General features: G+C 47.1%; 2 protein-coding genes across 5 annotated transcripts; both read right to left on the reverse strand.

Annotated features, from left to right (window-relative positions):
• Positions 1-9,201: 9,201 nt before the first annotated feature.
• FNDC10 (fibronectin type III domain containing 10) lies at positions 9,202-9,891 on the reverse strand. The gene has a single exon (XM_059829865.1). It carries the CDS (start codon positions 9,889-9,891, stop codon positions 9,202-9,204), a length of 690 nt encoding a protein of 229 aa, XP_059685848.1.
• A 5,456-nt stretch (positions 9,892-15,347) lies between these two features.
• On the reverse strand, positions 15,348-53,192 carry LOC104252908 (Golgi integral membrane protein 4). Of its 4 annotated transcripts, none has more exons than XM_059829915.1 (14): positions 52,889-53,192; positions 44,776-44,850; positions 43,455-43,504; positions 41,742-41,795; positions 37,483-37,633; positions 33,396-33,478; positions 29,482-29,637; positions 29,073-29,351; positions 28,330-28,487; positions 24,185-24,393; positions 21,470-21,537; positions 20,524-20,688; positions 19,326-19,397; positions 15,348-17,888 (listed from the first exon to the last, which is right to left on the reverse strand). In XM_059829915.1, the coding sequence occupies exons 1-14, from the start codon at positions 53,073-53,075 to the stop codon at positions 17,778-17,780; spliced, it is 1,818 nt and encodes a 605-aa protein (XP_059685898.1). In that variant the 5' UTR covers positions 53,076-53,192; the 3' UTR covers positions 15,348-17,777. The 4 variants fall into 4 exon arrangements, with proteins under 4 accessions (XP_059685898.1, XP_059685901.1, XP_059685900.1 ...); XM_059829918.1 differs by having other exon boundaries at positions 17,834-17,888; positions 19,313-19,397; XM_059829917.1 differs by having other exon boundaries at positions 17,834-17,888; positions 19,274-19,397.
• Between the last annotated feature and the right edge of the window lie 9,302 nt (positions 53,193-62,494).

Raw genomic sequence — 62,494 nt, forward strand, 5'->3', positions numbered from 1 at the left:
TCTCTGCCGCTTCGCGGGGCCCACGGGCGGCGTGCGCCGCCGAGTCCCTGACCGCCCCTCTGTGTATCGGGCCTCTGGTCCGCAACCCAGCAGCGACGGACAGGCCCCGGGTTGTTCTCAATGAACACCGCTTCCTCCGGAGCCCGGGGCTTCCCGGGCAACACCGGCGAACCGGCGGGCGCAACCCGCAAGGGCTCAAGTGTTTACAAAAGAAAATAGGTGGCTTAGCATGAATTGGTGAAATCTTGCTGATTGCTTGGGCTGTTCACCGAAAAATACCACCTAACTTGTCAGCCGCTTCTTGAGAGAGAAGAGCCACCAGAGGAGTCAGGGTGTTCCCCAGCTGACTGGGCGCCAAGCACGGCACCATTTATCTCTTCCCATCCAACTGCGTTTCCCATTTCTCTAAGCGGAGCAAGTGGTTGGAAACAGCGCTGCACAAACGGTTTGTTTCTGACCCAACTTCTGATTTCCCACAGGATAGCCCGCTATTAGCACACTGCCTCTTATTCCTCAACGATAAAACTTTGTCCTGAGGGACTATTCAGCTACCAGATGTTTTCCACCAGCACAGCTCCAACGTCAGGGGCAACTGTGAGGCAGAGACAGGCACCTGAACAAAACTACCTGAGGGCTACTGCAAAACAGGGAGTAGCTGTGAGAAAAGGTCCAGCTTCGCTATTAATCACCATTAAATGCTGTGGATTTGTACTACTCTCCTTTACTGTAAACAAGGACATGTATACAATATTTTACTGGATAAGCATTCACACCCTTCATGTAAATTAAACACAGGGACGTAGAAAATGTCCGATGACATACCTGTCTGAGTTAGCGCTCTCACAACTAACCATGGCTTTGTTCTGTTGCTGTATGAGCAAGCGGCTCTTTCAGAGTCGAATACAACAGCTAAAAGATTCCAGCAGAGACAACAGCAGTGTCTCTGTTTAGTACTTCTGTAGTTCTGAAGGGTCTCAGGCACACAGGACGCATGTGCTATTAGGTTTCATTGATTCGTGCCAAACAGAGACAGAAATGTTATAATTTGCTGTGACCACAACAGCTGATACATTCTAATCACCCCCAGCTCCAAGTCCCCTAACTTAGCTTAGACAATCCTGTCTCATTTAATGCACAGGCGATTTTCCAACATCCAGAAAGAAATTACTCCAAATTTACAATGTAAGGGCTTGGGTTTTCCCATCTTCTTCCCAAATATGCCCTATTTCCATACTTCACACGCATATAATTCCCATTTGCCTGGCAATGTAAGCCACATGCTCCATTAGTTTGTTTTCAGAAGAAAGTGATTCAAGCAATCGCTTTTTTCCTGAAAAGCCGAGTCTTCTGGCTGGTTTTCTTTCTCAGCACTAGGTGGCAGACAAATGCCGCAGCGGGTCCACTGAGCTGGGCCAAGGACGGGGGATCGGAGGAGCAGTGTTTGATGGGGAGCGGAACCACCCCTAAGGAAAAGGCAACTGGGTCTGACACCCTGGATCAATCCCATCTCCACGTCCGCGCCCAGAACTCTCGGTGCTGAGGGCTCTGTAGCGAAGATGAGGGAGACGTATGCTTTCTGTTAGTCACGGAATTCTGCATTTTAGGAGTAAACTCTCATGCTTTCACTGAAAACTGTTAAAATAAGAATGGCCAAAACTAGGAGTTATTTATGTACCGCCTGACTGGTAAAATGCACTGATTTCAGCATTGTTTTGCTTGCATACACGTCAAAACGATCATGGCACTCCTTGCTGAACCCAGACAAATTTCGTTTTTCTCTGAGGCTTTCGTCATCTTTTCTCCTTTCCGTACCACTGTGCTTTTCCACCTCGGTTTACTTGCACTATTTCAGCTGACTCCATTATTCTTCAGTGCTTGAAGAATGGGCCTCTAAAGAGAAAGACAATAAAGAGTTTGTATGAGATGGAGAGGATCATAGAGATTAATACTGCCTGCAAATAAACACCAAATTCCTAAACAATACTATCCAAATGACTAAGATTAAAGAGCAAAAATTAAATTGGAAAAATCCCTGCTTTTTCTAAAAAAAAATGAAAAATCTTTATCAGAAAAGACTATTTGATAGGACATTTAGCAATGAGCTTTTCCTTAAGATGCCCACAATTATTTTATAAAAACATTTCCAGGAACCTTGCTCCAAAGACGAAAGCTCCAGATATACCTCTACTATTATTGTATGCTGAAATTATCTCAAAACACAAAGCTTGCAAATGTGAGACTACCAAGGGCAGAATAATTTAGGACATATGTATTCCAAATGTAAGAACCAAAGTAACCATCTCCTGCTGCATTTATCCCAGGAAAATTTTTATTGCAATAGAGCAGAAATCTGGAACACAAAGACCCAAGATAATTACACATTTGTCCTAGTACTCACATAACTTTGCTTGCTCTTAAAAAGTACCCCTGCATAAACAAGGTCCAACAAAGGATATGTGAGCAAAGTACCTCCGCACTTATGTGGGGAAATGAAAAAATGACAAAAATCAGAACCTGAAAATTCAGAGACAGCAGGAATACAGTGATTAAAGGAAGTGGAAGATAACAGGCCATGAGACAAAATAACCAGCTGAATATATCTCAGGTATTTTTCTTATACAGAACTAGAGCTGCAAAAGATAGGCCATCTACAGGCATGTTTTCACACAGATCTTGCAGCTACATTATAGAATAAAAGGAAATATGGAAAATAAGACAAAGGCTAATGACAGATAAAATCACATGAAAAATGGAACATGAAGGAGACAAAAAGGAGAAAAATACCTTAAAAAAAAACTGGTGCAGAGACCAGGAAACAAATTCTATTATTGGTGAAAAAGTATTCTATCATTTTTGATGTCTGAAAAGCATAAATAAAAACTATAGAAGGAGTTAGGAAATAAATATAGAAAAAGAGACATCAAGCACAAGAACAAAAGCCCAATTGTCTACCCAGAAGAGAAAAAAGACTTCACTGCACCACCAGCTCCAGAGAATATCAAACAATAACGCCTCCCGTTCTCCCAAAGGGAGAAAGGTACAAAACTATATCCAGCCTAACACCTCGCTGCTCCGGACAACAAAAGGGCTCTGGAGCACCAGGGAATGCGGATCTGCATCCCAGGCCCTACCTTCAGAGAAGTGCCACTGTCCGGGGTCCTTCTCCTCCATCTCCTGAGACTTGCATCATTGGCCTCGTAACCAGCCTGCAGATTCTTGCTCGTTGCTTGCAGTTTCTCCAGAGCCTTCCTCGTCTTGCTCACTTCTGCAAGGCAGGAGCGGGGAACCGGGAGCAAGAGAAATACAGGAGACAAGATCAGTACATCGAAGAAACAACTCTCTTCCCCAGCTCAGCTGAACTTCACCTAGCGAGGCAGGACTCTCCCTGCCCAGGAAGGGGTGCTTTCTCTCTCCTCAGTGCTTCCTATGAATATTTTCTGCCCTCCCATTAACACTTTTTTCCCTCTGTGCTTTCTGAGAAATTCTTTCCCCACTATCACCTCAGAACTTCCTGAGAAATGCTTTTCCTTTCTCTCCCCTGAGCACTTCCCACAAGCGTCTTTCACCTCTTTCCCTTCAGTGCTTCCCAGCTAATTCTTTCCTCCCTCCCCTTGTGCTTTGCACAAAAGCCTTTTCCCTCCAGGGCTTTCCGCCTTTTCCCACTACCCCCTTGACATTTCCCTACAAAACGTCTCCTCTCTCATACATCCAGCGCTTCCTGACAAATCGCTTCTCTCTCCCTCCTCTCAGCGCTTCCAGCGGAGACTTTTCCCGTCTTTCAGCACCTTCAGCCCCTGCTCACACAACCCGTCGCTCTCCTCTCAGCACCTTGCACGAAAAGTCTCGCCCTCTCCCAGCGCGTCCTGGTAAAACCTCTCCCCCTCTTCTCTTGCGTTTCCCATAAAAAAACCCCAAACCCTTCCCTCACTATTCCCTCGACTTTCCAGACGAAATCTTTCCCTCTCCCTCTCCTCAGCCGTTACGGCACACCGCTCCTCTCTCCTCAGATCTTCCCGCCTCACGTCTCGCCTGGCGCGCGCGGCTGAAGGCCTTCTGCCACCCAGCGTTTCCCGCCTAAAGGCGTCCCCTCTCTCCTCAGCGCTTCCAGAGAAAAGCCTTTCCCCCTTCCCTTCCTGAGCGCCTGCCTCCCTCCCGGCAAAACGGTTTTTTCCTTCTTTTTCTTCGCTGCTCTTCAGCACAGCCTGCCCACCTTTCTCCTCTCTGCACCCCCCACTGAAACCTACCTTTCTGCTCGGCCCTTTCTGCTCAAACCTCTCGCCCCAGGTCTCCTCGCAGCCATTCTTGCTAAACTTGCCCCGCTGCCTGCAACGCCCGCTCTTCGGTTACCTCTTGTTCTGCGAAGGCACCCTGCAAATCATCTGGTAATTCTGGGATATCTGGCTAGTGAAGGAATTATCTGACTGTTTATGTCTACTTTTACAAAGGGTCTATGGGTCAACGCCCAGAGATCTCCTCTGGAAAAGTCTTCCACCAAAATCCCTTTTGGAGGGGTTTTCTTGGCACATTGTATAAATACTGTAGCGCACTGCGCCATCATTTACATCTCGGCAAAGCAGGCCAAAAATACTGCCAGTGAATTTTGAACGACAAGCCAAACATTGAGACATGAAAATTTCTGCATCAAAAAAACATTCTTTCAGGTGAAACCAGAACAGGTTTGGGCAATTTTTTCCCAGATGAGCTCAGACAATGTGTAAAGACAGGAGGTGCAGTGACCGGATCTGTGATGAAGCAAAACCAGTCAGGGTATTTTTGCTCAGGCTAACACTGCAAAAGACCCCGTCCAAGCGTCACTGCTATGATTACGAAGCCTTTAACAGGAATGTGACACAGTTAACTGTTATCTGCCACTTTTTCTCCTGTCAGCCCATTCTTCCCAGCCTTTCTTTCGGAACATACTGGTGAAATAGAGCCGCAGTTTATAGTCTTGTAAGACTACAACTCCAGGTCTCCATGGAAGCAAAATACCAGCTTTCACTTGCACCTCCAAATAAAGCCAAGCAGCCTTTCCTTTTATGTACCACAAAAAATATCATAATGGAATTAAGAGACATTCTTTGCCTGAGGCACAGACTGTTTTCTCCAGAAGATTGAAAGTTGGGGTCAGGTTGGGCTTGAGCTGCTTACATACAAGCAGTTTTTCTCCTCACGTTTGGAACAGGGCAAGGGGAAAAAAAAAGCTTGTGAACAAGCATATCACTCTCCATTTTAACTCTTGTAGAAATGGATACGGCTTGATATTTGTACTGGAAATTACCAGATAAACACAGGACCATATACCACCTAAGGGTGTACCATATGGATTTTTAATACCCAGGGACTTGTATAGTAATAGGGAGAATGTGTAGTTGCCTTAGAAGCTATTTCCACTTCTTCTCAAGGCATTAGGTACGTAACAGCCAGCTTCTTGGCAGTTACAAATCAGCATACTGCCACTTCTTTATTCTGCCTGGACAGGCCAGGATTGATTATAACTCTACAAGGTACTCTGCATGTTTTAGAAATTGCTGCGAATACTGGATAAAGCTTTCTCTAACTGTGCAGTCTCACAAAGGCTTGTGGGACTCAAATTAATATCAAGTCTATGTATATGTAATTTTCCCCATTACTGCCAAAAAGAAATGTCCGTACTCACGATAGAGGAAATTTCTATACTCACGATGGAGGAAAACACCCCACAGTTATCAATGGGTCGGCAGATGTTCTGTTTAACATCACATAAAATGAAATAGGGAATACTCTGATTTTCTTTTCCAGGCACCAAGATGTGTCCAATTAAAACTTAATCCACTGAAAATGAATGAGAAACTATGAGATATTGTTTCCCACATCCCATTTATAATGCATGAAAAGGAAAAAACTGATAAAAATAATTCTTTAGAGAATTACAGAATTTCCTCCATCAGGATTTACATTCTTGTTCGACATATTTTGCTCTTGTTTGTCTATCCTCTGCCCAGCATGCTGTTGCAATGCAATCCACAGAGACAGATGCATGAAGATGTGAGATGACTACAAATCACAGCTCTATAGTATCTACTAGGTGCTGTTTTAGCAGGTAACTGTATGCTATCAATACCTGCAGAGGTGCCTTATTGAAGATAGTCACATACAAAACTGTAAATTAAATTTGGTCCTCAGTTTCCTCAGACTTACGTCAGTGTTATCGCAATGAACAGTGCTGACTGCACACAAAATGAAGTAGCTTGAAGGAGCTAAGGGCAGCTCATTCAAAGTTCAAATAGGGATCATTTATATTCAGAACCAAAGACACCTGGCTACCATAATTAATGGCTTTGGCTCAGTGAGGTTTCATACAAAATTTCACATCTGGCTTCCTGTATCTGAAAGACTGAAGTGATTGTCTTGAGTATCGCACCTCTTTTCCCCCTTCTGTTGGACATGTAGATCATAAGCTCCTCGCACTAGGTGCTGTGACCTCCTGCTTGGTAAGAATATTTTAGGCTGGACCAGATGATCTGTCTGGCCCAAGCCTTTTTTTACAATTATGCACAGTACCATGATCAAGTTCAGGCAGCAGAACGGCTTGCCCAGAGAGGTTGTGCAGTCTGTGTCGCTGGAGGTTTTCAAGGCAACACTGGGTACAGCCCTGAGTAACCCAGCGTGATCTCACAGCTGACCCTGCTTTGAACAAGAGGCTGAACTCGATGGCCTCCAGAGGATCCTTCCAACCTGAATTACCCTGTGATCCTATAGTCTAAACTCTAGCAAACAAAACCCAAGTATTCAGAGAATAAATCTCTTTTCATTTTCCCATTAATGTTGTCATGATTTTACAGCAGGCAATGGAATATCATTATGACCAGTCTTTGGGCAGATTTGCTCACTTTGAGTCAAACAAGATCTTGATTTGTGATGTTTTCATTTCTTTTCATTATTCTTCTAATTTATTAAGGTCAATACCAAGGTGGTACAAGGCTCATTATTTACACATTTAATCTTCACATCTGGCAATTCACAACAAGATGAAGAACAAAACAGTAACACTGGTTGACAGAAGTTGACAGAGATACACAAATTCAGTGCCACTCTAATAGCCCAGTGCAGAACTGGCTACAGAAAAGACCAACTTGAACCCTTTAAAAGACCTGTGACCCAAATCTACTCTGTGTTTAAATTCACTGACCTAAACCACTAGATACAATTTGTCTTAATGTTCTTAAAAACCGATTGCCTTTTCTTCGAGCAGTCAATCTCCTTAGGGATAAAAAAAGAAAAATCATGACATCGTCCTTCAGTATCAATGAATGACACCATCTTTCTATTACTGCGATGCTAGATATTGTCAGGCTGCTTAAATCAAGTACATAGGCAAGTTAATAAAAAGAGAACACTAAATTTAGAGTCAGCTGCAGGTGAAAAAGAAAAGAAAGCAAGAATAACAAAGAAATAAAAGGTATTTCTGCCTGATGAAATACAGATCTTCAGTTTCTCAGCCACTCTCAAATTATTGAAGGGATTATGATTAGTACAAATACTGCAGTTTATTAAGGATTCCATATACTTTCTATATTTACCCTCTACTAGCAAGCTTATACTTCACAAACTACTTTCACAAAGAAAAGCATAGGGGTCACTCCCCAGTGATAAACATTTACACAAACAGATCACACATGAAACGGAAGTGTTTTAATAGCAATACCCCTTTACAGAAGAGCTGCTCCTCTGCTTTTGCTTCAGGTGCTCAGTTTAAGTGATATAAAGTCATTTTCTGTTACAGCAGTCAACTACATACAAACAACACTAAATAAAAACTAGCTCACTAAATAAACACCTCTCAGATGGTAACTGACTCTATTTTGTGTATATATTAAAGTTCAAGTAATGATCAGCCTAAATTTGTTTTTTTAAAAAAAACAAACAACCGAACAAACAAACCAACAGCCACTGGTTTCAGAGACAAAAACACTAGGGGAAATACAGTTGTCTATGAAGACTACAAGAACAGATATACCAATATAAATGGGACAAATTCTCAGCACTAAGGCACAATAGAATTAATACTAGAATATGGCTAAAACCTTACTTACTACAGCATTGAGTGAGCAGTTAACAAGGAGTGTTCCTATGCTCAAAACACTCAGCTACAACATTAGTGAGTTCTGTGTTTAAGACGCTTTTACCTTAGAGTAGCTGCACACAGCATTCCTAAAAGATGGGATTTCAGAGGGCAGTGACGGTGCTCATTTACATTGTACTTATTTTTATCATTAAGGATCGGTTCATACCTGCACAACAAAATGGAACTTTCCTACTAGATTTGTCCCTTTAGCACTGCCCTTTGTGGAAACTACTGATATGACAGTTCTAAAGGGAAAAAAGCAGGTCTGGTCTGCGTAGGATGTTGACGGTCACTCCAGCTGACCAGAAAACCCCTGTTGTTTTGGGCAGTGGCCAGTCTAGGTCCCAGAATTTGTGAACTGCGTAAGGCACGATACAAAACCCACTTAAGTCACGAGATTTAGGTGGGCTTTGGATCAAAGACACACTCAGCTATGGGTTTTGTGGTTCCACCGGTCTGTTCTCCCACAGACTTTAAACAACATTCCCCCTCAGGAAAAAACCCAAGCACATGTCTAGAGCGAGGGGATTTAGGCATAGGCTTAAAACAAGGGTGTTCTGGAGAGTCTCCTCGAACAGGCCCTCTGTGAGATCTGTCGCTCGCTTTCAAAACAGACATTTTTCTGGCACTTGTGGACCTTTGCCATTATTTACTTTTAATCCGCTGAGATCCCATGAGTTCAGTAACCACATATGGCTCAGGCTGAAAAGCCGCCCTAGGAGGAAGAAGCGCTCCAAACACTGAGGAAAAACCCAAATCCTGGAAGTTTGGGGAAGGCAAACCCGAGACACCCAACGCTTCGACCGAGGCCCTGGGCAAAACCGCTGCGAGAACAGTTTGGCAAACCCCTCCTCCTCCTCCCCTGAAAGAGATAAAGACGGCGCCGGGCGCGCTGCAAGAGGCGGCGCGGCAAGGGAACCGGGAAGGCCGCCGCGCCCCGCGGCCGCCGTGCCCGGGACGGGCCCCGGAGCGCCCTCCCCGCCCGGGGCGGGGCCCCGCGCAGCCCAGCCCAGCGCCGGCCAAGCTGAAGGCGCGGCCCGGCCCGACCCCGCTCCGCTCCCGCGGCGCCGCCGGGCCCCGGCGGGCAGCGCTCCAGGCTAGGCGCGGCGCGGGCCGGCGGCGCCTGCGGCCCCGGCGAGGGTCGGGCTCATGAGGTTCTCGGTGATGTAGGCCACCAGCAGGCAGATGAAGACGAGCATGACGCAGATGGAGCCCCCCACGGCCGTCATGGCGACGACGATGTCCCGCATGGCGGCCGGCTCCACGCGGAACTCCACGCACTGGGCGGGCGGCGCGGGGCGCGGCGGCGCGTAGCGCGGCTGCAGGCAGAGGCGGTAGCGCACGCTGCCGTGCGCCTCGGGCAGCAGGTAGTCGCGGCAGGCGGCGCCCAGCTCCACGCTGTCGCAGGGGAAGCGCGTGTAGGTGCCGTCCCAGGAGCAGTTGAGCGCGAAGCCGCGGAGGCCGGCGGCGGGGCGCGGCGGCCCCCACTGCAGCAGCACGCTGCCGTTGCGCAGCACGTTGGCCACCAGGGCGCCGCCCGGCGAGCGGTGGGCGCGGCAGGCCCGCGCCGCGCACTGGAAGCCGCGGGCCGGCGTGCGGAAGCAGAGCCGCCCGCCCGCCGCGCCCTCGGCCCCCACCTTGTAGGGGCACCACGGCTGCTCCTCCGCCGCCGCCTCGGCCTCGGCCCCGGCCTCGGCTCGCCGCGGCGAGGCGGGCGGCGCCCTCAGGGCGGGCGCTGGCGCCCCGAAGCAGAGCAGGGCGAGGAAGGGCGGCAGCAGGCTGGGCATGCCGGCCGCCGCGGCATGGAGCCGAGCCGCGGTGCCGGCGGAGGGCTGCGGCGCCTCGTGCGCCGGTTATAAACGCGGGCCCCGCAGCCGCTCCGCCGGCCGCCAATGGAGAGGCGGCTCCGCCGTTAACTCTCGCTGGGCTGCGGAGCACCCGCCGCGCCGGGCAGCGCCCGCAGGATGCGCGCCCGCTCCGCGCCAGCGGCGGGCGGCCCCGACCCCACCGGGCCTGGCCTGCGGGGGGGCCCGCAGCGCCCGGCGGACGGTTCTCGGGTGTCCGGAGCGCTGCGCCCCCCGGTAAGGGCCAGCACGGGGTTGGCTCAGCGCCCGCCTCCCCACCGCCCTCCCGGGCATTGCGCGCCCGTTCGGCAGCGCTCGGCCTCGCTCGCCGCGGCTGCTGCGTGCTCGGCGCTGCCCCCCGGGGAGCCGCGTCCCCAAGGGGTTAGGCGAACCGGGGCGAACGCGGGGCCCGGCGCTGCTCGCAGCTGCCGGACGTCAGTGGTCGGGAGGGTGCCTCTGCCACCGGGGTCTCGCAACCAGCGGAGACTTGGGCCGGGGCAGGGTTGTGGAAAGTCACAGAGGTCCCCTTCGGCTGAAGCAGACCTGTTCAAAGAAATGGGGGGGCATACGTGGATTTTTTTTAATGGTTATGTCTGCAGAGCTAGACTGCTTTAACCCCTTAGGATTGGAAATTCTGAGAAACTTAACAAGGATGTAATACAGGGAGAAGGACAGGAGTCCCCCAGGAGGTCAGCCGACAGCAGTGATAAAGCTGTGGTCTTCAGTGTGCACCATTCTGTGAGACCAAAGGAAAAAGTCCTCTTACTCCTGTCCTCTAACAAAAGCTGTTTCTCCCTCTCTGCAGCAATCCATCCATTTGATCTAGAGCCAGCTGTTTGTTTTGCAGCACAGAAGAGGGCTGAAGGAGGCAGAGCAGTGCTCCTTCACAGCATTACACCATAACGCTTTCTGAATGACCTTGAAAGATCCACACTAAAGTATAGCCTTGTATAAATGTGGAAACAAAAGGTCTGTAATGAAACAGGCATAAAAAGACAGCCTAAGCAATAGTTGAAGATTCTTTGAACAGTTAAATTGGTAACAGCTGCTTTAAGTCCTGTCTTTTCTGAGTTGCAGATTTCATGCCACAGAAAAAATTGTGCGGGTTTTTTTTTGTTTTGATCAGGTTTTACATAGCGTCCTATTCCAGTTTTTACAGCAGAACATAAGCATTTGTCTATATTTAACTTGTAAAGTAGAACAATTATCGTGTAACATGGTTAAAAAACCCAGAAATGTGCCTAAACACATTGGTATAGGTTTTCTTCACTGTGTTGCCTATTTGGAAATACAAGATCTACAGATGACTATGTAAGTTTTCTTTAAAAGTGTTTATTGTCTTATATAAGTTTATAACAAAAATAAGATTCTGAAGCCTATTTTTATTTCATAGCCTAAACAAAAAACAAACCCAAATCATACACCTTGGACTTCATTGAAGTGTAATTTTGCAGCAATATTAAACTTGTTTAAGTAGTTTTGTTTTCTAGATGCATTGAACATCAACACAACCAAATGGTCTCTTATCAGGACACCTTTTCCTGTCTGAAAGAGTTGCCTTTTTAAAGTATACAGTTTCATAAGGAAATCTTTAAACATAATTTAACAATACCAATTATTATCTCACAAGTTATTTCCAAATTTAATGGGAGGGGGGTGTCTGCTAGCCTATAGAAAGTTGGTAGAAATCTCTTTTCATACCAAGAGGTATCAATGGGAATCAATGAAAAAAATAAGATCAGCACAGAAAAGAATGCTGAAGTTGTAGTCATGGCTGCTCTCCTCGGAAAACACTCAGGTATTATAGAGCAATAGGAGGTGGTGTGCTGCTGAAGGCACTTCTCGGTGGCTGAGACAAACTTACCTGTGGAATTTTAGCTAGGATGCAAAACTGAAGATCCGACAGCCCTTCCTGAGAAACGTGGGTGTTCAGGAGATGGCTGGAGCCAAACTAAGCAAGTTTTGCCTCCTTAAACTTTGTGCAGTTCTCCTAACTACTATTAAGAGCAGATTGCACTCCAGAGTGGTTATTGTTTCAGTGATCAGGGAAGAGATGGGGCACCAACCTCTGATGTTGCTTATCATTTGCAATGCACGTTGAGTTCTTCTGTTGAGAGATCCAACAGAAGGGTCCAGCTTTCGGTACAGGAAAGAAAAATGGTTGGCACAGCAGTGAAGACACGTGATTGCATGTGCCACATCACTTAGCTCTGGACTTAATTCCATACTTGCATTTGAGATTGTAGAAGAGGGAAAAAACAAGCTGGCCAGAGATACTTAATTTCATGGAAAGCTGTGGAAGCCTCCTCAAATGTCTTTCCCAGAATGACTGCCACTATTACCAAGAATAGGAACGGATAATCATATGCTTCCCTTTGGGTTCGAGTCCTGAACCTCAGACTTGTGCAAGGCAGTAGTATACCTGCACACTGATTTCCATTTGGCCGTTGACACATTATGATCAGAATAACTAGTTCTATGATTATAGGCTGGAACAGGTTTGTTGTTGAACAGAACAGTGAACTGACCTAAACAATCATGAAAGTTGTGAGCATGTCCTTGTGCCATCGCTGTCATCCTCAAGCCTTTTGGCTTACAGGTGTACTCTTGCACTGGAGACCTACAGTCATCTTTGTAACAAGACATCTGGATAAACACATATTCCTTTGATTTCCAGATTTTCAGGCACATGAATGTAAGGATACAGAACACCCCAACCCCTGTCGGTGATACTTGCACCTACCTAATCTTCCCCATGTACATTGATATTCTCTAACACTACAGCAGCACAGAGTTCAGCAAGATTGGCAGGCTTCACTCCAGAGGTGGTCAAGCATAAAATGGCACCAAGAGAGGTGTGAGTTGAGGCGAAAAGACATGTGTTATTGCAAGGTGCAAAGAAGGAAGGAGCACTGAAGGATGTTCATTCCCTGGCAGGCCTACACTCCATGATTCATATTTAATACCTACGTTTTGCAACAGCCAGTCTCACTCAAACTATATAAAGTATGAACAATAGTCATCCTTAGAAACAACTGTTACTCTTAAGCAAGTCCTATGTATGTAATTAGACATGAGAAGAGATTCTCGATTTGGGGATATGCAGACAGTTCACACCTACAGTATGCAAGGGTTTAGGGCATTTTCTCCTCCAACTCTTTCAGATGTTGTAGAGAAAAAGATCTCATTAAACTCCTATTAGATTGTCACATTTTAGCCCCTAAAAAATGCCATGTAAATGAATGAGTCTAATAATCCTAAACAGGTTTCCAAGTAAGAAGTGGATTACAGAGAATTAGGCTTGATTAAACAGATTTCATTTAACTAATCGATAGGCATATGTTTTCCTCATCCATGCCTTTATTTGTAAGGGCACAGAATGTACTATTAATTCTCATCATCTGGCTAAAGATGTGGCCAAACCACTTAATACTTCGACATCATGTGAACCCTGGAAATATATTTGTTTACAGAAATCTAATCTACATCATCTTGCTGGAGTCCAAAGGAAAATAGAGAGCAACCCAACAAAAAATTTGTAACAATGCTACAGGTTAACTACACCTTATCCTGCACTGTGTCCTTTGGCCTTGGACTATGTCTCTAAGCAAAAGAGAATTATTTATGCAAGAGACAAGCAAAAACCACATGCTTTGGCTTGGTCGGTCTGCCAGCCCTGGCTTCATATGAATACTTTGTCTCATTGTTTGCTCTCTTAGTAATCCAGCTGTTTCCTAAGACCTTCTTCTGTGCCCCAGTCTGCAGTAAAACTCCGCCTGGACTTCTCATGTGTATTGCTTCAACAGTTCACCACTGAGGCAAAACACTATTATTTGCTTTAAGCAGTGAACCCCCAGGCAGCATATCAAAATCAGTAACATCCCATATTGCTTTATAGGCCTTCAGAGAGACCCGACAGCACAGGTTTTCTGCTTTTCTAGTTCTCTTCCACTGGGTTTATTGTCTCCTGTTTCATCTCCTGTTAAAGGAAGCAGTGAACTAGTATTAAAATGGGGGCAACTTGCTGTAGGCCAGACAAGGAAGCACTAACCACCCACAGCTAACAATTTATGCAACACTGAGCTAATTTTAGTCTTGGATACAGCCAGGGCCGAGATGCTTAGCTCTCAGCTAAGGGCAGCATATGACATATGGTTGCTAAAGCATTCTTCTAGCAGGGAGCTTTACATTTAGGGCTGAGTTGCTACAGTTCCCTCCAAGTCATAACTTTGAGTATTACTCATCCTAGACAAGCAAAAGCAGAGAATTTGCCTCCTAATTTAGATAGCTCCTGCAGCCTCTCTGAATCAGCATGCAGTCTCACCCCCACTGGGGTTCTATTTCCAGCACTTGATTCACTTCCAGCAAGGTCTGAACCTACGTACTCTGCCAGTCACAGGCTAAGATTCTCTTAGCACAGAAAAGGAGTGAATGAAATTCAGCAGACATACCTGTACTACATATCTCACTGGGGCAGCTTGGGCATGCAGGTTTGAAGCTTATGCCACAGACTGTGTTGGTCACTGATCCTGCATTGAACTGTGAAACAATGACATCTTACCAGCCCAGCTGACAACTGGAGGCATTTTTGATCAGGACGCATTTGAACCGGTAACTGCAACTCCAGCCGATCTATTCTGAATGTGCTATTTATAGCAGACAGTAGAGGCTGAGAAGCATTGCATCACACAGCAAGGTTGGTAATACAAAGCACTAATGCAGCATTAACCAATTCAAGTAATTTTGGACATCTTACACCCATTTATAGTTTTGCAGTGAGCTCCTTAGTGGGCTACATGAGCAGCTATGGCACTTGGCTAATAGACCTTTTCCTAGACTCCCTGGAACAGCCCCTGGCTGCTGTTCTGCCTCCAGCACCTTTGCTTATTCTGCCCACAAAGATACCAAGTAGTATGATGAGTATAGAGCCCCTAGAACAGCATTTATCTTCTCTGGAGGTCTGTGCGCACACTGAGGCCTGGATACCTCTACACTTAAAGCAGGCTATTCTAGGGAGTGATACAAAATGGAAAGATCAGAAAACTATAAATTGGGGTTTTGCTGAAGCACTCAAGTGAAATAGCTTAATTTAAATAGGAGCTGGACCACTCCTGGATCCAGGAGAAAGCTGGGAGAAAAAGAAGAAAAGCAATATACAGAGAATGCTCTGCAGATTGAATGCTCCTTTCCAGGCCTGAGAAAGCTCTTCTCATCTTAAGGGGTGGGTTGCAGCTGAGCTGCTGCTGACAACAGCTCTACAGTGACTGGGGTGCTCTGCCTTTGACTTTAACTTAGCTGAGATAAGGTGCCCAGGCATGGCTGCAGGTAGAACTCTGTAGCAAGGAGCTCTGTCAACTCATGTCCTCCCAAAAGCTAGTGTCAGTATTCACCCCTGCAGAGTTCTGTATTCTCATATGGTTTTGGAACACACAGTTCAAAACTGTTGCAATGAGTCTCTTCATGGTCTCAGTGCAGAAGTACATCCTCCCCAATTTCAGCAAGCAGCAGATCAGGTCTGTGAGGTCCTCACAACATGATTCTACAGGACTCCATAATAACCAGCAGTACCATCCAGCTGACCTGATGCTGTAGCTCTAGAAAGGGCAGCATCTGGAAAAGCGGAGGAGTTCTTGTTGCTTCCACACAAAGCAAGCAGGGAGCCAACCACATTAACTACTCCAATCTGCCCCAGAGTTTGACTTGCACAGCTGATTGTGGTGGTAAGAAACACAAGCAGAATAAAAACAAAGAACCAGAAAGTCCTGTGACATATTAATTTCAAGCTCCATTATAATCAGTGGAAGAAAAAAAAATCAATACTGTCTGGATGAAAAAGACAAAGCTTATTGGGAGATAAATACTGTTTTTCCAAGTGTCTAAAAGTGCTTACAAAATATGCTCCAAAACAAGGGATTAAAAAAAAGCTTAACTAATGCAAAATAGGGAACAAAGATCTCTCCTCTGATCCTTTATTAGGTCACAACATTCAACCACAAGCTGCATTTGATGAGTCAAGTCCCAGCGTCCAGGACTTCTGACATGGTTATAAGGAAGTAGGAGACAGCTCAGATGCACGGGTCTTGCACAAGGTAGGGGATGTGACAGTTCTGCCCTGTTCATATGAGTAAACCAGGTCCCAGGCTTTGAGATATCATGATGAAGCCCATTCTCCTTTCAGCTGCCTCCATTTTAAATGCCAGGGACTCCAGCTGACTCATTCCTTCTTTCTACCTGAGGTCAGGCAAGATGCGTTTTGGAGACTAAGTAAAGCACCACAGATTTCAATCTACTGAATCAACTGAACGCTAGAAATACCCAACTTGCTGATTAAAAATCAGACCTGTCTAGAAGGAGCAAAATTGATCTTAGCTCCCTGTCAAATGTTGGGAGACTGGAAAGAAGCTAAACGGGATGGAATTGCATTAGTTGGGCTCCAAAGACTCCTTCATATCTACCAGCATGAATACTCTTCCTCACTTTTTCTTTCCCCTCCTGTGCACCGAATTTCATCCTTAGCAAGCCTTTCATGCTTGCTTGGGAATCCTGAACAACCTAGGGCACCTAGGGCGGTGCCAAAAGCTGAGTGTATGTCAGGAAGATGGGGAGGGAGGAGGTTAATGGGTCTGAGAGGCAGATGGAGGCTGGGATATGCTCTGACACATTCTGCCGATAGCCTGAGGAGGGCAGGGTAGCTACAGCTCTGCTAGGATGCTGCAGCTGCATCATGAATAATAGTAAGGTTTGAGCAAACACACCCGTCACAGAAATGGATGTCTGCTCCCATCCTGCTGCATGCATTTGAAAACTTCAAGCACTGGATAGTTGGGCCCTTCCCAGACTCTGTTCATGTCCCGCTGGGGGCATCCACACCACCAAAATGCTACACAAAGTAAAAAGAATATCCCATCAGAGGGACTGGCAGCTGTGCCATGAAGCGCTTCATTCACTGCAACTGGTGACCTGCAGAGGTTACTGCAGGGTTGCAATTGTTTCTTTGTGTGGCAGTCCCTGCCACCATCCCAGAAGAGCCTGTCTTAGCTCAGGCCAGCCCACATCTCCAGGAACCCAGGGTGCAGCAGTGTCAAGATAAGATGCACAGCATTAAATGGGGAGTCTCCAAGCCCAGCAGGACAGTCATAGCTCAAAGCCAAGGAAAGGAGAACTCTACAGGGTTCTACTCCAAGTCACTGGGAAGGGTCTCTGCATCAGGAAGAGGATCCAGGTGTTCATATACATACATGCACACACGCACACACATACACTGGCTGGCACATGGTCATTTCTGTTGATGTTCATGGTTAGCTATCACCCTTGCATTACTCCAGACAAAAAGCAGGCTGTCTTCCTCTCCACCTTACGCTGATGAGAGCAAAGGATGTTTTAAAGAAACACTACTGAGCAAAATATTTTATGAAGACAGATTCCTTTGTATTAGCAATCAGTCGAGTAAGTCCGGGGACCAGTTCAGGCACCCCTCCACTGCCCAGGGGGTTAAAAAAAATAAGAAAAAATCTCCAGCTTGGGAGGCGATAGGGAAAACAAGAGGGTGAAGAACACAATAAATCAAAAAAATGCTTCTAAGAGAAGCAGCAGGATAAAAATCATTCCTACAGTCTGAAAGCACTTCCATGCTATTGACCGGAGAGGCAGCAATGGCTCCACACATGTAGATGTAATGCACATCTGCAAGGACCCTGCTCACTGCCTGTGAAGACAGTTATCTCCTCCTGCCTTTGTCTGTTCTGGGCAGTGTTTAATACAGGAGCCAGTTCCCAGAAGGAGTTCCCATCCCCTCATTCCTAGCACATTCCATTTTCCTTCAGCATCTTTCAGTAGTAGACATTCTTCTTGCCATCAGCTCCCTGTATGCCTGCATGGTCCTTCTGGTCTTGGACAAGTTCCAGGTCATCATTGTCACCCACCTCACCTCCATGATCCTCCTGGGTGCAAAGGGAACAGCCAGGAAGGAAAAAAAAAAAAGAAAAAAAAAAAAAAATCAGCAAGGCCTGGAAAAGGAGACCCTAAGTAGCAGCGCACCGTGCTGCTTCTGAGTATAGCTGTTCTACCATACCAGCCCAGCTTGGGAAACTCAGGAAACAGGGAAGAATCCATCTCTGCCAGGGACCTTTAGGTGTCATTGGCAAGCCACTTAGCCAAGACATAGAGGTAAGAAGCCTGTGTTGCCATGATCAGCCTGTTCATTTTAAGCACATTTAATATGCTGGCATTACAATGCAATTTTAACATCTCAGCCTGTTGTCATTGCTACACGAGTAGAAGATATCCTACATCCACCACATTTAAAACTGTGTAAGAAATCCCACCCATGATGTGCAGCAGCCAGCACAGCCTCCATTGGCACTTTTAGGTCCAACTATCCAGTGTACAAGCCAGGTTCAACACATAGGGCAAGGATAGCTCCTGACATCAACTTTGCTCTGGCCACCCCTTATTTCCCCACCCCCTTCATTCCCAGCAGGCAGCCCAAACCCTCAATTCCTCAGCAATCATGTTGAAACTGCAGAAAGAGCCAGCAGCAGCCACTCACAAGGGGCAAGGAGAGGATGAACAAGACTGGAAGAGGATCCTTCATTTCTATCTATGTGAGCCAGAAGGCACCAGGGTGATCCTCTCTAGCAGTGATGCTCTCAATCTTTGGTGGCCTCCAATCTTTCTCCTAGAGGAATGTCAACTTGTCACTGACTACAGTAGTCCTGGGACTCTGAGACACAGCAATAATACCTGTTTTCAGCCAAATAGAGTAGCAGTTGCTTCCTGGCAACTGTGGCCCAACCAACACACCACCTCCCACACTTGCCTCAGGAGTGGGATGTCACATTCTTCTGCCACTCATACTTTTATTCGACTTGCTGACTGTAACCCAATGACCCTTCTCAAAGCACAGGTGTACTTCTCCCTAGCTCTTCCACAGACCCAGGCTAGACCCAGTAGGACCTCTGCAGCAGCAGACTATAGGGCTCCCAGTGAATTTCTCACCACAGGAATAAACCCACAGTGATGCTTGGAGAAACACATACTGATCGTGCCTAGCTGCACTGGCACAGCTTGCAATTCACCCCAGCTGCTGTTTGGTAAGCATCTCGCAGCTCAACTGCTGCAGATTGATGCAGAAAGAAATGAGGAGGGGAGACAGAGGATAAAGGGTACTCTAACACCTGAAAAAGAAAAGGGAGCAGAGGTAAGCGGGCTCCAGGTTTGTTCTGGAAAGCCACCTCACTGAGCAGGCAGAGACAAAACTGAAGTCAGTGCTCACATCTGGTTTCCTAAAAGCTGAGTCATACTCAGCTCCCGGCTACCAACATACCCAGGTAACAATCACACCAGAGAGGGAAAGAGGAAGAACCTTGGTGTCGTACAATTTCTTGCTCCTGATCATCTTGATAGTCATCCACTGGCTCTTCCCTGGGCTTGGCAGGTCTGCCAGCATCCTGAAAAATACAGAAAGTCAGACACTGTTGACACTGCCCCAACCTACTTCCATTCCCTGCCAGGGATACAGCTCTCTTGCATTAAAGCCCCAGGTCTGGAAAACTGGGCTACAGATCGGGAATCAGCGGGCAGCAGAGAGACAATGAGGCAACCCAAAGTCCATTTGTACTTTCTCCACCCAGTCTCTCTTCCCACCTGCTGGCAGCAACTGCCCAGCTCCTTCCACTGCGGAGAGGGAGGCTGTTCCTGCAGCAGGAAGGTCCCAGGGCCAGGGCCCTTGCACATGCTGCTGTTGCATCAAGTCCCAGAACTGCAGGGAATCTACAAGTTATTTAGGGTAGAGCTTTAGGGAGCACAGTCCTATTTGAAAGTCAGATATCTATGTCACTAATTCTTTCCATATTTTCACTAATCTTAAGGAGGTGTTGCTCTGTTGGTGCCAGCATTGCTTTCTTGTTTGATTTCATTGGCCTGGTTTTCTTTTTTTTTTTTTTAACCTCACTATTAATCACGATTTTGGAGCCTGACAGATACAACACTCTTTTTAAAACAAGCAACACTCAGCTGCTTGTCAAAACAAGCTAACATTTCCCTGATGCAAAGTCTGGCTTCAGACAGCAAGAAGCACTTGCGAAATAAATGGATTCCATCTGCAAGCAGGCAAACAAGGAGGCAGAGTTCTCACGTGTTGTCACTGCTGCCAAGAGCCTGCTGCATCCCCATCCCAGGAACAGCAACGGCTGCTCCGACCAGACCCCGAGCATAGGCCCAGATTATTGTCTCTGTTTTCGGTCTCTCAAGTGCTTGAAAAGATACAGCACCTCTGCAGTAATAGCTGTGGAGTGACCCATCTCCTATTCAGTGTCTCTCCAGCCAGGCAGGTGCTGCAAATGCTAGGGTTGACTTCAACAAGCAGAGAGGACAGGGCCAGAACAAGTTCTGGTACTGACCAACCCACTGATTCTCAGAAAGAGGTTTCTCCTGCCTGCCATATCCCTGCAGTGGGATTATGGATCCATCTAGGAACATGATGTTTTCCTTTGAGTCTTTAAGCTCTCTGCCTCCCCCCATTCACAGCTGGGGATCTCTCCCTGGCCCCCCACTGGTCACCCTCATGTCAGTCACCTTCAGTGGCTTCTCCTTAGATTCTTCTTTCACACTGGGCTCCTTGAACTTCTCCAAACCTCCCACCTTCTCTTCAAAGTCAGGTCTCTCCAGCTCAGCTTCCTCAAACTCATCCTCACCTTGGTTATTGGGATCCTGGGCAGGATCTCCAGCATCATCTGGCATCTAGACAGAAAAGCCTCTTTTGAAGGACATTGAGGTGCTGGAGCGTGTCCAGAGAAGGGCGACAAAGCTGGTGAGGGGTCTGGAGCACAAGTCTGATGAGGAGCGGCTGAGGGAGCTGGGGGTGTTCAGTCTGGAGAAGAGGGGGCTGAGGGGAGACCTCATCGCTCTTTACAACTGCCTGAAAGGGGGTTGTGGGGAGGGGGGTGTTGGTCTCTTCTCCCAAGTGACAAGCGACAAAACGAGAGGAAATGGCCTCAAGTTGTGCCAGGGGAGGTTCAGGCTGGATATTAGGAAAAATTTCTATACTGAGAGAGCGGTGAAGCACTGGAAGAGGCTGCCCAGGGAGGTGGTGGAGTCACCATCACTGGAGGGGTTCAGGGAACGTGTGGATGTGGCACTGCGGGACATGGTTTAGTGGGCATGGTGGGGTTGGGTTGGTAGTTGCACTTGGTGATCTTACAGGTCTTTTCCAACCTTAATGATTCTGTGAATACCAGGCAGGATATCCCATTGGGAGACAGAGGCCAAGGTAAGCCTGCCTTCACCAGCAAGCAGGAAGCGCTGGCTTGTAGCACTTGAGTCACACCTCTTTTCAAGCACATTAGTGGTTCTAAAAACAAAAACCCCAGTCTTCATTATCCCTTTGAATCCCTCCAGAACCAAGGAGTTTGGAGTTGCATGTTATAGAAACTTCTGGGACAGCATCGACTTAAGTGGGACAGCTGGATTCTTATTCAGAGCTAGGGTTGCATCCAGATGCCAGCATGACAGCATTACTTACCATTGGTTCCTGGACAACAGTCTCTTTCTGAGAATGCAAGTTCTCTTCTCTCTCAATCACTCCTGCATCTGCAAGGAAAAGGGACAGTTATCAGTGTACTCTCTCAAAAGTCAGTGTCACCAGTTAAGATTCCCACTGTTGGGGAGCAGCTGTAGTAACTCTATGCCATGTAGGGATTTGTCTCGACCTGCCAGCAGGTCGAGGCAGACAATGCTCTATATGTTTTCAGAGGAATGCTTCTTCAGTGCCATTTGCAAGAGCTCAGGGCAAAGCAGCACTCTGCTCCTGCAGCTGCCAAAACTGCTTCCTTGTCCCCAAGACTGGGGCAGAAGCATGTGTTGAAGCATGCCCCTAACCTACTGAATAGCACATATAATACAAAGTCAAAAAACAGCTCTGAATTCAGCCCCTAATCTACATTAAGATGCACCTTTCTCTCATGCCACTGCTAAGCCTGGGCAGTATCTATAGCAGCAATCCAGCCATGCAGCCAGTCAGACCATTGCTGGGAGCCGAATTAGACCACGACAGGTCAGTACGTCAGCGCCGCCTTCCCCTTCGTTGGCACACAGGTGCTGACAAGATGACGTCAGAACAAAAGCAGGCTTCTTGTGTCAGGTAGGGGGACAGTCGGGGCAGGAGGAGAGTACTAACGAGAGAAAAATACAGCCTTTTAAAAATATAGCCTTTGCTTTCAGCTAAGTAAAGGCCTAATCCTCGCCCTGAATTGGATATGGCTCTGACATGTCCCAGCTCTGGCACCCACCGCTCTGTCTGCCATCACCATGGGCTGAGTGCTTCTCCCCAAAACATTAAAGGAGCCGGTGAGGCAGCAGTGCTCCCAACTGGGCGGCGGCACAGCCAGGGCAGTCGAGTCATTACTTTGGTTGTTAATTCCAATTAGGACACAGAGGTCAAGGGCTATTGGTCCTCACGCTCCCTCATACCTGCCATGAGGCCCTGTTTTTTTCAGGACAGAATTCACTTTGATGTGAACCAATTAGTTCAGTTCCTCTAAGGGACTTGCTGAAAATCAGGTCAGCAAGACATGAAATAGCAGCTAAACATAGCTGTGGGAAAGCACAGGAATACCAAACCTCCTCTCCAAACACATTAGCTGTTCCCTAACTGTCGCTGTTCTTGAAGGGAGGACCTTCACCTGCACAGAGTGAACTGAGCCAATAGCCTGGGGAGAAATCACCCATCTTGGGTGATTTCAGCCTTTTGTTCCAAGATTCAGTTAGAACCACTGACCTTCATCTCTGCTCCGTGACATCCCTCCACTGTTCCAAATCCAGAGCCATAAATAGACTGTCAAGAAACCAGGCTGAGACCATTTTTATAATGTTTAATAGGATGCAAGTCAGCATGTCAAACGAGATCCTCACAGGAGTCTCAGCTCCCAGCTCCCCTGTCTTACTGCATTCAAGACTGCAGCAAAAAACTAGCTACATGAAAAGCCACCTACTTAATTATTCTGCCTCAGTCTAGCAACATACGAAATTAGCATTAGTCGTGTCTCTTTTTGACAAAGGTAACCAGCTGAATTCCAGATCTTGCATGTTATTTCCACGCGTGCAAGAGAAATTGATGGTAGAGTCTGTTTGCAGCAAAGAAATCTGTTTACAAAGTGTTCACACTGTATATCCTGGCCCCTTGAGCACAGCAGAGCATCTCTGCACAGATTCTCAGACTAGACACCTCTGCTCAAAAGCCCATTTTAGCTCTCCACTGCCTGACTGGCTTACTGTAATACATTTTTGATGTCTTCTTTATTTGCTCCCAAAAGAAGTTTGTGGCTTCCCTCTAACACTCATAGACATACAGCTGCAATTAAGTCAACCTTCCCTTTGTAACTGGACCTATGGAAGTGCTGCAAGCCCCCGGCCCACCCACTAATTTTCTGAAAGGTCTAGTCATTTTACAGCTGTTTTCCATTGTTTCACACAACACAAATGGTTATTTAATCATTCCCTCATTTTGCCACTCACATGTGACTGCCATTACAGGCCAACTGATAAACCTTACCTGGACAATGAGGCAAAGAAAAGATTCTGCCCTCACATGCATGATCTAATGGATTATTCATTAGCTGGTTTCATGGTGTGATGATGAACTTTACACCAAGTGAAATGTTTCTCCCCTCCTGTTATTAGCCGAGTGAGTCAATGCACAGGGATCTGAACAGACCCGGATTAGAAGGCTGAAGAATTCTAACACACTGTTCTAAGAGCTGGCCTCCAATTACCCAAATGCAGTGACTTACTAGACTTTAAAATAGCTGTAGGTGCCCTGTTGGCTGACTGACAAATACAACTAGCTGCCCTTGAATTTATTTGCTTTTAGCCCCTTAAGGACAGTTGGGAAATCTTCTGCCCTGAGTAAGTTAGAAAATCCATTTAAAAAAAACCAAAACAACAAGTCTGGCAAAAACAGTGACATTTTCCCCATCACTCCCACAGGAAAGAAAGAATAATTGACTTAACTTACACAGATTTTGAGTCCACTACCTTCTAAGTGTGTGAGGATGCAGGACAGCAGGGAACAAAAGTGGAAAACTGTCCAGGCTTTTCATTTGACCAAGGACAATAATAGCACAAGAAGTTTTCAATAGTTATAAGGTTTTCCTTTAACACAAGCAGAAGGCTTTTCTTGCTCCCCACCTTGATTAGCAATAAATCAGTGCTTTACAGCCTAGGGTTAGGGAAATCATACCCATTTCAAGTTCCTCATCATCTGTCCTTTCCTTCTCGCCTTCCTGATCAGCTATTCGATGCCCGTCCCCTCCTTTCTGATCAGGTGGCTGTGGGCTGCCTTTCTGCATCTCTGGCCCAGGCTTGGGATCAAAATGAAGGTCCTTTGGGTAACCGTGCACTTGTTCTTCATCCATCTGGGCATTCACTTTGTTAACTATGTCTTTCCAGCTGCAACAAGGGTACGAAACAAAAGAGAACACCCTCATCTCAGTATCAAGAGATATTTCATAACGCCATTTCATAATGACAAGCAGAGAAAACGCCTCCAACACACGCAGAAGTTTGTCCTAATTTAACTTTATGGCAAAACTAGCAGATTGCATTAGTTACTGTGATATTAAATGTTGTGTTTCAAGCAGATATGCCACATTAAGTACAAAACAAGTTATGCTTTATAAACACAATTTATTGCAGAAAAGCTTTAATATTATTCCTATGATACAATAACATCCACATAGCAATAAACTCCAATTCTAAACCGATACTTACTCATGCCTCGCACATACCCAAATATATAAATCTAAGTTTTTTAAAAAATATAAAAAATATAAGTCCTCTTTATTGTTCCACCTTAATTTAAAATGAAGATGCTACTAAAGTAAAACTGTAGAGTTTTGGCCTATAAGGAGAAAAATCCCCTTTCAAAATAAACAGGAAAGCTGCAATACAAAATTGACAGTTTCCATTGTTTGGTAATTACTTTTTTTGAAAGCTACAAGCTCTTTACGAAGCTTTGCAACTGGGATGGATACTTTAACCAGCATCTGTTTATAAAACTCTTCCACAGGATGCATCTGTGCCCTGTACAAACCCAATCAGTGAAAACAGAACTAGCTGAAAGGAAATATTTGCATATTGTTTTGATTTTTTTTTTAGGTGAACATGGGAAAAAAGTTTCGTTTCTTCATTCAGTGAGGGAAGCCACGTTCCAATATGATTTACCGCTTTTCCTACCACTATCCCCCAAATGTTTTCATCCATCTCCTGACCTGAAAAATCAATTATTCATACACAGCTCTATCTGTGAGAGTTCAGGCAGCCATAGTCAGGAATTCCTTCCTCTGTAGTGGCTCCACTTCAAATACACTTCTCCTGATGTCTACATCAGTATCTATGTCTGCTTCCTTCTTAACAGAAGTGCCCCAGAGGAACAAGTACTTGATATCAAGGTATATGCCAAACGCAACACAGTTTTCATTAATGCTTCCCTGCCTGCAGCAATAGCACAGCTCACGTGGATACCCAACCAGAGGCTCAGCAGCAGAGTACTTTGTAGCGTAACACCGTTCCACTGCATGGAAATGAGTTGGAGGTCAGAGAAGAAATGGAGTATATTCATATTAGTTTGAGTGAAGCCCTGAAAAGCCCAAAAGGCAGGGCTGTCCCACAAGGAACATTTTCTTCCCAAATATCCTTACTCAGGGACACCTTCAGAAACAAGGAAGGGTAAAGGAATGGATGAAATCCCAATAATAGGGACTCTCTCAAGTGACTGAAACCAAAACTGTTAACCTGAGTAAGCTACCACCAGTTTCAAGCAAGATTACTGCTTGGTCTAGCCTGCCCTGCTACATGAGCCAGCTACGATTTGAAAGTCTACTTAAGATATCTAAGTTTTTAACTGCTGGGAAAGGACAAGCAGCCTTAGCTTTAGCAGCTTTTTAAAGCCAGCCTACTACCACCACACAAAACTTTCGGTAAGAAAAACCATAACCCAGCCTTTAGCTCACATTTCCCCCATTATAAAACTATCAAAAAGCAAATTGGCCATCAAGAGCTGATCTAGAATCTGCTGGTCTCAGCCACCCAATGCAACAGTTCTTGGCATTGGATGCATGGCCTCTTTTGTACTCTACTGCGCTTTGATATTGTTCTTGGCATTGACACCTTCCAGAGAAAGCTGGTTTATGCACTTCTTATCACAAATCACATGCAGTGTAAATAACAGCCTCCAGCTGCTCAGTAATTTCTTGATGATAGATCCAGGAAAAGAAAAACACACCAAACATACCATGAGCTCTGCCCTTGCAGACATCATTCGCCAAACAAATCCAGTATTGGCATTTTCTGTTTCACAGAGTAGTGACGGTATCCTCTCTAGGCTCGACATAGCTGAGGAAAGGACATTCTGCCATCACAACTTCAACCCTCACCCTCAGATACACCCACACAAGTCTCTCCCTGTAAAAAGGCAGAATATCCTCTGTGCTGTTACTCTGTGTGTCCATGCAGATGTTATCTATCTAAGCAGTATAGGGAGGATATTGCCCTTTAAAGAAATATGCAAAGCACAATTTCTGACCTGGGAAGATTATGGGTTAAGTGAACAAACAAAAATGGCAGAGAAGAGTGAGTAGGATCTGGCTGATAATTTAGAATGAAATCCAGAAGTCTCCTCTACAGCTAAAACAGAAATTAAATCTTGCTTGCTCCAGTAAACTGAGCAGATATGACCTGGACACACACAGGGGATAAATAAGTTAAATGAGGAAGCACTATTTTCAGAGCCAGTTTTTGGATTATGGCCAGACTTTGATGAATTGCAGCCTCAGAACGACATTTTCTTCCTTTTGCAAAACAGACTGGTCTTCTGTGAGCGCTGCTGAGACAGTAAACAGTTTCTCCTGTGCCTATACAGCATCCAGTACAACAGGATCCTGGTCCCTGACTAGACTCCCAGGTACTACAGCAATACAAGTGACACACTGTAGGAATTATCCATTCTGTTACCTGCGTGGAACAGGCAGGTTCATGCCGCTCTCTGAACCTCTGCCCTTTCCAAGGGACTCCCCTCCCCAGGGCTCTCCTCTCCCATTTACCCCAAAACCACATTGTGCTGAGGATGTCTGATATGAGCAACAGTCCCAAGTTGCAGGGAATTTTAATACCAAGATTTCAGCTAAGCTCAGAAGATTGTACCAGTTCCAAGTCTTTTATTGTAAACCCTGATCCTTGTATTGATATGGTTGAATTGGTTTGACTTCTCCAGATGAAGGTGAAGTTGATATAAACTACATCATCTCAAGTGCAGGTATGCAGGAATACAGACAGGATGGAAGCCTGGGCTGCCTGATGGATTCTGGCTGTGTCCTCATTTCTGGCATAAACTATCGCTGTAAACTGTTTTACCCTCTTCTGGATAAACGCCATAGTTTTGGAATCACAGGTCTCAGACCTGTCTGACTTTTCATGTTCTAATCAGGCTCTGTGAAGGAAAATCCCTAGCATACCTCGGAAGTGCACTGGCAACAGGAACCCAAGCTCCATTCCCTGGGAGGAAAGAAAAGACAGAAGAGAACAGAGTTTGGGAAATTGTCTTTGCCCTAGAAGCAAGACCAGAAAAAACTCTAGTACCTAATCGGGGCTGGTCGCCCGCTGCTTCTAGATTACCATATAACCTTGGAGATGAGAAGCTTTCAGATCTTCAAGCTCTGGTTGTTCCTGCAGAGCTTGGCAGATTACTGATTAACTAGTGGAAAAAGTGAGCAAGTTGCAGCTTTAATATACAACTTAATGTCTCTTATTTATAGAAACTGAAGGAGTTTCAGCCACCCTTGATGCTGCAGATGGGTCACTTCCACCGTGCAGCATTTCTTCAGTTTGCTAAACAAAACATGATATTTAAGTCACCATCACTGGAAGGAAGGAGATTTCTTGAAGTCAGTTCAGACTCCCATCCCACCCTCTCCTCTAGCTAATAGGAAATCCATGCCGACCTGATCTCATAACTCCTCTTTCTCTCTCCTCCCCACACAAACCCTTTACCAAACAGTTCAGATACAAAGGCAGCCTACCAAGCATGCACCAATGCCAAAAGAGCCTTTTTTTTTTTGCCAGCGCAGCACCCACAGCAGGCTGTGCATTCAATCACACAACATTGCCTGCAACGAGACTAGTCGTCTGCTTCGGGTGAGATAGAAACCTGGCAGCAACATTCAGTTAGAAGAATGAGATGATAGTGGGACCAACAACTAACACTTTCTTCAACCATCTTTCAAGTAGCAATCACAATAAACACAAGGAGAGAGAGAGAGTCCAGGGGCCAGCCTGTGTGGTACCTTTGAGGCTGAAGATTGAGAGTAGAAGGGAGTTTTGTTCACCAACCTTTGCACTTGCACCTGTTTGCTCCCTGGAGAGTGGTGGTTGTCTGGCACCTGAGCTTTTTCTGCTGCAGAGGGTTGTTTCAGATCTGACAGTGACAATCCAGGGGCCTGGCTTTCCTCGTTGCTTTTCACCTGAATGCGCATCACCATCTTTAGATCCTGCAGAGAAGACACATGCATATGCTCAGGATATACACAAGTTTTGTCAAAGAACAACAGATTCAGAAGTGCTCCAGAACAAATCTACAGTCCTGTCCAGCCAGCCTGCTCCTTCCACACAGCCAAGAGGAAATAATTTGGATCCTATGTGACCCAAGCTTGTCTTGGGTAGGTGAATATCCAAAAAAAAGGAAGAACACAGCCACCTCTAAAAAAACACCCCATGCATGTTGTCATTATAATAGTTACTGTAATTACAGTCTAACCACACTGCAATTATTGTCATTTTTTTAGAGGTTTGCTTTCTATAAGCTCAGTCTCAATCACCCCAGGAGGGAAGGGAGCTGCTTTTATGATTTACTCTTTGCAGATCCAGCAGGATCCAGGACAAGAACCCTAGCCCGTCCATCTGAGCCCAGCCACTAAACCACAAACTCTAAGAGTACACAGGAGTCTGAAACCTGAGGCCAGGACAGTTTCCACATCAGGGAAGTGGAACACACATATGCGTGTCATTACAAATACCAGTTTTGAGCTTCGAAAGCAAGGGCTACACAAAACAGGCACCAAGTGTGCAGAACTTACTGGGTTCCCATTTGGTAGACTGTTCATGGTCCGGGTGAATCGGATCACATGGCCATCCCCGCGCCTTGCTGGCCAGGCTGGCATAGCATCTGGCAGTGAATTGGCATCTTGCAGCGGGGCTGGGTGGGTAAAGAGCACATTAGCCTGTGGCCTCAGCCCATCGTTACTGTACGGGTTCTGGCCCTGCAGCAGAGGGCCATCTGCCTGCTTCTGAACCCCGGAGACTTGTGATGCCAGCGGGTTCCCAACAGGGCGATTCTCCTGATTGACTGGAAAAGCCTGCAAGGAAGAAAGGACAAGAGCAAACTCGAGGAACAAGCTCAGTTCCCTCCAGTTCAAAGTCCCATGCTGAAAACCCACAGAAGCCCTGCAGCACTCTCCTCCCTGGGCTTTCCTGGGAGTACCACACCTTCTGCCGCACGAGCTGCAACTGGCTGTTGGCTGGCACCATGGGCTGCTCCTTCAGCACCTGAAGCTGCTGCTGCCCCTTCCCAGCTCCTCCTCCTTTGAAGCTTGGCATCTTCTGTAGAGCTTCCTTGAGCTGTCTGAACTCTTCCATCTGGGCCTGAGGGGATGAGAAGGGTACAGAGAAACCTCATGCAATAACAGGGTTAAACAACTCCTTGCTGAGAATAGCCACTCTTATGGGCATTCAGCACAGATACACTACTAAAGAAGATATATATTTTATATATATGAAAGGCTAGAGACAATCCATGACCATTAATGACAAGCCCAAGCTAGTCTTAAGCTTTCCGTCCAGATTTCATGGATATTCTGTATTCCCCCTTTGCCAGTCTTGCATCTTATTTTATTGCATACTTTTACCCTTGAAGAGCTCACCGATGACACCGATTCTTTCAGTGCATGAGCCATTGACATAATTCCTGCCTTCGCACAAGAATTGTATCCTGGGTCTTGTTAGGCATGGCTCCCTCTCCTCTGTGCCTCACACACATGTACCTTCAAGGTCAGCTTTTTTTTCTTCCTGTGGAGGCATTTGTCCATGGATGTGCTCATCTTGGCAGGGCTGATAGTAATTGGCATAATCCTACTTGATGATTCAATTTACTTTGCAAGACAAATGAAAATTGATTCTCCTGGACTGTTAAGCAAATGCAACACTTTTCTCTGTACTGCAGTTTATTTCTTCCATCTCCAACCCTGAAAAGTAGGGCTTGAAAAAGCTACTCAGGAAAAGCTCCCCACTCTTACCCCAGTTATTTATAGGTAAGCGAGGGAAAGAGAGCTTTTCCTATGCTTGCCAGGGTACCTGAAAATGGACCAAATTAGGGACTGGGCAGGGTAGGAAAGCTTCCAAGCAGCAAGGAAAGTTTAGCAGGAAATGAATTCCTGAGCAGGCTGTGTTGATTTCAGTTCTTCCCCCTGAAATTTGACCTTAAAATTAACAGTAAAAAAACAAAACCCAACAAAACAACTCAGCAAAGCTAACATAAAAGGAATGAGGAAAGGAAAAGGAAGCCAAGAACAGTTCATGGGATATGGCCCTAGCTAGTGGGAGACTGGTTCTAGTCAGAACAAGCCAGATGGAAGCAAAACTTGTACCCATCAAAAGCCTGTTAAGGTGGTCAGCCCAGAGGGAAAGAAGCTTTAGACTAGCCTTAGTGCACAGACTCCCACATGCTGTTTGCACCCTGTCACAGCAAGCTGTGCATGCATCCCTTGATGCCCCCGTGCCTCATTTTACCTGGCAGCCCAACTGATAGGACAGCTACTGCAGGCTGGGCTTGTGAAACATGCTAGAATCCGTGGAAAATGAACGTGTCTAGAATGCAAATTACTCCTCTAAACTTTCACCTGCCAGAAGGAAGCAAGATCAACGAGAGGATACTCAGCAAATCGACACTGCAGTGAAGAACTGCAGTGCTGGTAAAGAAGCTGGGAGCCTTTGTGGGTGTCTGCTCTAACATATGGCATTCTCGCCCCACTGAAGGCAAATGCAATTCCATTCACCTTTGTGTTATGAAACACTGATTAGACACTATAAAGGACTGATCAGAAAACTGAACAGAAGAATTTAAGATTTAACACTAGGCTCATTGTCAAAAAGATCCAAAATATTTTCTGAAATCATTGAGATCAACCACTGCCTCTTCTGTAAGAGCCAGAAATAGAAGTCAGACAGATGGTTGGAGCACAACTTCGTTACACGACTGTCTAGTACATTCAGAGCAGGAAGCCAAGCCCTGTCTCCCACACCCAGGGCAAATCCTTTTACTCTCGCTCACTCTTAATTTTGGCAAGAAATGACAGTGAGCTGTTTCTTGCAAACTACTTTTCCCATTGGTCACAACACTGAAGGGGCCAAAAGTTTAGACTGGCAGCACAAAAGCTGCCACCATGTTTTCCAGTCTGCAAGCGCTTGACTTTGTAGCCCCAGCTATCTCTAGCGAAGTTTTTTTTTAATGCTGTTGGGAGCATGTGCTAGTTTGCGCACTTGAACTGCCGACTGCTTTCTCTAATGCAGCACAGTTAGTCGAACAGCATTTTAAGGGTGCTCTGCTGAAGAGTAACTCAGGATGCAGTGTGCCAGATGCACATGCGCTCAGTATTGACCCAGCAAGACAAAAGTAGAAATACGTAATGGCAAACAAAGGACCTTTGATCAACTGATATTGACCCAAGTTGTCAATGGAGGGGCCTCTATGATGGGAGCTGACTGGGTCTCAGTGTTGCTTGAGAACAAGCTACAGAGCGGTGACATTGGCAGCTATATTGAAAGTTTGGTCAGGAGGCCTGAAAATGAAGGCTGAGATGCATTTTGATAGCAGGAGGCATGAATGTAGACTTGCCGGGGCACTGGAGAAGCTTGTAATCACGTGTTGTTTCAATTCCTGGTGCGGGCTTGCTGGACTGACCCCTGCAAAGACTAGACGTCTTTGTTTAGTTTCCAACAAGTACACTGCAGGCAATATCACTGCAGAGAATCCTACCAGTCTGCCTTAGCCACATGGAGGAGCAGGGTGAAAAAGCAGTTCAGTGGCAAGTCACAATTATGAAGGCAGGCAAGTCAAATACACTGATGGTCCACCTGAGACCCCTCAAACCACATCTGACATGAGCCAAAGAGCTGTCAAATGACAGCTGCCTGCAGCATCAGTAACCTGGGCTTCCTGCCTGGAGCAACCAGTTATCTGAAGTTTGCAATGCCCCAGAGCCACTTAGTCCCTGCTATTTTGCAGGGCAGATCAGGCCAGAACAAGAGCAATCTTGTAGAAGTCAAAACCCACTACCCCCCCCCCCCCCCCCAGTTCAAGTTCCGCATCCAGTTCAGGGGAAGAATCAGTTGTCAACAGCATCTAACCACAACTAGCTCCTTGCTTCTGGGCTCATCCTGTAATCCAAGGGAGTGCTTGACAGAAGGCTGTTAATCAACAACAGAAGAGGCTAATTCAGACTGCGACGTGACTTTTAAAGTGTATTTACGAAGCTGCTTGTGTCTTGGCTCAGTACAAGAGCCTCAGACAGAAACTGCAGAGACATTAAGTCCTCCCACTTCTCCCGGCATAACCTGTTTTCTCCCTTCTCCCAAGTCATCTGGGAGCTCCCAGCTTCAGCTGGGTGAGCAGAATTCTGTGGTGTCAGGACTTCCAGTGTGCAGGAGGGGCTCACACCATCTCCAGAGCATGAGCATAACACCATATCAACAAAAATTTTGGGTTTTTTTCCTGCAGAAAAATGGTTTTCTGCCTCTCTAGTCTTAAGCCAACACTACTTCATGTCTGCCCCAGCCTCCAAAAGCATCGCTCCAACACTTTTATTACTGAACACTAACTTCTTTTTTATCTAGCTCTTTCCAGATTTTTTTTAATCTGTCTTCATGTCTACTAAGGCTTCACAGGGAGAGGCAGAAGGGGACCTTTTTCCCAAGGTTGTTGAGTGTCTATTTGTAGTCTCAGCAAGCTAGGAAGGCACCTCTGCATTGCTATTTCTCTCTGCAATTAATTTTATTGACATAAACAGAGGCAATTCATCATCATTTAGGGCAGAAGTATTTGAGACGTGGGTAAGTGACAGGAGGCATTCCAGGGTTGGGAATATGCTGGTTCATGCTCACTTGAACCACAGTGACTTCTGTAGCATACCAGTATTTTCAGCTACTGGGACCAATTCCAGGCTGGAGAATTTTACTTGTACAGAATGCATCTATACTACCAGCACCTACCAGCACTGTTTTAGGCAACTCACCACACTGGAATACAGTTGATAACTAGATTTATTATTTAGAGAATATTTGATGGCGCACCCAGACCCCAGTGAAAGATCGTCCCATGTGGCCACAAACACCCCCGTGTTGATTACCTGGGCGCTAAGGAGCTGCGAGTGAACTTCCTGGTGGGCCTTCCGAAGAAGCTTGCTCTCTTCTCTAAGTTTAAAGACTGTATCTGCAAGAGAAGAAAAAATTTGCTTAAGAGAGCTATTTTCACAGGTGTAATATCTCTCTTCCTTACCATAAATTCCTCTTGACCTCATAGATCTCTCCAAGCCCAGGAATTATAGTGAAGCACTAGCTAGGGACTAGCTAAACACACTGACAAACCTGAATTATCATTCCTTTCAGCACTCAGGAGTCCTGCCCATCTAAGGGACTTCCTCCTCTCCAGAGTGTCTCTGCTAACTACTGCTATCAGGGTCAGGCTCTTGCTGTGCTTGCTGTCAGAATAAGATCTTTGTTTCTTCATTTCCCTTACCCATTGCAGCTGAATAGCAAGGAGAGGAGCGAGCAGTGGTCACTGCCCCTACCTGGAGTAACTGGAAGGTTGAGAAACAACTACAAGAGAGGTCTGTCACATCTCCTGAACCCACAGCAGATCCAATAAGGAGGTTCCCTCCTACTGCACAGAGAAGCTGCCTCTTGAAAGGATCTACAATCAAAAAACCCCACGACACACTTACAGAAAGCAATCACAGGACAACTTGGTCCTCAGGCACATTTATTCCTATGCTGTTAAGTAGCAAGCTTGTGCCATGCTGCCCCCAGGTTGGGCTCCTTTCAAGCTCTTTGCACACTCCTAAATACTTCAGTGACAAGACACACAATGCCCTTATGTTTCACTGACTTGAATGTTAATTGTGTATCCTCCAATAAAAAGAAAGACTGTGTCAAAAAAATGTCAGCCTTATTTTGGATCCTGAAGCTCTCTCAAAATATCACTAGAACTGCATGCACTGGGATTTCTCTGCAAACATAGTTGCACCCGCCAGGACAAGGATGGGAATTTTTCCCGTGACAGGATGGTCACTTTGCTGCAGGCTGAACTGCATGCAAGATTTCAGCTCAAGAGTATAGTTCTTTCTGACTACAGTGGTATATCTTTTTTTATAACATTCATCCCTGGGACAGGACATTCTGCCATCGAGGTGGGTGCTGTGTTATTGCCTTGTGTTGAAGGTTAACATCAAACTGAGAAAAGAAGGCTCTGTCTTTCCTGCAGCCAGAAGGAAATACGGAATTATGTCCTATGGGACTACAGCTAGAACAGCTTTAACTGAGGTACCTTGTGTACACACAGTGCTGAAAGCGCACGCTGCTGTGGGTGTTGGCTTGGAGCAGTGAATAAGGGATATGTTTTTAAGGCAGCTAGTCCAGACTAGATGACAGCTAGCACAAGACTGCTACTGCTAAGACCTCTGATTACAACACAGACCTTCCCCCAGGCCTTCAAGAGAACCAGAGGCATCTCAGGTGTGGGAGAGACATGTCCAAAAGAATCCTGCAGTTTCACTGAGCCAACACTTCAGTAACATCTAGGTCTTCAAAGCATATTCAGAAACTGGAAATCAAAACCTTCACGCCATTGTACGTCCTTCCTCTTCCACCAGCGTGGCAGATGTGAAATCCCCATCCCAATGACCTCATCAGGAGTTTTACCACTGGTGTCAATGGGAAGAAAATTTCAGCTGTAACTACAGGGTCCATATCTCCAACAGGAGTTCAAAGATCAAAACTATCCCTCTGCCTTCAGAGCAGACTGTGCCAATGTGTGATGAGAAAAAAAATGGAGAGTACAGAATTAGCGTGGGGGAGCACAGGAGAGGACAGGCTGTGCTGGGGCTGTGAAACGCAGCATAAATAGACTGTAGTTCCTATAAAGCAGAGGAGAAAATAGTTCATAATGCAGCAGGAGAGGGCCTGGAGTAGAGGGAGGAGGCAAACAGGATTAAACAGGCCCTGGTTAACAAGACCAGGAAGCTTCAGCTATCTGAGCATATACTCATAACCCACTAACCAGCATTCAAAAGCCACTTCCAGAAGCAGGGATTTTCAGGAACAGGGCACAGATACCCCCGCAGCAGCACAACCATTGGGTCACAGGGCACAGCTGCATCGTCCCCAGATCCCAGCATCTTCTGTATGTAGATAGCTACGTCACCAGCCTGAGAGCTGCCCCAAAGCTGTAAAGCAACCAGGACCACCAAGAGGAGCTACCAAACCCAGCTCCACCTGTGAAAGCAATCCCTCATACTTCCCAGTGGGCTTCTGCTTTCCCCCAGCACCCCTGGGGTGAGGGTTTCATTTTTGCAATTGAATCTAGCAAAAATCCCTGAGTTCCATTTTAGCAGCCCTGAGCAATGCCCGCTGCTCAGATACCTCTTCTGTTCTCTATTATAATCACTGACAGAGGCACATCTTCCAACACACGTCTCCAGAGGGCACATTATATATAGAAAGTACTGGTGGAACATAAGGAAAAAAACCGAGGCATTAGCGATGCTACTAGCTCTCTTGTCTTTGCCACCTCTCCTGAGACTGTCTTGCTCTTTTGTATGGCATGATTACCAATACTTAAGGGAAGATTTACTAGCCAGCTTGGAGCTTAAAGCACAGGACGGAGATGGTACCAAGTGAACAGTAGCCTGGGAAGATGGACAGAGAATATTAATATCTTAGCCTTAAGCTGACCTTCCTGACTAGCTTTCCTCTTTGAATTGTTTTTCTGATCGTTATTCTCCTTCCTCTGCCAGAATTAGTCTTCTTACTTCATTGGGGGCTGCGTATTTCAAGAAGAGAGACAATCAAGTATTTAGGTTTCACTTGCTTGCGCTCAGTTCCCCCCTTCTAACCCAGGAGTGCTCACCAGATACTAAGGCTGTGTTGACCAGAGAAAAAAACAAACAAAACGTCAGCAGATTTCGCTTTCCCAGACCTAATCTAAGTAAGAACAGATGTGAACGTTAAAAACCACAAAACCTAATTAAACAGCAGACTAAATAGGAACTACTCTTTGGGAATTAAAGGGATCAGCATTCTCTGCGATACTTACACTATGAAATGCATTTTGTAGACCTACACCATCAATTACAAAAAGTATGTTTAATTTGCTCCCAAGCTTAAATGTTAAAATTTACAGGATTCTAGTAGTATAGAAACTGGTTTCCATTGTCAAAAGTGTACCAAGAAGTGGAAAATGTATATTGAAATAGATGGGATACCTAGATGTCACAATGTTTTCTCTCTGCCATAAAAAGCAGCTCTGCTAACTTAGTTACAATCGCCCACCAGAGAAAGAATAGGGTAAGGCAGCATTATCTGATGGATGAACCTGTTGTTTCTGCCCTAGCCTACTGTGGAACCACAGGCATGTACCTCTGCCTTAGCCTCATGCCTTTTACTTTTGGGTTATCTTACCCATTTTGAGTGTGACCACCTTGGGACATGGACTGTTTCACAGTCTGAATACGATCGGCATCTGGCATAATAATTTGTTATCTTACCTGGGTCTGCACAAATTCTACACGAATAAGATAAGTAGCAGCTGCAGTAAGAGTAAGCAGCCAGCAAAAGTCAATTAGGCTTTTAAAATAACACCATGAAAGTGCTGGTGCTGACAGAAGCCAGGAATGCCCTATGCAGTATAACAGCACAGGGGTCTCTGAACCCCAGAGAACTCAAAGTATGGTTAAACCCAAGGTCATGCAGTCTCCCATGGGGCTATAAAAAAAAAAAAAGGAAGCTCCTCTCCTCTGTGACCCTACACTGACCATACAATTACAGCCTGATCAATGCATTTGCCAGCCCAAGCAGCCAGAGGCTTTTGTGGTATGTATTCCTACACAAACACACCGCCTGTGAACCCCAACGGCTCTCCTCGCATGGGGAAGCTGGTTGATAGCCTGCTCTGCATCTCTCACCTCCCCTCAGTGAACCTCAGGACACTTGGCCAGTTCTAACACTGCCCTTGTTCCTGCACCACCACCCTGAGGTAGGACAACGCTCCGGTTGAGATATAGAAGGGCTAAGGTGCTGCACACTCACAGTCATACAGAGGTGTTCCTACAGTATTTGTGGACCTTTTGGGGGTCTGTAGAGGAAACACTGTCCTCTCCTGAACTCAGTTCTTCAGTCCTTTCTCTGCCTGGTGTTCTCTCAGCTCTCCATCACACTCACCCTGCAAGTTTGTGACTTCACTGTCCTTCTCCTGCTGCAGCTGGGCATATTTCTGGCTATGGGTCTCCAGTGTCTTACGATGTTCCAGTTTCAAGCTGTTGTGCTGCAGCTGCAGGTCAAGCAGCTGCTTCTTGACATCTTCATGCTGGTTCTGAAGATGAAAAGAAGTGACAAAGAGTCAGTACAAGGAGAAGAAGAGTAATTTAGCTATTGCCAAGTGCTACTCGCATGCATCTGTTTAATAAGTCGCTTGGGAAGGCGGAAGAGATGCTCATTCCTCCAATAAGGTAGCTGGAAATCCCAGATACAATACAATATTCTTTGTGTTCAGTGGTTCAGGAGGGATGTTAAACTCCGCTTTGTGAAGCGGTTTGGGAGGTCTCCTTGGGAGCCACTAAACTGGAAGCAGAATGCGGTGGCAAGTCCACTCCTGCCTGAAAAAGAGATGGACGCTCTGGGACACAGCCAAGAACTACTCCTACTCCTTCCCAACTTCCCTGCACACCCCGCTCTGTGAGAGCAATGCAGGCTATAATATTTGCTGCTATCAAACCAAATGCCTGGGGAACACTGCACAAATCCAAGGTCCCTTGGATAGCTTCCATGGTGCACGTAGCATCGGTCTGCACATTGCATTACAGGAGCGGCTCACCTTTAAGCAGGGCTAAGGTCTAATCCCCATTGCCTTCCTGTGTGCAGGTATTGCTAGTCGCTTAGGACAGACGGACACCTAAACACTCAGGTTGTTCTCTCTGCTTGGTTTCCTTCCTGGTGGCCTGGCTGTTCTCCCACCCGCCACTCCAAGCTGCTAGAACAGGAGGGAGACCTTTTGCAAGGATGCCACATCCTCTCACATAGCAAGACTAGAGAGAGCCCACACTCCCCATAGTAACGTGGGGCTCACAGGCATCAGATGCCAGGATAACAAGACTCTCACAAGACCACAGACTATTTCAAGCAGGCCAAGAATTCATCAGATAGAAATGGGTTGAAGAGCTGTTCTCTTCTCCCCTCCCCTCTTGCAGGGCCCAAGAAGAAAACATGCTGAGACATCCTTTTGCTCAGACCCATTGAACCAGAATTCACCTCCTTTTTTGTTCCCATGGTAACCTAGAGAGTCCTTCCACATTCAGTTTGTCAACACCAATTACGTATGCAGACTGATGGGCTCACAGGTGAACCCTGGCCCTTCCACACAATAGCTCCTCAGGACTCAGGCAGCAATTTCAATCAGCCGTCCTGTAAAAAAAAAAATCTTCTTTTTTTTTTAAAAAAAACCCCAAACCTCTAAATGCTATCTATGATTGCGTTTATCCCCAGTAAAACAAAGCATCTGTGGCCCAGGCATTCTCTCCTGAAGTAATTATCCTCCACTAAAAGGAGAGAAATAACCGTGCTCCAAAAATACATGCAATGCAGAGGAAAAAGCTATCGGTATGGAGGGGTCCCAGAGACAGAACAAAGAGGAGAGACAAGGACGTCAGGTTAATCAGATCACAAGATCAGGAGGGAAAATAAAGAGAATAAAAGATTCCTGCTTTGGCTTTCAAAGACATTACGTACTTACAGTTCTTATCAGAACCACCAGCAGAAAGCACTGCCAAGGAACCACATCCCTAAAATCATTTTGATACTAAACACCTCAGAAGCCACCAACATTAGCAAGTGAAAATTGATTTTAACAAGAAACTCTAGGCAATTCAAGGAATTTTAAGTCCTCATCAGCTCAGGTCAATTAATTTCTAGCCCATATTCTGTCTGGCAGGTGATGTGCATGATGTCTGTCCCCAGACTGCTCACAGTCTGGAAGGAGGGAGGGAATATTCACCCTTTGATAGCAGCAGGAAGCTGCAGAGGGAGATAAGTGCCTTGACCAAGGTCACAAAGCACCTGAGGCCCAATCCAGCTCATTAAGCCCACAGAGCATCCTCACTGCCAGCTGGTTTCTAAGGACGGCTGTGACCAACGTATGCAAACGTTAGGAGGAATCTAAAGATGCTGTTTTATTGTAGTTGCAGGACAGGAGGTCTGGAACATGCTACATGTGATTACTTTTCAGAGAAGCGACTTAACTGTAAGCAGAGCATTCGTGATCCAGTCAGTTCTACCAAAGCTCGGTACGCTGACGGCCCCGAGAAAGCCAGGAACCTCTTGTGTCCAGAGCTGCCTGTCTGACTAACGTCATTCCCTTCTCTACCTCGTAGATATGCTGGTTTACTCAGTCAAGCAGAAACTGCAAGACACAGCACATGAGTGTTGTGCAAATCATGTACCAATGCAGCTGGGGGTGAGGGAATACAGAGAGGCCACGCTGCCGTGACATTTCACTGTGTCCCTACCCGTCATGCCCAACACTGCAATACGGGGAAATCCTATCATTCAGGACATCAGCTAATCTTTCAAAAAATCAGGAGTCCTTCAACTCACTGTATGAATTCAGGCCAGCAAGTCCTCTCATCCCGCCTTCCCTTTGCTGTTCGGACAACACGTAGTGCCCGAGATGCACCAGCTATGCAGTAGCTCTGCCTCACGGAGGTCTCTGGGGAAGCGGGCAGGTGGAGGGGGCAGGCGAAGAGAAAGAAGAAAATAAGAGTACCTCAAAAACCTGTATTTCTGCCGTCGTTTAGAAAGCAGCTTTGTAGATAGCATTGTACAAAATGGAATCAGTAAGTGGATGCTTAGCCCACAAGCAAAGGAAGGGCACACCTCGTTGCAAGTTGCCAGGTTCCAGCAGCTTCAGGAAGTCCAGATCAAAAATCTTTTGTTTAAAGCCACCCGCCTCCTTGCCTGCCTGTTCCAGTGAATGCGAGGATGCATCCTGCAGAATGATGTTAACAAAAACTTTTAATCTCCGCTCAAGAGGATGAAAGGAATTGTAAGATGAAGTCTGGCCCCAGCAGGAATCCCGACACAGGCAACTACTGCAGCTGCTATTTTTGGACAAAGTCAAGCCCCTTGCCCCTTAGAGGCTCGTGTGCCAGCTGCAGATGTTAATCAGACTATGATGACAGATAATAGACGACTTCAATACAGATCAGAATGACAGAAACACCAAAGCCAGATATGCTGATGTGGCTTCATGGATGTCTTTGGTCATATTTGGGACCTCCAACTTAACAGAGTTAGTTGCTTCTGTTGAGCATTACATGTCTACTTCCTAGGTAATGTTATCACTAGTAGCAATCTTCCTCCTGGGGAAGCTAGTCCCAGTGGGAAGCATTTTTTGCCTGTGCTCCAGTAACGGAAGTGTTACTCTCAGTCTCATAACTAGCTAGAAGTTGAGTTGAATACTGCTTTTTCAGGGGGCTGAAATCTACCACACTGCAGTCCCAAGGGTTGGCCTGTCTTTCAGCAGCTGTAAATGTAGTTAAAAAAATACATGATTTTTCTTCCCCCCAATAAAAGGAAGCACGAGAAGGGGAGCCAGGACGAAATGCTCTCACTGGCCCCTTGAGACAAGCAAACCAGAGCGCTCTGCTCAGTCTGCAGTTGCTATGAAGAGGAACGGTACTATTGCGAAGTGTTCCCAGAATCCGCAGTGCTGGATAACACCCAAGAGACAGAACTGTACTTCCCTTTTCCCGAAGTTTGAATCCAAAAGCCAGGCAGCTGGAGGTCCAACTCTGCTCAGGAAATACAACCCAGCAGTGCTAAGGGTTGCTGGAACCTAGCCCTCTTTCTACATCCCAGAATTAAATTACTATTTCACTGCCAGTGCTCTAACTAAAAACATTTAAAAACCACCATCACCAGCCACAGTTGCATTGCTCTAACAAAAGCAAACTTTAACATCAAGATATGCTTCAGATAGAGCATGCGATAAGCTATAAAATGCTATAAACCACCCCCCTCTGAGCCTCTTGCATGGACTGGAGTACATTGTATTAGCCCAAAGGGCAAGCTACAATGAATAGATCCATTTTCACACTAAGAGACCCAGAAAAGAACATGCTGTACGACAGAACTCCTGTGCAATAAACTGCACAAAGACTGCCATTGAAATGAGGTATAGGTGAAGGCTGTAATCTGATACAAAGCCCAACAGAATAAATAGGAAACTCCCATGGACCTAAATAGTCAGGAAGGAATGTAGATCAACACCACTGCGTGGTCTCCTCCCTCTGTGCTGGCAGTAGCTGCAGGAAACCCTTGGTCTCTCCCAGGCACCTCTGGTAAGCGAAAGCACCAACTCTCCCTCCTGGGAGCATTCTTTAACAGGCAGCAGCGGGTGAGTACATGAAACCAGACCCCTCCCTTACCTTCAGTATCTTGTGCTGGGAACTGAGGGCCCCGTATCTGTTCATAGAATCTTGCTGGAAAGAAAAAGATTCAACAGTGCCGTTAGATCCCAGAAAAACCTAAGGCAGGGAGAAACACACACGAGCACCTGCCCAGCCACTGCACCAACGGCAAGTTCCCGCTGCCCCTTCACACACGCAGGCATGCACGTGGTGATGGGGAACAAGCCCACCAAGGTGACCAGCAGAACACGCAGCCTGAGCAGGGCTGGAAAAGAACCCTTTCAAAACAACCTAGCCACCAGCTAATTCATTGCACTCTCCTGGTTCACATTCAGAGTAGTTTTCCCCAGTCTCCAGTTCTTTATCTAGGACAGGCGCAGTGCTGAAAGAGCTCTGCACAGTAAAACCCCCCCAAAGCAGGCTGAGCACTCTTAGCAGCAGCTGAGGGGGAGGCAGACAGCACCAGAGCTGAGGCTTTCGCCTACACACAAATATTGCACCATTTAACAAAAAACTGATCGCTAAGCAATCGAGTAAGCCTAAAGCAAACTCCTCTAACTAAGTACAGCTATCAAACTAAGCTCACCTGACACAAACCAGCAGCGGAGAGGGATTTATGTGGCCACAGAGGGGTCTCTGCCAGTTTACCAGATCTGCTTACGCCTTGCTAAGGGGCACGTTCTTCCCCTTTGTCCCCAGGGTACCGTTCTTCACGGTAGCACCAGCATCTCGACACGGGGGGTGTGAAAGCCACCAGCCGCCTGTGCACAAAGGCTAAGTCCCCACAGCAGCAGTGGCACCTGAGAGGGAACATGCTGCAGCTTTTCCCATTACGTGCAGTTGTACAAACGTCTGCTGGGATCCGTGTTTGGGGAGCTTAAAGCAACGTGGCTGAGACACTAAGCAGCACCATGGAAGCGCAAACTAACCACCATGCAGAGATTTCCACTACAACCCACAATTTAACTTATATGATAAATACTCGATATGGTACGAAATATTACCAGCAAACGAGCACAATTGCAAGGGAGTTGCCCAGCCATTAGAGCATTCAGATATTCATCCATGAGTTTGTTTCTGTGACAGGATGACATTCACCCAGAGATGAGCAGGCTAAAAGCAATTCCTCTTCTCCAGCATCTCCTCAACAGATGCTCTGAGAAAGGAATAAAACCAGCCTTATCATTTCAAGTGAATGGGACAGACTGTAACCCAAGGATGCATTTCTTCCTAGCTCTCACTGAAGAGGGTTTCTTTTCCCTGCCGAATGAGAAGTCCACAGGCTAGTGGAAATCATTTGACAATCCCTGGAGACAGAAAACAATGGATATGCTTTCCCCACCACCACCACAGCCTTTCTTCTCCATGTTCCCTGTAGCGTGCCTTGCATTCAATTTCCCCAGGACTCTTCTGTACCACGAAACAGCAGTTCTCTTTTCAGACTGCAGCACAGGACTCCCTGCTACACCAGGAGCTGACAATCTACTCTGCTATCACACAGGGGAGAATAGGCAGAATAGCTCTAGCACAACACAGTCTTTCCCTAAGATGAAGTAAATCCTCACGCACCAACAGCCGTGCAAGGTGGAGTCAGCCAAAGTTCATCTTCTACCACACGCACTCATAGTCTTTCATGCGTTCCAGACAGCAGCACTGGCCTCATAACTGTGGTGGTACTAGAAAAATCTTTTACCGTTATTACACACCCTCTGAGGAATAAACCATACCTACCTTCTCCTTGTTGAGAGCTTCCTGAGCTTCTAACTTATACACTAGAAAATCTAGAAATGGAAGAAGAGAAGACAATTTAATGAGCTGGAATTTAACAAGGATCTGGTTTATATTTTGGTGGGGGGAGGGAAGGAGGAAAATCAGCCCCTTGCTGAGCAAAAGGCTGCAACTCAGCAAGCTGGAATGCAGATGCTGGTAGGAGACTCCTCTCAATGCCCTCAAAGATGGTAGTATTTTCCGTGAGAGCTGTCCACCCATCTAGACTGGCCCAAATGTCCTTCCTTTCCCATTCTATAGGCAAGTGCATTGGTGACTTCCTACTGCAGCACACAAACAGCTACCTTTTGATGTCACTGAAGCTGTGTAAGGATTTGGGGTGCTCTGAAATGACAGATGACTCTGGAAAAGAGAAGTCAAAGCTTCTGTGAGACCAAAAGGAACTCATCTGCTGATCTCATCTGCGCCTTCTTCTTAAAATGGGAAGCTCCCATGACAAGGTAACATTTATTAGGATGCTTTTCTCAGTCAGCCCCCACCAATAAAGGAAAGAGGCAGAAATGCAGCTTCTGCCTTAGCTATGTAGTCACATAGCTACAGCCAAACCCGGATGCTGTATGTCAGCATTTCCAGAAACACAGCGCGTGTAGGAGCAAGGAGTAGTGATGTTACTTCACATACCAGTTTTGAAGATAAAACCCAAGCTATTAAGTTGCCGACAACAATCAGGTGCAAAGGGGTCTGACATCCAAGCACATTACTCCACTGAAAGGTACATGAGCTCATCTATTAGCTTTCTGCTTTCTGTTGTATTTCATGGTCTTAAAATATCCTGCATATGTTGATCTACTTTTGTACATCAACTTTAAAGGATCTGACAGTCTGTATTGTCCATGTATTGTGAAGTGCAGTGATGCTCATATTATTAAGCACTTGTAGAGCTCAACATCTTCAGATCACTTTTATAAGAAAGTTTACATATTTCCGAGACAAAAGCATGGTCTAGTGCCAGGTTTAGTTATCACTTAAAGTGCTCAAACACCATGTCATGGGTACTGCTACTCACAGATTAGACTGAGGACCTATGTAGGAATATGAAAGAACAGAACCCACCTCCCAGCACCTTTTGCCCGTGGGCAATGGACAAGTCAGTTAACTATTCTCTAAGTACAAACCAGGGATGAGTCTCACCTGGGGGGCATTCAGTACCATCCACACATGGCCCTGAAGACAGAAAATGCTTTGGGTACAACCCACACATCTCCCCACGGGACACCTGGAGGGGTGGCTGGCCACCGCTACGCCACCCATGCAAGAGACTCACCTTCCTTTGTCTTCTTGTGTTCCCCTCGCTCCTTCTGCAAGGATCGTTCCAGCCGGGATCTGTGCTCATACACAACTAGGGAAGCAGAAAGGAGGCAGAGCATGAGGTAAACCCTGAAATTTCTTCCCACGTATTCTTTTCCCCAAAACAGGCCTTCCGCAGGTCATGCGACCAGGGACACATGTGGATCTCAAATCCTGCCGTGGACTGGGCCAGCAAGTGCCCAAGAGAGCAGACTTAGGCAAAAGAGACTTTCCTGTTTTGAATGGCCTGTGTCACTCTGGGTTTCTAGGCTTAAGCACGCAGTAGCTCACACGTAAAATCCAGACCAAGCAAATCAACAGTCCTGGAATACATGCAGATACCTGATGTCCTAAACAACGAAAGGGTCAGGTCCAGCTACAAGCTGTTTGCACTTCTTTGTCAGCTGTGACCAGATAAGTTCTGGAGCAGGGTGGGGACAGCTGGACTACAGACAACGGATATTCCCGATATAACACACCAGTAGGTCATCCTGTGATTATTTGCACTCAGGTTTTGCTTTGGAGTCTAAGCTGCAAAGCCCAAGAACTGGCTTTAGTGGCCAGTGGCTAAACTGTACATTTGCGGGCCAAGCCCACTGCCAGGCTCAAGACAGCCAGAGCCTTCCAGGTCATCTGCTCTGTAAAGGCACCCGCAGCATGCAGGTGAGACATTTTCTCCCCTTCTGCAACCCAAACATTAGCCGGCCCTGGGGCCACTAAGGAAGAGTGAGCCAAGCAGCTCCCTCTCCCATTACACACAAAAGAGCATTTGTACCCTGCACAGGAGCCAAGAAGGGAGAGGGATGAGGCTGCTTCGTACAGCAGCCACATGACAAATGAAAGTGCCAGAGAAGCTTCCTGATGGATGGTGATTTTAATCCACTCTGATGTCTGAACGCTAACCAAGAGCTTTCCCTGAGTCATAGCTCTCAGCTGCAACAGACTCCTCCATCCCCTCCGCAGAGACCACCGCCGTGCCAGGATGGCGCTGGGCGGCAATTCAGAGGGGAGAGGCGATAAAAGAAACTTGCCCCCAGAGCCACGATCTTTGGGGATAAGTCGTGCCACGATGCACAGTCTCCAGGAAAATGAACAAAGTGGGATGATATCTGCATGCATAAAACAAGTGCTAACCCATTCCTTGGTGAAATCTTGCCAAGCCAAGAGCCCCAAATGACTCACGCTCTCACTGCAGGTGGATCTAGAGAGACTGCCAGCTCCACTCGGGTCATACGGGAGCAGCAAAGGCAGTGTGTGCCCTGCGTTAACGGGAGGTGTGCTGCCTGAGAGCAGACGTAGCCACCCGGTTCTTCAGAAGTCCACAGAACTCACCGCCTCCCTATGCCTCACCTCTTCCTTCTGCACTGCAAAATAGCAACTATTCCTTGCATTTTTAGACTGCATCTTCCCCACAGCAGATCTCCTAATTACACTAAGTGCATGGAAGCCTAATTTCACGAGGCAGCGAAGCACTGCTGCCGTGACCATTCTTCAAGAGCTTTTTAATCAAAGCTGGGCATTAAAGAGAAGCATTCCTCACCTTTATGAGTCACATTACCCTACAACTTCATGCAGGGCAGCCCTGAGTGTACAGTCGAATCATTTTATCCAGCTTCCTTAAAAGCCCGGTTCACTATTGCATATTTCTCTTCTGTTGGATCACAGCAAATCCAAGTCTGGCGGCTTTTCCAGGACCCTCACAACAACTGGTGTTTTTCTCCCCACCTTTTCCGCACAGAAGAATCACCTCCACGTGGTTTAACTCCATGATTTTTAAGCCAAGCTCATGACCTTGGCTAGGTCCAAGCTTGGGATTTTTGCAATACTTTGGTTTACCGGCAGTGGATCCATTAATATTTACAGTGATCTCCAGCAGCAGCTGAGTGCCTGAGTGAATCAGGGGAAAAAGAAGCAGCGATAAGCGAAGCCAGGCATGGTAAAGTGTTGAATCCTAAGGGTTGCTTCCTAAGCCTTCTGGGGCCACTGCCCCAGCTAGCCAGGTAGGCAAGCAGCCTAGATACTGAGGGTGGCTGGAGCTGAGGCTCCGGCTTCAAGGCACAAACTGAATCCAAACATCTCTGTATCCCATTGTCCCCTGTGGAGCAACTTCAGCACCTCCTGGCAGTGACTTCTCCTGTACTGAAATCAAGGCTTCAGCAGGACAGACAGACAAGCTGGCTTTTCCTGGACTACACTGTTTTTAGACACTGCAGGTACAAGGACTATGTTTTAGGCTCTGCCAGCCTGGGCTCATGACGTGCCGAGCTCAGTCCCACCCCAGACTGAGGAGCCATTCCCCAGGCATACATTCACATCCAAGCTGTCTCCCCTGACCCACCAAATTCCCTCTGTCACATTTAACCTCCTCCAGGGAGTAGGAAGGGCCAGTGTCTAGGTCAGGAGTTCCTGCTGTCACCAGCCACACTATCTCCCTCCTTCACTTTCTTACCTTCCCTAGTTAACAAAGACAGACACCCCCATGGTGAAGATGCTTCCCCTGCGCTGGGCCACTTCATTAGTATTTTCCTCTGAAGTGAGGAAACTACCATATTCTCCAAACCATGACAGCAGAAATATTTATTTTCAATCTGGAAGGCTTTTTTTCCCCTGCTGAGCACATTGGTAAGCAGCAAGCCCATCACTGCAGCTGTCCAAGTGTCTACTTCATGACAGCCTTATTTTTAGAAACACTTTTCCCAACAGACTACTCAGATGTCACCCTGAGGGCTTTCCCAGCCCAGTTAAGCACACAAGAGACTGTGGGTGCTTCTTCACTATATGCTAAAAAGCCTTATTCAATGAAACTGTCATCTTAAGAACATCAGCCACTTCCCAAAAGTTTGTGAGCTCTGGGCACTCGTGTTTCTGCCACAAGCATCTCACTTTCTTCCAGTCTTACCTAGCAGCGCACCTGAGGACAAGTCTGGGATGTGACGGGAACCTCACACCAGCAATGAAAAACATCACGGCTGCTGGGACTACTGGGGATGCCCAGCAATTCACAGGCTTTACCACGCCCTTTCAGGTACTCCGAGCTTCCAGTCTGCATTTGCCTCAGCGGTTCCGGGCTTGGAGGAATTCCCCATGTTGGGGTTTCTCCTGCAGGCGTTTCATTTCCTTTTCTAGTAACCTGAGTATACTGAAAGAGAACAGAGTCTACGTCCAGGGTTAGAAACTCACCCCAGCTGGGCAGGTTACCCACCTCTCCAGGTCCCTGCAGCTGAAGAACCCAGGGCAACCGAGGCAGCGACCAGCCTCACGGACCGCACACTTGTGCTCCATCACCCGGGACGGCAAAGGGCACGGTCTACCACAGGAGGCAAGTTGAACCGCTACAGCCTGACTCACAAAAGCCAAGCACTCTCAGCACAGGACCAGGCAAGTAAATAACTATTTTGTGTAGAAAAGGTCTGCTCAGATGATCCCAGGCTACCAGGTGCTATTGATCTCACATAGCAAATGGGAAACTAAAGCACAGGAGAGCATCTATGGCAATAGGCTTGTGCTGACACCCATAACCACAAATCCTGATGCAAGCACCACAAAGCAGATGAGTCTTCAGAAACAGCTCCATATCATAGGCTGTTTATTCAGAAATTTAGGACACAAAATCCGGCTCTCCTGACACTTTTTTTGTAAGTAAGATAAGCTTAAGTAACCTCCAGCGACTAGAAGAAAAAGTTGTAATCTCTCCTGCTATTCCTCCAGGTCCCCAGAGCCCAGAAAAGGTGGGTTCAGCTTTACACAAAGCAGCGAGTAAGTGCTGCATAAAGTAGTCTCTCTACTCATCTCTGTGGTGGAACACAGCAACAACTTAGCAGACCAAAATGGCACTGTACAGCATCAGAGGACAGGAAGCCAGGAAGTCTTTAACAATTTGCAATTACAAGAGAGAATGGAGGGTGGTCAGTGTCTAAATCCACGCTGGAATTCAGCCAGAACTCAGCACTAAAGCACTGTCACCTGCTGCCAAATGAGCTAAAATGCAGAACTTGAACTTGCTGAAGCAATGAAACCCCTTGCAGTGCCTTGCCTTTGGGAAAGAAGAACAGGTCAGGCCTTCCACAGACTTGTTCTCATTTTAAAAGACCACAGAAAACGGTGTGCGAAGGGGTTGCCTCATACCCCAGACTACTAAAATAGACATCTGCCAGGAAGAGTTTAAGAGATCCATAAAGGGAGCGTGATTCCAGTCTTGCTATCAGTCCCAGGTTTTACTCTCCTCCTGTTCAAGTGGTTTTGTTTTCCCCCTGCCCGGGAAAGCCAGGAGTGCATGCTAGCTCCCTGCTTCCATGGAGCCAGGCAGCAGAGGCGTCAGATTTGCTGCTCTGGTTCTGCTAAAGCTACACACGGTGCACAGTTCATTAGGCCATTTTAATGCCAATAGCACGTACTGTGGAAAGAGTCATCATAACTGCCATGGCTCACAGCTCCGAGCAGCTCTCAGCACAGAGACCACCACTAACTTCCAGACTGCACCGTGCTCCTTCCCTTCTCATAGCTAATCACCCAGAAAAAGCTTTCTTCACTGTTGCTGTCCTTGTTAGAGGCATCAAATACTCCTGCCAGTCTCCATCCAGTCACATCACAACTCATCGCCCGTGGCCCCAGTCACTCAGGCTCAAGAATCATCCAGAGCAAGGGACAAGGGGATCAGAACGAAAGCCAGACTCGTCATACCTCCCTCTCTGATCCAGAGAGCTGGCAAAGGGAAGACAGATTGAGTAAAAGACACCCAACGGCGAGGACGGGAGCGCTGCATTCTCACGCTCAGCCACTGTGCGATGGCAGCCTGTTGTGAGAGAGGAAATTCCTCCGTCCCAGACACGTTTGATGTGCCATTGTCAGGCCACATCAGGAACGTCAGAGAGAAGTGGATGGTTCTATAAATGCACCCTTCGTTCCCATCTGTTCAAAGAGTGCAGTTTGTTAGTGAACTGACCGAAATAAAACCTCTCTAGTTCCAGCCAGAGCCTCCAGGCAGCAGCACGCTCACACGTCTGCAGGCACACACCTACGGCAGGCGGGAGGTGGCAAAGCAGCTCTTCGCTTAAAGCCACCTGCTACATAACTCAGCATGGCATGAGTTTGGGGCCGAGACACAACCGATTCATCTGAAGTGCGCACCAGGTCACAGCTTGCCAGACTGTGCCTCTAATCCCCTCTAAGCCTCATGACACAGCACCAGCGTCCCCCAAATCACAGCCCATAAGGGAGAGCCCAGTATTCGGCAAGGCATCTCCATGTGCTTTCAGACACACCTCCAACCCCACCCAGTAGAAACAGAAGAGATGGAGGGACAGAAAAGCTGAGCAGGTTTTCCTTCTGGATTTCATCCGGACCGTAATATGAAAAGAGGGTCTGCTGGGTCACAGCAAACAGCCACCCCTGCGTGCAGCAAGAGCTGCCTGGGACAAGGGGTACTAACCACCAGGCAAGAGGCTGGGCAGGGTCACGCACACGACAATACCTCCCTTTCTTCTTCTCACACTGTATGTTTTACCCTACAGCAAAGTCAGCAGCTGCTTTGCTCTTATTTTAAGAGAGTAGATGACACCCATTTGCCTGCGTGCAGCCAGTAGAAGACAGCACATAGGACAGGCAGAGCTGGTTTCAAGACTGCTTCGCTCCCTCCTCCACTTGCTTTCCTTTTCCCTTTCACTCAACTCTTGGCCCAGCCCTACACTTTCAAGCTTTATTTACAGAGGCTACCAGAAGCATTAAGCATATATCGTACTCGGATATAAGAAGGGTAGGAAATACTTGGTAGCTGAAAGGAGACACCTGAAGCACTAGTTAAACAGTACTGAATTCCACCTCAGAATAACACATCCTCCTTTTGTAGAGCTGGAAAAACGGAAATCAGATGCAGAGCGCACAAAAATTAAAGTCATGCAACAAGTCAGCCCAGGGGCAGGGATAGAGCCCAGGGCCCTGACTCCCCACTCTCCCGTGTTCAGCACCAAAGCATGGCAGGGAGCAGCGCTGCAAGATGACAGCATGAGAGCCACGGCCGTATGCGCGATGCACCACCGCACTTTGAGACTCCCGTGGACGTGGCTCCTATCTGCCAATCGCTTCTCCCACCAGCCAAATCCAAAAGGAAGCTTTGCCTTTGTTAAAATCGTTGGACAAGTAAGTGTCTTCTCAAAATAAAAAGGGTATCCATGGCAACAAATGTATTTAGGAATGGGAGGACTGACAGAGGGTTAGAAACCCCAGCAACAGGCTACAGCTCTGCCATTCAAACATATTTGGGTGGAAAAAATATTATGAGCCTGTCTCAGTTGTTTGCTTGAGGCTGCTGTTCCCAAAACTAGGGTTCCCTGAGGCTACTGCTATCAGCTTTTTCTCTGAAGAACCAGCCCCTCTCTCCAAGAGAAGCAAGAGATGCTGACACACCGGAAAGGAATGTGGGCAAACTTCTGCCCCGCTGATCTTTGCATCCCAGAAACGTGGGCAAACTTCTGCCCCGCTGATCTTTGCATCCCAGAAACGCAGGATGCAGGTGGAAATGGCTCTGGCTGGAACTGTGCAACACGTTAGGAGCTGTAGCTGTTTGACTGACTGCCTTCTGATAGAGGAAGAAGAAATGGAAACAAAACGTAAGATAATAGCAGTGAAGATACACGCTGGATCAATTCACAAGATTGATTGTTTTTTTAAAGCTTGATTCCTTGAGAGACAAACAAAACATACACCACACTCTGCTTTCCCAGTGTACAGGTAGAAATAGGCAGCCCTGAGCACAAGCAGCATATGTATGATGTTACATTTGCATCACAACACTGCACACAAAACCACCAGGAAAGATTTAACCCTAAAAGGCACGTATGTTGAGTCACAGAGCTGCAGAGTTCCCCAGCAATGCAGGCTATAGAAACGTCGTCACTGGATATGTCAACAGAGGTCATAACGGATACCCCGTATCTGATCTTAGCCTGAGGAGGAGCTCTCAATTTAAGCACTATCATCTAAACCTACTTGTTAGAAGAAAAAGTGTTAATCTCCTGACCTTGAGTCACTAGGACCACAGGCAAACAATATTTTGTTCACATAAAATGCATTCTGTGGGCACTCCAGAGCCAAGCGTCCCCCAGCATTACACACACAACTGCTGGCTACCAGAGAGTGGATTCCCACCAAACCTCTCTCCGGGGCTCAGCAAATCCCTCTAGAGACTGCAAATCTAGTGACAGGCGCTGGAAACGTAGCTTTGGCAGACACAGTAAGGCTAGAATGATAGATTAGACAAGATAAGAGTTCAGCAACGGAGCAGCCTTCCCTACCGAGATCTCTCTGTGGGTTGGTGCCATTCTCCCACGGTTAGACATTTATGTAAGGAGGACAAATGAGGGGGGAAAGGGGGAGAGGGAATATACATATTCCGCTTGCCTTCCGTTCTTTTGGCAGCCCTTGCAGAGGAACCAACTGCTGGTTGATGGGCTCAGAAAAGCCCGTTCCTCCTCCTCCTCCCCGCTTTTTAGGGAGCTCTGTGCCACAGCATCTTTGAGCCCCGAACAAGCCAGCAAGACTTTTCTAGTCACAGATCAATCTCTTGGGAAGAGGATAGGTTTGTTTCCTTGCAAAGGCAATGGGCAGTAGACAGTATGACAACAAACTTTAGTAAAGGACCCCTTGCCTCTCTATTCACTTTCCCGACAGACGCTCCTGCAGGCTGGAGAGCGGAGCCACATCTCGGAGCCTGCACAACCAGCCACTCTAAGTCTCGTTTCGATTTTTACTGCTTCACATTTAGAATGACACAGGACTAGTCTACAGAACTGCAGGGAGAAGAAACGGAATAGACGTGACGCAGCTGAACTCACCGATCCAGCACACTCCGCTCCCCTTGCTGCTGCGAGCAGCGGTTCAGATGCGAGGCTACTCTAATTCTAGACAGCAAAGGGGGGAAGGAAATAGGCGAGAGCGCCTTCTTAGAGCTCTTAAAGCCCAAAGCTGAATCTTGCTCCCCAACAGCACCCCGGTCGCTGGGCTGTGCGGCAAACGCACCAGCAGGCACTGCTGGGAGAGAGGGACGTTCAGCAGCGAGCGTGCACACGGCCTCGGACGCGGGGCAGGTCACTCACCTTGCAGCTGGGCTGACAGCGCTTCCTGCTGCTGTTTGTATTTCTGGGCCAGGGCTTCGGCGTTCCGCACCTTTTGCTGCAAGTGATTGTACATGAAAACTCCCGAGCCCAGACACGCCACAGTCACCAGGCAAAAGCCGGTCTGCAGAAGGCCCTTCTGCCTCCTCGAACACATGCCGGTACCCATGATGGGGCCGACGCCAAGCGATGTAGCACTGCCTCTCGGGCGTCGCTAAAGCATCCGATTATTTTTGCCAACAGCCCCTTTCCCCCGCAAAGCCGCAGATCCCTCTGCGAGACGCGATCGCGGTCTCGCCTTCGCCCCCTTCCAGCCCTCGGAGCCGCGGAAGCCGCTCCGGCACCGTCCTACTCCTCTCCGCCCGCCGCCGAGAAGCGCAGCCCAACGCCGCTGCCCGCGGGCGGCCGCGCTGGCGGCAGCCGCATCCTTCAGCCGCGGCCCGCTCCGGGGGACCGGCCCGGGGGGCGGCCCGCTCGGGCCGCCTGGGCGGAGGGCGAGGGGAGCCGGCGGAGGGGCGAGCGCAGGAGGAGGAGGAGGAGGAGGAGGAGGAGGAGGAGGAGGAAAACTTTTGCTTCCCATGTGCTGCAGTGGAGGGGGGGCGGGAAGAGGGGACCGCCGCCTCTGGCTCTTCCCACCGCCCCCTCCGGAGCACCCACCGGAAAAAATAAGCCGGCGGGACGAGGAGCCCTTCTGCCCCCCCCACCCCACCCCGCGGCTTCCCCCGCCGGCAGCCCGCGGCGCTCCGGGAGGAAGCGGCGGCCCCGGGGCCGGGAGACGGGCCAGGAAACCGGCGGCGGCATCCGGGCTGCCGCGGCGGGAGGGGCGGCGGCGGCAGCGGGCAGGGCCGGGGGGGGACCGCAGCGCCCGGAGCCCCGCCGCCCGGGGTGCCCCCGAGGGGCCCCGGGGCCCCGCGCCTGCCCGCGGCCCAGCCCGCCCGGCCCGGGGCGGTGGGGGGCTGCACCGCCGCCCTCCGCCCACCCCGCAGGGCGCCGGGGCCGAGCAGAGGCAGCAGCTCCCTCCGTCCCTCCGTCCCTCCGTCCGTCCCCGCAGACCTGAGCCACCAGCCCCCCGTTTGCTTCCCCTCCCTTTCCCAAGCGAGCTGGCAAACCCGCAGCCGCCGCTGCTGGCACCCGGTGCCGGCGGGAGACGGGCGAGGGGCACCTGCATTAATGAACATTAATGACACCTCCGAATGATTCCTTTAAAACCCTAAGGTTTTTAAGAGCAGCGGCTTCTCGGGAAAACGTGAGCTGATCAGGCATGAGGGCAGGACGAAGCGAAGGGCGTGAGATGGCTTTCCAAGGCGTTCCAGGCAGCTTAGCCTCTCCTAAGCAGCCGCCCTTAACGTGGGCTCTTCTCCGCTGGCAGAGCCCGACTTGTTGTGTCCAGGTCTGCGATGCATCGCTGCGCTGTTAGCAGACAACAGACAGGAACAGGAGAGAACGGTGCTACCTCCCCGTCCCTGCAAACACTCAAGGCCAGGTTGGACGGGGCTCTGAGCAACCTGCTCTAGTTGAAGATGTCCCTGCTCATGGCAGCGGGGTTGGCCTAGAAGACCTTTAAAGGTCCCTTCCCACCCAAACCATACTGCGATTCTATACTCCAGGGGACAGACAAAGCTTTCTGGAGCCTTGCCCATGTTCTGAGCTTAGATCTACTGTTCAAGCCCCCCAGGTTTATAATGAATCTTGCCTGCACCAACAGCCTGACTGTCATTTCTTATGTCATATCTTATCTGAGCTCACACGGATACTTCCTCTGGAATTCTGCCAAGTTCCATATTTCAGGCATCTGGGGAATAAGCAACAATCATAACAATTAATTTTTCAGCAGCAATCCCCCTCCAAGAATCATGCATGGTTTTATAAATGTTAATCAAATGAGCTTTACAGTACTGCTGGGAAATAGCTGAATGGCATTCCTGTCTCCCTAATTTGCAGATGGGGAAACTGAGGCACCGCATTCCTGTAAGGTTATGATTTATTCAAAGCAGCTAAGTTTTTATGGTGGTTTGTGTTTTTTTTTTTTCCCCCCCCCAAGCATTTTAAGTGGATTTGGTACGTTGTTTGAGGTGTCTGCCAGACAAGGGTGAGACCCAGCCTACTGGAAATGGGGTGATTTGGCTAACAGTCCTGGCTCTGAGTACAGCTTCCAGAAAACATTATATGCTTCCTTTAATGAATTAACTGATTATTCCAGGCTTACCGCTTAGCTCTTCCTGAAAACCAGAATAGCACTACTGTGATGCTTCCTGCAGCCTGTGTCTGCCATGGATCATCTGCATGCAGGACTGGGGATAATCTTGTTGCTGATTCACGTATCCTCAGTTCAAGAGACACTCCACCTACACTGCATAGACGGTGTGCGTCCGACAGCCTTACTGTCCGACTATTTATTTACCTAAATGTCCTGGGGGGTTGTTGAAGGCTTCAGCATCTCTTCAGGCTGTTTGTCAGGAGCTGGAATGTCTTTTGTCTGCATCTTGGGGACTGAGGAGGCAGCCTGTGGAATGAGGGATTTGAGTCTCAGTTTTGCCTCTATTCAGCACATTCTTTTTTTTTTTTTCTCCTGCTCTCATTAATTACTTCCTCATGTGCTGGTTCCTGCTTGAGAAGCACTGGGAATTTCTGAAGTTTTGACAGAGAGGACTCTGGAAAAGGTTAAATTCCTGAATTAGGCAATGTCTATCTGAGAAAGATTTGATTGACGAAGTTTCCGTGATCTAGCACTTTACTCCTCTACACTGTAATAAACTCAGTTATAGATTTAGCTCCGTATTTCTGCACCAGATCTAGGGCTAGATGAATGGCACAGCCCCAGCAAAAAGCCAGAGGGTTTGCTTCTTGCTCGTGCTTTGCCAGTGTTTATGTTATGTGGCCTGCTAGTGAAATCCCAGTAAACTGAGAGCTGATCCCACTTTCCCCTGTGGTCAGCGATAAAATCCTCCACTTCGCTCCTGTTCTTCCACATCAAAAAAATATAAGGGCCCACAGCTTCAGCTACTTTTATAAGATGTTTTCCAGTTTTCAGGAAAAACTAAACAACTGCAGGACCCCAAAAAGATCAGGGTATCTCAGCAGAGCGCTCATAATAAACAGCCAAAATCAGAGCAAGCTTGTTCAGAAAGGTGGGAAAATAACAGCAATGAGATTGGCCTTCCTTATTCTAGGGAGCATTCCCCCATAATTGAAGTCTCTGTTTTAAGACCTATGGCACAAACCCCCATCTTCAGAGACTTCATTTTTATTGTGCCTAATTTGTATTTAATATTCCAGTCTGACTAGATCTCTATGCTCATCTGACTGGGAGAGATCAGAAGGTCTCTTTGCCAAAGATTTCTATGCACCAGATGAAAAGGGGACATCTTGATGATTCTGCAGGGCCCAGTTTGGATATCTACCTGCTATTCACTTTTGCACTTCTCTCTTTTAACCATGCATTTTTTCTGAAAAGGGGTTGTCACATCAGCCAACTCAGAGGGTACTTCCTTGAGCCAATTACTACAACATCGCACATCTCTAAAGGTCTGCAGCCACGAGGCACGGGTATTTTCGGGAAGATACGGAGGAGGAGAGAAACACCCTGAGCTAAACAAATTGACCATAGGCGACAGCTCTCTTCAACTCAAAATGCTTTGCGCCTCAGGAATTATCTGATCATCTCTTTTTGCTTCCTCTAATCCAATGGATGATCACATCTGATGCTAGCTTTAAAATAATAATCTGGACAAAACAAGCAATTCCCATGGGAAAGCTCGGACTGTATGTACTCGTAAAGAAAATGCCATTTTTTCCCCTGTAGAGCAAGCCATGAGTATTAACCATCTGCACAAATATCGGAGTCCTGGAAAGCTCCATCCTTTTAATCAGAGCTTTGGATTTCATAGCAGGCATTAATCGGCTGTGGGAGTGTTTTCAGCCAGGTTATGTAAATGCTGTCAAGAAACCAACTGTCTGAAAAAGATGCATGTAAGGAATGTGCTAGCAGGAGACAGAGGGGAGGCTTTGTTGTTTAGGGGGTGCTGTTTCACAACAGTTTTTTAAAAAACTACTGATCAAATTGGCAACATCCACAAGCCATTGAAACTGGCTAAGCAGGACACTGTGGCCCTGTAGCCTTCATGGGTCTTGCAAGTGCCTTGCAGGGAGACCCACTCTAGGAATCTAGTGCATAAACGTTGGAGGGTATAGGCTGAGCAGGAGAGGAGCTTGAGGCAGGAGTCTAGTGTATGAGAAATGACAGGCACAAATGTTTAAAAAATAAAGTTTTCTCAAGTGGGCATCTGCGTATGGATGTGCATGAATTTGCAGCGTTAGAAGTGCCCGCGTGTCATGCACCTCCTGGAGGTGCCTGCCCTATCACACACAGAAAGTCCCAATTAATTTCTTGCAGCAGTGAAAGTGCCCTAAATGAAACAATTCCTAGGGGCTGCTCTCATCTCAGTCTCCCCGAGGTTAAGGGATGGGAAAGCTGAACCATTCCTTCCTTCCCATAACAAGAAGTGACAGCTTCTAATTAGGATCCTTTAGAGGGTGCCCCAGGGAACTGATGGGACCATTTTTCAGAATGTGTTGTTGAAATTATTTTTTGTCTTAGAATGGCATGTTGGCTCAGCTATCTCGGCTATCTTCCCTAAGCCTACGTATGTACTTTGAGTCATCTCACTGCTGTGCCATGCCTAAAAGTAAGCATATGAGACCTCAGGAAGTCTTGGTGCTCTCACAGCCCTGTCAGATCTCAGGGACAAGCGCTGAGCAATAATACAAGAGAAAGTGAATGGGGGGAACATAATGAGCATAAACCCTGACTTTCTGAGATGCAAGGTTCTAGGGTCAAACTCATCATCTAGAAGAGTATTCCATAGAAACTGGAGCTCAAGGAGATCTATCCACAACTACTAGAAGATGTGTCAACGCAGCCAGCATGCGGACACCAGTAGAAAGCCACTATCCATCTATAAAGACTGTTGGTAACTCCAAGTTCACAGAACATATTTTAAGTATAGGGCAGTCAAGGTGCAGAGCAGGTAAGCTCCCTCCTTGAGGTCCTGAAGAATCATACCTCACCCCAGTTTAGTGTACAGCGGTGTTCCCAGTCCTTCAGTAAGAGCACAGCTGTCCAGTAGAACGGCCAGAGAAGCATCGTGCACCATCACTGTCAGAGATGCTCCAAAACGTGTTCAGGGAGCTCAGATAATTTTAAACCCACCTTACTGAAATCCACCCTGATGCTTTTGACTTTAGTACAGGACCCAGGCTGGAAGGAACCTGTCCTCCATGCAGCTGAGATCTCAAATCGATGACACATGCAAGACTAACCATATTTGATAATGGCAGACACCCCTCAACAACTTCTTGTAAGACCATTCCAAGACAACCCATAGTCTATTCACATTGAGAAGCACCCATCCAAATTCCAGCAGAAAGTGGTTGATGTCTAGATATTTTGGCATGTTACTTGGTACTTTCCTTAAAACATCAGCTCCTAGAGTCAAAGCATTATGAGAGAAACTCATTATTCTTTCAAAACCCAATCTATATTCAAAGCACTTATAGTGACAAAAAAGCTCCTTAATGTGAAGTATTGCATCTTAATTCCTCTGGAAAAAGAAAACATATTTACTTTTTCATTCCACCTCATCTTCCACAGTTTGGACTGGTAATCGTCCTGCAAAGAGGACACCTTGCCTTGAGTGAGAAGAAGCTGTTCTGAACCAGTCTATCATTTGGGTTCCTTTTACATCAAAAGCAATGAGAATTGGTTTCAAAGGGACAAAACAAAACAAGGGGCAAAGAGCATATTCTCCATAGAAAATGCATCACAGTACAATTAGAGCCCTGTGACTCCATTGCCTGTCTGTTTTCAGTGTCTGCAACACACACGAAGGCGTTTAAAAGGAAGCTAGTGTCCTTTAAATACGCACAAAGTCTTCACTGCCTTACCAAGGTACAGACATTTTTATTAGGGCCAGGGAACATTCCACCTCCCAAAGGTAATAAAAATGCAGTTTGCCGAAAAACAATAGCAAACTAGCAAAGGGCTTTTTGGTTTGTTTAGGTGCTGCTAAACTTGCTGCTACTGCCTCTCTCAGTGGTGTTCCAGCATCCGCCCCCCTTATAGGACAAAGACACCTTGTATTCCTAAATTCTCCCAGGGCTGCTGAGGGTGTAACTAGCCTGGCCCCCAGGGCTTGTGAGCCTCCGCTCATGAACTGAAGGACCTGGGGATTCCGACTCCACGCTCTGCTCAGCCCCGGAGCATTAGGTGGCCAAGTCGTGGTGGTACGGGCTCCTCTTCCTTCACCGTATTCTTTTGTCTCTGTGTCAGGTTACAAGCAGAGATGCCGGCAGAAGTCTTTGAACGTGGCTAACATGGATAAAGCCTTAACTGTCCATTCCAAAGAAGCATTAGTGGAAAAAGATGGTTGAACTGGAGTAAAGCCAGTGAGCCAGTGAATGAAGTCGGCAGTGGGCAGGGCGAGGCGGGGGGAGAGGAGGCAGGACTCCTGTTGAGCAGCAGGAGAAGAGCTTGGCAGGACTAATGCCAGCCCGCTGGGCTCAGCCACAGATACGAGCCTTCCTCATCTTAAAAGCGAAGGAATTTGTCTCCAGGATGTCAGTTTTCTTCTGTTCCACATGGGCTCTGTTCTAGCTAGAGAGAAACAGTGCCATAGAGAGAGAGAATGCTGGCACTAGCACAACAATTTTTCTTCCTACATGACCACTGAGTTTTATGAAGTCCAGTGTTAACCATTGATGAATAGCATCCGTAGAGCAGAGTTTCAGTCTCTGTTCATACTCACATGCTGTCACAGGGCCTGGTGAAGGACTCTAGACATTAGTATGACCAACATAGCACAGCATTTTGCAATTCTTTACAGCACCTCTGAGATGCTGGGGTTTATTTCTTCCTTTCCATAAAGTAGCCCAGCGAGGCACTACTCTACAAACTACAAAAAAACATTGCTCCCTGGACTTATCTGGTAGTATATATTTCAGCCACACCATTCTGGACTGCGCAATAGTTTCTCACACCATCGGGAGGCAGGATTCTGTAGGTACAGACATTTTCTTTGCTGTGTGTGATGTGACATTTGTCACTGCACTCTTGCGGTGGAATTGCTGGAAAAATAGAGAGGACTTTTTAATTGCATTCCCATCTGACTGGTTGGCTTAGCCAAGACCAGAGCCCAATGAGGCAGTCCACTTCTCCGACAAACAGATAGCGGTGAGAGGAGAAGCCAGCAGCATGGAGCTAACACAGCCCACTCAGCAGCAGATCTACATGCAGACCTCCAGTTCCTCCCCCAGGATTTTCCACTGCATCATGCAGCATCTTGGGATGACACAGAGCTGTAAATTCTTCTACTTCATGATCTCACTCCAGTGTTTTTCCAGGGGAAGCTTCACGCCTGCACAAGCATTCTCTTGGAATCACCCAGCCTCATCAGTTGGACCCAGGGCTTTTTTGTTTTACTTCAGGTTTGTTTTTATGCTACCCAGATGTCCATGATACATTTTGAGCATCAAGGTGGAAAGATCACTTATGAGCAAGTTGGCATCCCTGCATGTTGGGTGTCAGCCAGAGAGATTTCAATCTGGTTTTTAATACCCCCATAAGCCAAAAGCTTAAGCCATCTCTGCTTTGTCACTGCCTCTTAGCTGGGGCCATCAGCAGATAGGATAGGGATTTAGGATGAGGTTTTCCAAATTGCTTAATCATTGTTGATTTTAAATAGAATAGATTTTCCTGAATCATGTATTTGTTTTTGCAAATTGCATTCAGTGTCCCACTTTTCCTGTACAGAGATAATAGGAACATAGTCTAAATTTTTTTTGCCAGAGAGATGCTTCGTCGATTCTGAGGTCCACATCTGTTTGCAGAACAGTGACAAGAGGATCTCATCTACAACTCAGACTGACTATCTGGGAATCCTTCTAAGGTGGTTGTCGTCAGCAGCCTCCTTCCAGGTATACATCTCCAGCTGGCATGGAATGGATATGTTTAACAGTAAGAATTCAACAGGGAGAACAACATGGAGCTGTAAAAATGGAAATCAGCTCCTGTTCTATATTAACGTGTCAAAAATTCGCTCCATGGCCAACAATCAAGTTGACACTAAGCTAATTACAGGAAGACCTCTAAATAGGAAAAACTGTTATCTGCCTGTATTTCCAGCTATACGTGTCTGACCAGCCCAGAAGCCTTAAAGTGCTATTGCTCATTTGCCTCCCTGCATACATACCAAAGGCCTTATTTGGAGGTAAAATCTGCAGAAGTGCCTGCTACTCTCATAGATCCTGTGGCTGTACACACAAACAGCCGATTTGGCACGCAAGCACTCAGCTCTTGCACAAAAATACATGTTCCAGCCAGCACTGCCTGCAAACTCAACCTCAAGGAGCAATTATAGTCACGTAAACCCTGTTTCTTAGATAACACTAAACAACGTGCCTCATGGAAAGTGACTCTCCCGGCCCTCTTTATATGATTTAGACAATAAAAGAGCCCCTTTAGGGCAAACTTATTCAAGCCCCTCTTCTCCAGATGATGAGGGACTGTTGATGGTTAGTACACTGCCTGTTAGACTTAGTTCTACAGTGCACTGTCAAATACCCCGAGGAACATAGCACAGGACAATTATGTTGCTACTCCAGCTTTTTATCTCTGAAACTCTGCCAGTTACTTCCCTCTTTCCCTGCTCCTTGTTTATCTGCCTGCTCTTCGGTTACCATTGGCATGTCCTCCCCGCCTCCAATTCAGCACAAAGGTACACTGCAGCGTCTCACGCTCCTTGTTGCAATTTGCTCCCACCAGACTTCCTATCTGGCACATGGATAGAAAAGAGTGATACCGGTAAGGGAATGGCAACCCACTGAATCCCCTTCCCTGGGCACCAGCTGCCCCCCAAGGATGGTCAGGAGCGGAGAACGGACTCTGCTGCTAGGGGAAAGAGGGAAGTGGCAAATGTTCAGCATTACAACGTCTCCTTCCTCGACAGCCTCGAAAACTCAGACGGCCCTATGGCAAAGATGTGATGTCCCATCTGATGAGTCTCCCAGGGTCTGCGCTGGCACTAGGATTCCATGGCTGGGGTTTCAGCTGCTGCACGAGCCGGTGTTGGCAAAGATCTCTAAACCTGGACTCGCAAGGGGTTCCCAGCCTTTGTTAAGGACTGGAAGGGCGGGGTTGCTTTGTGCGTGTTCACTTGTAAAAATTAACACAGTTTTAAAACAGGATCTGGCAACATATACAGCAAGAGAACTATTTCATAAAAAGATTGTGTGTACAGTATACTAAGTACAGCCAGAGAGGCGTAAGGACCTAATTCCCCCTTGGTGCAGGGAGGTAAAATGCCAAACGTTCATCTACAGCCATACAGAACTTGACCTCAGGTACATCAGTAAGTTGCTTAAATAATTGCAGCATCAGAAAAACGGAGGATTAGCTTCCTTGTCTACTCTGTGGCTGGGACCAGATTCATCACTGGTGTAATCCCACTGATTTCACTGCAGTCACACTTGGGATCACTTTGGGATTTTGAAGGCTACGTTAATGCAGCAGGATGCTGCACTCACAGGCTTTCC

The sequence above is a fragment of the Gavia stellata genome, chromosome 27 (genome assembly GCF_030936135.1).
Source record: "Gavia stellata isolate bGavSte3 chromosome 27, bGavSte3.hap2, whole genome shotgun sequence".
Classification (NCBI taxonomy): domain Eukaryota; kingdom Metazoa; phylum Chordata; class Aves; order Gaviiformes; family Gaviidae; genus Gavia; species Gavia stellata.

Coding starts and splice junctions, on each gene's coding strand:
- FNDC10 (XM_059829865.1), bottom strand. CDS start 9,891: ATGCCCAGCCTGCTGCCGCCCTTCCTCGCCCTGCTCTGCTTCGGGGCG.
- LOC104252908 (XM_059829915.1), bottom strand. CDS start 53,075: ATGGGTACCGGCATGTGTTCGAGGAGGCAGAAGGGCCTTCTGCAGACC. Junction 41,796..43,454: donor AAGCTCTCAACAAGGAGAAG/GTAGGTATGGTT, acceptor TTTTCTTTCCAG/CAAGATTCTATGAACAGATA. Junction 28,488..29,072: donor GTCTACCAAATGGGAACCCA/GTAAGTTCTGCA, acceptor TCTTCTCTGCAG/GATCTAAAGATGGTGATGCG.